The 72,089-nt window shown below is 38.6% G+C and overlaps 1 protein-coding gene across 1 annotated transcript; it reads right to left on the reverse strand.

The window, feature by feature from the left end:
- Positions 1-29,897: 29,897 nt before the first annotated feature.
- MRPL33 (mitochondrial ribosomal protein L33) lies at positions 29,898-52,896 on the reverse strand. Its single transcript, XM_053712655.1, has 4 exons — positions 52,778-52,896; positions 48,891-48,909; positions 33,312-33,418; positions 29,898-30,242 (listed from the first exon to the last, which is right to left on the reverse strand). The coding sequence occupies exons 1-4, from the start codon at positions 52,797-52,799 to the stop codon at positions 30,193-30,195; spliced, it is 198 nt and encodes a 65-aa protein (XP_053568630.1). The 5' UTR covers positions 52,800-52,896; the 3' UTR covers positions 29,898-30,192.
- Between the last annotated feature and the right edge of the window lie 19,193 nt (positions 52,897-72,089).

The following is a 72,089-nucleotide window of genomic DNA, read 5'->3' on the forward strand; positions in this document are numbered from 1 at the left end:
GTCATAAACATAAATCATAGTACAGAAGTAAGACATACTTAGGTGTTCCTTTTCATTTTCCAGAGTATGCAGAGACCAAAGCAACTAACATCTTACTGGAGAAAGGTTTTGTCAGTCAGTTCTCTGAAAGGTCAGATTTCTGCATTATCTTTTTTGCTGCATAAGCGTCTGGCGGACGTCCAGATATGCAATATTTTTGTCAGGCCTTGGTCAATATTAGGCCTGTGTTTAAATCTGTTGCTCCTCCTGGGTGCCTTAACTTTGTTCTTAAAGTTTTGCAGCAAGCTCCGTTTGAGCCATTGCATTTTATAGATATTAAGTTATCTTGGAAGGTTTTGTTTCTTATTGCTATCTCTTCTGCTCGGAGAGTGTCGGAACTCTCAGCTTTGCAGTGTGATTTGCCTTATCTTATCTTTCATGCCGATGAGGCGGTTATTCGTAGTAAGTTAGGTTACTTCCTAAAGTGGTTTCGGACAGAAATTGTTGTCCTTCTCTTTGTCATACTTCTTCTTTTCTGAAGAATGTTTGTTGCACAACTTAGAGGTTGTGCGTGCTTTAAAATTTTATATTCAAGCGACTAAGGATTTTCGCCAGTCTTCTGCCCTGTCTGTTTGTTTCTCTGGGGAAACGTAAAGGTCAGAAAGCTTCTTCTACTTCTTTTTGTCTCTGGTTGAGAAGTATAATTGCTTTTGCTGGGCAGCAGTCTCCTGAGAGAATTACAGCTCATTCCACTAGGGCTGTCTCTTTTTCTTGGGTTTTCAAAAATGAAGCTTCTCTGGAACGGTTTTGCAAGGCTGCAACTTGGTCTTCTCTGCATACCCTGTCAACATTTTTCAAATTTGATACTTTTGCTTCAGGCACCTCTACACCTTGTGTTATTTCCTTTTTCTCCATTTTCCTTCGGTCAAATGACTGGGGATTGTGGGAAGGGAAGTGACATTTAGCAGTTTTGGTGTGGTGCTCTCCTCCTGCTGACCAGGAGTGATATTCCCAACAGTAATTGATGATTCAGTGTACTCACCGTATTCGGAAATAAATGAATTTATCAAGTAAGCATAAATTTTTGTTTTTTTCTGTGTTCTATACTCTGAAACCCCTGTTTGTGGCTATGGAGTCTAATTAGCCCGTCACCTCAGTATCTTACTCAGACTATGTGTTTAACTTGCCCTCCAGCACAGTTATTCAGTGTATATGTTTCACAGCCTTAATGGATTTTTCGACTGAATTTAAACATATTCTGCATTCTACTTTAGTAGTAATGTTGGCGACAATTCCACAAATGCAAATGTCGTAATACTTTTCCACAAGAGGTTACAGTTCCTCAGGTTACTAATCAACATGTAGAAATTCCTGAAATTTTGCAGGAGTCTATGTCTGAGAGTCCTGATAGTTACTCAGAAGGAGAAATATCCTTGGATGATCAGGGTTTCTGTACCTGACTTGTACTCAGATAACTCCTTTATGTTCAAGGTTGAAAATTTACATTTCTTACTGCATGAGGTCCTTAACACCTGCTGATGAGAACCTGTGATTCAAATTAATTTGATTTTTAAGCCCTCTCCAAAGGCTCCGAAAGTTTTTCAGGTTCCTGACTTTGTTCCTTTGCTCTGTCTTCTCGGTTTAAAAAGATGTGTCCCTTACCAGAACAGAATTTGGAAATATTGGAATCTATTCTAATAGTTGACAAAGCAATATCTACACTCGCTAAGTGTACTACTGTCCCTTTGGAGGACAGTACTTTCTTAGGAAGCTTTTCCTCAAATAGGTTATCTTTTCAAACTAGCTGTTGGCATAGCATGTGTATCAGGTGTTACAGTTTTTATGGTGCGATTTCTTATCTAATTTTTTTCTATAGAAGATCTACAAAGTCGTATTGAAGTGCTAACTCATTTATCTGGGTTACATCTTGGTCTGCAGACATGGATTCTAAAAACAGACTATTAAATCTTTCTTTTCAAGGGAAGGTGCTTTTTCGATCTGATTTGGATTCAATCATCTCCACTGCTACTGGAGCTAAAAGGATCTTTTCTCCCTCAAGACAGGAAATCAAAAGGGGAAGAATAGTGCTGTAAATAATTTTAGCTAATTACGCTCCTTTATGGATCAAAAATTCCTCTTCCTAGAAGTCAGACTCTACCAAGTCATCTTAAAAACCAGGTGCCTCCTGGTACAAGCAGAATAAGAAGTCCTCTTCCAACACTAAATCTGCATGAAGATGCGGCCCCTGAACCAGATTCTGTTCTGGTAGGTGGCAGATTGAGTCTTTTTCAGGAGGCCTGGTTTCCTCATTTGAGGATCCCTAGGCATGGAAGATTATATCCCGAGGTTACAGGATAGGTTTTTTTTTGTTTTTTTTTTTAAATAATTTTTTATTGAGACAATAGATAAAAGTAACAGAAAAGGGAGTGTGTCCCAGCACAAGACAAATACAAAGAGAGAAGTAACTGTTACAGATCACATATGAAAGGTACATAAGACAGTGGTGTGCTAATATAGGATTTGTTAAGATATTATCTAGACAATAGAGTTTCAATATTTATATAATAATAGGAGTCAATGATATAGAAGATATCTAGGTAGAGAACAGAGAAATAACATTTGACATAAATTATAGCACCGACTTTATGACCTTAAATACAGAATGCGCATAGTGAGATCAAAACACGTGTGACTGGGGCATATATAAAAGAAGTCTCGGTTTTTTAATACAGGTAACTAGTGATCCCTACTCTCACATAAGAGGTATTCTATACGCTGGAAATAGTGAGAGGAAGGGAGCTGGCATTTATCAGGCCTCCCGTAGGCCTGCGTATATAGGGGGATGAGGGATGCAGCGGGCAAGAGCCGCTCATAATGGGGGGGAGAGGGGGGGGAAGGGGGGGCGGAGCTAGATAATTTGTTTTAAAAATATAAACTACAGGGCGATGTGAAATGGAATGGAGTAGGATCTCATGACTTTTGAGTATACTCCTAGAAAACATCTCTAAAATATGAAAACTAGGGCACGTGGATGTAAGGGAAATAGCCAAAGAGGATACTAACAGGGGGGGCTTTTGCAGTCTCATATAGCATATATAATATAAGCAGCCCCTACCTCACACTGTTAATTGAACCCTAACTACTACATATAATTAAAAATAGAGAAAGTTAGCTGAAGGAAAATTAAGATAACACATGGTATAGCTAATGAGATATCTATATTGTCATAACCTCTGCTGGGGTCTAATCTAACATCATGACTATATGACACTAGCTCTAGATTGACCCGGACATATGTTTCTATACATATCTATGATGCAATTGTATAGTAATTGCAATACTATAGTGTTAGGGCTATTTCAGAGTGTGCAAAGCTAGTTAGGTATTCTCTATACAATTCAATAATCGTGGCATGGAGTGCTGCTTCTGTTAGCATCAGGCAGAAAAGATTGAGAGTTTAGGAGAAGCTTAAAATACTTTAGCAGATTTGTAAGCACATGGGTATTAGGGGTCAGTAAACTAGGTACCCCATAGCGTAACGTCCTCCGTGAAGGCGAAGCTTACCTACATCTCTCCTCTGCATACAGAGAGTTCTGATAGTATGTCTCAGAGAGAAGATTAAAACATATTTAGACATAGTAAAATGACAAGTAATATTTACTTAAAATTAGCATCTAATCTACCTTGTTTGCTAGTGTATATATATTTTCCTATATCTAATCTAATAAATATCCTCAACACTTGTGATTTGGAAAAGATATGTGAATGTCATACCTGCATTTATGCCTGCATGTATAGTCTGTAGGGGGATTACTTAGAGAAGGAGCTACTACAAAATGCTGTGTCTCTCCCTTAACCCATGTCTCACAAAGCCAGTGAACAGCTAGTAACTATCAGTTTTTATACAGTATATACCTAGGGAGGATTCCGCCAATATAATCATGTAAAGATATTCCCTATAGTGAGAGGCTAAATAAAAAAAATAAAAAAACATATCTAAATGAAGCAGAGCCTAAATAATCAATTCGATGGGAGCTACCTATACCATAATATACAGTAGTAATTTTTAAAGAAAGTACAAAATGTTCAGGAAGTTAACCTATTAAAGAAAATGGGAAACATGGGAGTATGTCACAAGACCAGAAATCCAGTGTGAGATTGCACAAGCAGCACTGCGTTTCTACGTCTCCAGCAGGTAGACATAAGGACATAAGTGTATTGTGAAACTAACAAAGCCTAAATGTAAAGTCTTAAACATAAGTAGATTAATAAACATCAGACTAAAAATATAATAAGGAACCTGTGGGAGAAAAACGTAACAGTAAACACATAACGGTACATGTGGAGAATTAGGGACTTCATGATATTGGAAGCTAAAGTCTCTCTTGCATTATGACATGTCCCTTCGTTCAAAATAACATGGAGGTGCCTAAAAAAACAAACAACCTGGGTACTCATCGTTGCAGGACAATAAGCGGTGTATTCTGCAGTATACTACTACTTAACATTTCCAGCAGTTCAAGTTCAGATCTACAGCAGTCCCGGGTATAACTTTGGCCATAAGTTGGAGTCAGCGTGCGCCTTACAGGAATAGCCTGCAGCCAGTGTGGGCACGATCAAGGAATCTGTGGGTTATAGTTGGCACGTTTTAATCTTATTTCCCATAAAGGGATAGTCATTTAACAGTGCAATCAGTTCTCTTGATCCGCCCGGTACTTTCCAAAGAAAAAAGAGGTGCTTATCCAATACCTTCCCTGATATTATTGGGCTTAGTGAGTGGCAGTTGGTCTTGAGTGAGGGAAAAAATTCCCGGATGCCAGCCAAGAGAGAGGGATATAGCTGATGATCTATGCGGTAAACATTTAGACTTGGAGCACCGGAGTATCCCCAGATCATCGGCTCTACAAGAGGTAGATATGAGAGCCTCATCTGTCAAGCGGTGCAGAAACATGGCTTCGTTAAGTTTCTCCCTGACCGGCCACTTCAGAGCAGGAACCGGACAGACAGGAGCAGACACAACTGCGGCGCAGACATATTTCTCTGAGCTAGGGAGGGATACAGACCGCTCACGCGGAATAGGTAGGCCTCTATGGATCTCATCTATCACGGTGTGAAGACGGAGATGCCGTGGGTCTTCCTCCTCCTCCGACACACCAGCTGTGATGAGGGGTAAGTCACTGAGATTCTCCTTTAGGTTAGCGGATAGATCCTCTGAATCTAGCGATAAGAGTTGGTGGAGGCTGTTGAAGTGAGCGTCCATACAGAGTGTAAGTGCTGCTAGTGCGTTCTTGATTGAGGATTCCATGATATCAACTGGTTGGAGGACCCAAGTTGCTTTTAGGTGGTGAGCGGTACTGGAGAATACAGGATCCAGGTTCAGGTAGATCGTAGGCTCTATAATACACTTGATAATACCAGTGGTAGTCCAACTGCAGCTGGGGATTCATCTTCGGCAAGATCGCTTCAGTCGTGGCATCTCTGCATCAATGGCGGCCTTCGCGCCTCTTTGTATGCTGCCCTTAAATGTTGCTGTTCCAGGCGTAGACAAGAGGTGTTTGACCAGTGAAATTATATCAGACTGCTGGCCAGTGTTACTTATGGTAGAGTTTTCATCTAAACTTTATTTTTGGAGCCATTTGGAATGTTTTATTAATAAATTAGAGCAGGAGCTAACAGAACCTGCGTCTGCCCAGCTCCCTAGTTGGCTCCGCCACAGGATAGGTTTTAATCCAGACCTCCTTGAGGACACTTCCTTCTGTCTCACGTACCCACAAATCCGATGAAGGTGACTGCATTTTTAACAGTGTTATGGACCCAGAACTGAGGGGAATTATTCATCTGGTTACGGTTTCAAAACAGGGTCAGAGTTTCTATTAGAACATCTTTGGTGGTGAGCATCCACCTGTACGTGCTGCAGTCATATACTGACCTACCCGGGCTCCTCAACTCAATTTCTAGATCACTTGGCTGCCTGGCTACCTTATTTCCTCTCCTCAGACACCCCTGCCCTCATTCTTGGCGACTTCAACATCCCTCTTGACATTCCCACTGCCTCGTCTGCAAAACAACTTCTGCAACTCACTTCCTCTTTCGGTCTGTCACAATGGACTGATTCTCCCACTCACAAAGACGGTCACCCTCTTGACCTGATCTTTAGCTATCAATGCACTCTCTCAAACTTCACAAACTCCCCCTTTCCTCTTTCTGACCACCATCTCCTTACTTGCAACATATCATCCCTCCCTACAACTCTCCCTCCTTCTACTCCTTACACCAAACAACAGCTTGCTAATTCCCTCAAACCTCTCCTATCATCCTTCTCCTTTTCCTGCCCTGAACAATCTATCTGCCACTTTAATTCCACCCTTACATCCGTCCTTGATAATCTCGCCCCTCTTAATATAGCGCGAAAATCACACACTCATCCTCAGCCCTGGCACACTCCTCTGACACGGAACCTACGCAGATGTTGCCATACAGCTGATTTTCTTCATTACAAATTCATCTTGAACTCCTACTATTCTGCCCTTCATCTCCATAAGCAACACTACTTCTCTACTCTTATCTCTAATCTTTCTTCAAACCCAAAACGTCTGTTCTCCACTTTCAATACTCTCCTCCGCCCTCCCCCACCTCCTAATACAACTTCTCTGTCAGCTCAAGACTTTGCCAGCCACTTCAATAACAAAATCAACTTTATTCCACTCATTCTTTCTCGCCTTGCTTACTGCAACTCTGTCCTCTCTGGTCTCCCCACCTGTCGCCTAGCTCCTTTACAGTCCATAATGAATGCCTCTGCCAGACTCATCTTCCTTACACGTCGCTCTTTTCATCTGCTGCACCTCTCTGCCAATCCCTTCACTGGTTTCCTCTTGCCTCTAGGATCAAACACAAAATTCTCACTCTGACATACAAAGCCCTCAACTGCACTGCTCCCCCTATATCTCAGACCTTGTCTCCAGATAATCTCCCTCCCGTCCCCTTCGCTCTGCTCATGACCTCCTACTCTCTTCCTCTCTGGTTACCTCATTGCACTCCCATTTACAGGACTTCTTCAGACTGTCTCCCATCTTGTGGAACTCTCTGCCTTGCTCCACAAGACTCTCCCCTAGTTTTGAAAGCTTCAAATGTCCCTAAAGACTCTACTGTTCAGGGATTCATACAACATATGCTAACCTTACTTTATACCAGTTCCACTCCTCCATTGCTATCCCCTGAACCCCCTTAGCATGTAAGTCTAAGAGTCCAGCTGTTTGTAGATCACCTTCTTAAGAGCTGACTACAACAGTGCAACTCTTGGCAGGGCCCTCTACCCATTTGATCCCTATAATTGTTTTGTTGTACTCCCCCTTTGTTTATAGCGCTGCAAAATCTGTTGGCGCTCTACAAATAACCGATAATAATAATCCATGATTCATTACTCCTGGGAATTATACACCTGACCACTAGAAGGAGGCAAAGCCCCAAAACTCTGAGCCTTAGAACCCCTCCCACCTTACTGAAAGCTAGGTGAACAATTGAGGTGCTCCAGGTGTTTGTGAGAGGGATTCTCAGACTGATTTGAGGCCCAGTTTCCCCTCAAAGAGCTAATGTCTGGGCAGAGGGAAGATCCCAGGCCTGGAACATTCATCTTAACATACTTAGACTTACTTAAATCAGATAAAGTAGTAGAGGGATTATCAGAAACCACCTTCTTACGCTTGGCAGCCAAAATCTTAGATATAGTAGAGCCTACAAAAACTTCATCCAGTAGCAAATTCTGAAAAGCTCCCCTGTGTAACAAACGGAGGGCAGAAACTCAGAAAGATACCCTCAGACGCAAGAGTAGCATTATACTGATCAGACTGCATTAGATGATCCGTACATGATTTGCAAAGCTGAGCAGGGGGGATTATATCAACCAGCTTATAAAAAATACAGAGAGCTACTTTCTGGACAGAGAGAAGAACCAAGGCCTGCAACATTCAGCTTAACACACTTAGACTAACTTAAATCAGATAAGCTATGGGAGTAAGTTGCAGACCCAGCGTAAGTATATACTCCATATATTTAGATCCTCTGTTATCACATGTACAGCACTGGATTGGCTATTTACTGGAAGCAGTTCTTTCTGCTTATGGTAAGTTCAGTAGTATGGGCACCTTTCAGGTAAGTGTGGGGATTGTTGGGCACCTGTTTAGCCTGTAGGCTATTAGTAGGTACTCTTGTATGGTTATATTATAGCCTGGAGACCTTTATGTCAAGCATTTTAGGCTTAAGTATATAAGTACCTTATTTCACTCTATGTAGGCCTTGAGGTGCATTTAAGAATAATTTTTTTCATGTGTCGGCTTGTTTGCGCATGTCAATTTTTTCACGCTTCATCTTGTTTTTCCACATCGTTTTTTTTTCACACGTTGCTGTGATTGCGTGCATTATTTTTTCGTGTGTCGACATTTACGTGTCAGATTTTTAGCACGCTTCGTTTTATCACACTTTTATCTTTATGCTCGGCCTGTCATCGGGTTTGCATTCATCCAATGCTATATAGATTATTAATGCTCCTGAAGCTTGCTTTAGCCTCTGGTAAGAGGGTACGTTTTTATTACTTTGAAGAGCTGCTTTATTTGGGTGTAAGGAGCCTTTATTGTTATGTTATCAAGTCTGTATCTTGATTTACTGATTAGCTGCCGGTTAATCTCTTTTTCATTATGGAGTATACTGATCCTGTCCTCTCCTGTTATTACTTGTACCGCAGAAGCTAGATCCCCTAAACACTTTCCTACTAATATTAAGTGTATTTCTCCTGTTAAGTGTAGTCAGTCCACGGGTCATCTATTACTTATGGGATTATATCTCCTCCCTAACAGGAAGTGCAAGAGGATCACCCAAGCAGAGCTGCTACATAGCTCCTCCCCTCTACATCATATCCAGTCATTCTCTTGCACCTAACTAAAGATAGGACGTGTGAGAGGACTGTGGTGTGTTAAACTTAGCTTTTATTTCTTCAATCAAAAGTTTGTTATTTTAAACGACACCGGAGTGTGTTGTTTGTTCTCAGGCAGCATTAGAAGAAGAATCTGCCTGAGTTTTTCTATGATCTTAGCGGTCGTAACTAAGATCCACTTGCTGTTCTCGGCCATTCTGAGGAGTGAGGTAACTTCAGAACAGGGGATAGCATGCAGGGCCCACCTGCAAGGAGGTATGTGCAGTAAATTATTTTCTAAGGAATGGAATTGACTGAGAAAATACTGCTAATACCGATGTAATGTAAGTGCAGCCTTAAATGCAGTAGTAGCGACTGGTATCAGGCTGATATGTATGTATGTATACTCTGAGGTATTTCTGGGGAATGAAATTTCACTGATAAAATACTGTCAATATTAAAGTAATATTTGAGCCTGCACTGCAGTGAAAGCGACTAGCAGCAGGCTTATTAATAACACTTCATAATTTTCAATTTTAAAAACGTTTACTGGCATGGTAATCGTTTTTTCTGAGGTACTTGGTGATAAAACTTTATGGGCATGATTTTTACCACATGGCTGTCGTTTTTTTCTGAATAAAAACAGTTTACTGAGCTTCCCCACTGTTGTAATATGAGTGGGAGGGGCCTATTTTAGCGCTTTATTGCGCAGTAAAAATTTAGTCACAGTCTTCCTATTTCTTCCTCCATGATCCAGGACGTCTCTACAGAGCCCAGGGGTCTCCAAAACTAGTTTTGAGGGAGGTAATCAGTCACAGCAGACCTGTGACAGTGTGTTTGACTGTGATAAAAACGTTTATTATTTCAACTGTTATCCGTTTTGGGTATTAAGGGGTTAATCATCCTTTTGCTGGTGGGTGCAATCCTCTGCTAACTTTATACATTTTCTGTTAAAATTTGGTTGTTTTAACATATTTGGTTCATTGTTAATTCAACTGTGTCACATTTTTATGTTTCTTAAAGGCGCAGTAGCGTTTTTTATATAGCTTGTAAATTTATTTAAAAGTTTTTTCCAAGCTTGCTAGTGTTATTGCTAGTCTGTTTAAACATGTCTGACACAAATGAATCTGTTTGTTCACTATGTTTAAAGGCCAATGTGGAGCCCAATAGAAATTTGTGCACTCAATGTATAGATGTTACTTTGAATAAAAGTCAAACTTTATATGTTAAAAAAATATCACCAGACAACGAGGGGGAAGTTATGCCGACTAACTCTCCTCACGTGTCAGTACCTTCGCCTCCCGCTCAGGAGGTGCGTGATATTGTGGTGCCAAGTACATCAGGGCGGCCCATACAAATCACTTTGCAAGACATGGCTAATGTTATGACTGAAGTACTATCTAAATTGCCAGAATTAAGAGGTAAACGCGATCACTCTGGGGTAAGAACAGAGTGCGCTGATAATAATAGAGCCATGTCTGATACTGCGTCACAATTTGCAGAACATGAGGACGGAGAGCTTCATTCTGTGGGTGACGGATCTGATCCAAGTAAACTGGATTCAGACATTTCAAATTTTAAATTTAAGCTTGAGAACCTCTGTGTATTACTAGGGGAGGTATTAGCGGCTCTGAATGATTGTAACACGGTTGCAATTCCAGAGAAAGTATGTAGGCTGGATAAATATTTTGCGGTACCGGCGTGTACTGACGTTTTTCCTATACCTAAAAGGCTTACAGAAATTGTTAACAAGGAGTGGGATAGACCCGGTGTGCCCTTTTCACCCCCTCCTATATTTAGAAAAATGTTTCCAATAGACGCTACCACACGGGACCTATGGCAGACGGTCCCTAAGGTGGAAGGAGCAGTTTCTACTCTGGCTAAGCGCACCACTATCCCGGTGGAGGATAGCTGTGCTTTTTCAGATCCAATGGATAAAAAGTTAGAGGGTTACCTTAAGAAAATGTTTGTTCAGCAAGGTTTTATATTACAACCCCTTGCATGCATCGCGCCTGTCACTGCTGCGGCGGCATTCTGGTTTGAGTCTCTGGAAGAGACCCTTAGCACAGCTCCATTGGATGAGATTATGAACAAGCTTAAAGCCCTTAAGCTAGCTAATTCATTTATTTCTGATGCCGTAGTACACTTAACCAAACTTATGGCTAAGAACTCCGGATTCGCCATTCAAGCGCGTAGAGCGCTGTGGCTTAAATCTTGGTCAGCTGATGTGACTTCTAAATCTAAATTGCTTAATATTCCTTTTAAAGGGCAGACATTATTCGGGCCCGGCTTGAAAGAAATTATCGCTGACATCACTGGAGGTAAGGGCCATGCCCTGCCTCAAGACAGGGCCAAACCAAAGGCTAAACAGTCTAATTTTCGTGCCTTTCGTAACTTCAAGGCAGGAACAGCATCAACTTCCTCCACTCCAAGACAGGAAGGAACTGTTGCTTGCTACAGACAGGGCTGGAAACCTAACCAGGCCTGGAACAAGGGCAAGCAGGCCAGAAAACCTGCTGCTGCCCCTAAGACAGCATGAAGTGAGGGCCCCCGATCCGGAAACGGATCTAGTGGGGGGCAGACTTTCTCTCTTCGCCCAGGCTTGGGCAAGAGATGTCCAGGATCCCTGGGCGTTGGAGATCATATCTCAGGGATATCTTCTGGACTTCAAAGCTTCTCCTCCTCAAGGGAGATTTCATCTTTCAAGGTTATCAGCAAACCAGATAAAGAAAGAGGCGTTTCTATGCTGTGTACAAGACCTCTTACTAATGGGAGTGATCCATCCAGTTCCGCGGTCGGAACACGGGCAAGGATTCTATTCAAATCTGTTTGTGGTTCCCAAAAAAGAGGGAACCTTCAGACCAATCTTGGACTTAAAGATCCTAAACAAATTCCTAAGAGTTCCATCGTTCAAAATGGAAACTATTCGAACCATCTTACCCATGATCCAAGAGGGTCAGTACATGACCACAGTGGATTTAAAGGATGCCTACCTTCACATACCGATTCACAAGGATCATTACCGGTATCTAAGATTTGCCTTCCTAAACAGGCATTACCAGTTTGTAGCTCTTCCCTTCGGGTTAGCTACGGCTCCAAGAATCTTTACAAAGGTTCTGGGCTCTCTTCTGGCGGTACTAAGACCACGAGGCATAGCGGTAGCTCCGTACCTAGACGACATTCTGATACAAGCGTCAAGTTTCCAAACTGCCAAGTCTCATACAGAGTTAGTTCTGGCATTTCTAAGGTCGCATGGGTGGAAGGTGAACGTAGAAAAGAGTTCTCTATTGCCACTCACAAGAGTTCCCTTTCTAGGGACTCTTATAGATTCTGTAGAAATGAAAATTTACCTGACGGAGGACAGGTTATCAAAACTTCTAAATGCTTGCCGTGTCCTTCATTCCATTCAACACCCGTCAGTGGCTCAGTGCATGGAGGTAATCGGCTTAATGGTAGCGGCAATGGACATAGTACCATTTGCGCGCCTGCATCTCAGACCGCTGCAATTGTGCATGCTAAGTCTGTGGAATGGGGATTACTCAGATTTGTCCCCTCTGCTAAATCTGGATCAAGAGACCAGAGATTCTCTTCTATGGTGGCTTTCTCTGCCACATCTGTCCAAGGGGATGCCCTTCCGCAGGCCAGATTGGACGATTGTAACAACAGACGCCAGCATTCTAGGTTGGGGCGCAGTCTGGAATTCCCTGAAGGCTCAGGGATCATGGACTCAGGAGGAGAGACTCCTTCCAATAAACATTCTGGAATTAAGAGCAATTTTCAATGCTCTTCTGGCTTGGCCTCAGTTAGCAACTCTGAGGTTCATCAGGTTTCAGTCGGACAACATCACGACTGTGGCTTACATCAACCATCAAGGAGGAACAAGGAGTTCCCTAGCGATGATGGAAGTCTCAAAGATAATTCGCTGGGCAGAGTCTCACTCTTGCCACCTGTCAGCGATCCACATCCCAGGCGTGGAGAACTGGGAGGCGGATTTTCTAAGTCGCCAGACCTTTCATCCGGGGGAGTGGGAACTTCATCCGGAGGTGTTTGCCCAACTGCTTCATCATTGGGGCAAACCAGATCTGGATCTCATGGCGTCTCGCCAGAACGCCAAGCTTCCTTGTTACGGATCCAGGTCCAGGGACCCGGGAGCGGTACTGATAGATGCTCTGACAGCACCTTGGGTCTTCAACATGGCTTATGTGTTTCCACCTTTCCCGATGCTTCCTCGATTGATTGCCAGGATCAAACAGGAGAGAGCATCGGTGATTCTAATAGGACCTGGTATGCAGATCTAGTGGACATGTCGTCCTGTCCACCATGGTCTCTGCCTCTGAGACAGGACCTTCTGATTCAGGGTCCTTTCAAACATCCAAATCTAATTTCTCTGAGGCTGACTGCTTGGAGATTGAACGCTTGATTCTATCAAAGCGTGGATTCTCGGAGTCAGTGATTGATACCTTAATACAGGCTAGGAAACCTGTTACCAGGAAAATTTACCATAAAATATGGCGTAAATACTTATATTGGTGCGAATCCAAGAGTTACTCATGGAGTAAGGTTAGGATTCCTAGGATATTGTCTTTTCTACAAGAAGGTTTAGAAAAGGGTTTATCTGCTAGGGACAGATTTCAGCTCTGTCTAAAATTTTACACAAACGTCTGGCAGAAGTTCCAGACGTTCAGGTTTTTTGTCAGGCTTTGGCTAGGATTAAGCCTGTGTTTAAGACTGTTGCTCCGCCGCGGAGCTTAAACTTAGTTCTTAACGTTCTGCAGGGTGTTCCGTTTGAACCCCTTCATTCCATTGATATCAAGCTGTTATCTTGGAAAGTTCTGTTTTTAATGGCTATTTCCTCGGCTCGAAGAGTCTCTGAGTTATCGGCCTTACATTGTGATTCTCCTTATCTGATTTTTCATTCAGACAAGGCAGTTCTGCGTACTAAACCTGGGTTCTTACCTAAGGTAGTCACTAACAAGAATATCAATCAAGAGATTGTTGTTCCATCTTTGTGCCCTAACCCTTCTTCAAAGAAGGAAAGACTTTTGCACAATCTGGACGTCGTCCGTGCCCTGAAATTCTATTTGCAGGCAACTAAAGATTTTCGTCAAACATCTTCCCTGTTTGTCGTTTATTCTGGACAGAGGAGAGGTCAAAAAGCTTCGGCTACCTCTCTCTCTTTTTGGCTTCGTAGCATAATACGTTTAGCCTATGAGACTGCTGGACAGCAGCCTCCTGAAAGGATTACAGCTCATTCTACTAGAGCTGTGGCTGCCACTTGGGCCTTTAAGAATGGGGCCTCTGTTGAACAGAGTTGCAAGGCTGCAACTTGGTCTTCACTTCACACTTTTTCAAAATTTTACAAATTTGACACTTTTGCTTCTTCGGAGGCTGTTTTTGGGAGAAAGGTTCTACAGGCAGTGGTTCCTTCCGTGTAAAGATCCTGCCTGTCCCTCCCGTCATCCGTGTACTTTTAGCTTTGGTATTGGTATCCCATAAGTAATGGATGACCCGTGGACTGACTACACTTAACAGGAGAAAATATAATTTATGCTTACCTGATAAATTCATTTCTCCTGTAGTGTAGTCAGTCCACGGCCCGCCCTGTTTTTACGGCAGGTCTAAATTTTAATTAAACTCCAGTCACCACTGCACCCTATAGTTTCTCCTTTCTCGTATGGTTTCGGTCGAATGACTGGATATGACGTAGAGGGGAGGAGCTATGTAGCAGCTCTGCTTGGGTGATCCTCTTGCACTTCCTGTTAGGGAGGAGATATAATCCCATAAGTAATGGATGACCCGTGGACTGACTACACTACAGGAGAAATGAATTTATCAGGTAAGCATAAATTATATTTTTTTACAAGATGGTTGATATAATCCCTCCTGCTTAGCTTTGCAAATCATGTACGGATCATTTTATGCATACTGATCAGTCTAATGCTGCTCTTGCAGCTGAGGGTATCTTTTCACCCTCTGTTTGTTATACAGGGGAGCTCTTCAGATTTTGCTCCAGGATATAAAGTTTTTGTAGGCTCTATGCTATATCTTAGATGTTTTTGGCCATGCCCTCGCTAAGTAAGCGTGAGAGGGTGGTTTCTGATAATCCCTCTACTAGTTTATCTGATTTAAGTAAGTCAAGTATGTTAAGATGAATGTTCTTTCAGGTTCTTCTGTTTTATTCTCTAAGGGTGAAGTGTTTTCAGATGATCAAGAGTCAGTCTTTGATCAGGAAACTGAATATTTTTGCTTAAGCTTGACACCTTTGTGTCATATTTTAGGAGCTCAGGATTCTAAATTCATGAGGATAAATATGTTAAACAGCTGAATTTAATTTATATAATTACTAAAGAATGGTCTAAGCCTGTTTATCCTATTTAATCCTGCTCAAAGATTTTAAAGGATGTTTCCTTTGCCTTCTTCTAATTTAGAGCTTTCGGAAACTATACCTAAAGTGGATGGGGCTATTTCTACTTTGTTAACTGTACTTGAGGATTGTTCCTCTTTTAGAGTCCCTATGAATAGAATGTTGGTCTTTTCATAGAAAGGCTTTTTCAGCATGCAGGTTTTCTTTTTAGCAATTAGTATTGCTTGCGTGTCTGCAGCCTCTATCCTTTGGTTTGAGGGTTTTTTAAGCAGCTCCCTGAAGAGCCTACTGGTGAAGACTGCTAATGCTTTTCTTTGTGATGCTGTTGTTGATCATGTTAAGATCAATGCTAAGAATACAGCACTAGCAGTTTTGTCAAGGAGGGCCTTGTGGTTGAAATCATAATGTGCTGGGGGGCGGAGCCAGCAGCTGAACTGGCAAGACGTGCAGAGACAGTGCTCTGCTCCTAAAAAAGTGTATTTAAGCCTTATCCACCAACTAAGAGCAACGAAACTGCTCACAAACCACCTCAAACAATTTGTGGGGTCATCCGGAGTTGCCCTATACCTTTTTTTTCGGGCATTTTGCAGCGCGAATTTAGCCCGCCTGGGAGTACCGGAACGTTTTACAGGAAAGGCTGCGGCTGCGGCCTACATCGGCACTCGATTCTGAGCCTGCATTTCTGAAAACTCTCCCAACACCAGCAAACCCTCTGACTAACCCTCCGGACCAACATACACTCTAAAGGAGAGGGTAAGATTTGATGGACAATCCTTTTTCTCTTTCCAGAAGTTGGGCAGACATAATATAACCAGCAACATCCCACGTGGCAGTATGTGAGTAGAAAGTTGTTAGCCTCTGATAAGTGTTTTTTCAACCTGTGCTTTTATCAACAATATAGCAAACTGCACTTTTCTGGTACCATAGGCTACTGAAACAAACTCACAAAGACTTTTATATACCAACATATACCACTGCCCCACATGTGTTTTCCCTGCATGGGTGTTTACTTACTAACATACAAGCTGCAGATACTGTCTCATATGCAATAGCTGGATTGGTATTTACCGTGTTTCTCTCTTCATCTATGAACTAGAGACAAAAAAAAAATTGGATTGGTATTTACCGTAAATTGCATACAGCCCTGATTTCTGAGCTGCTTTCCCTTGATAATGGTGCCATATAAATGTATCCTGTGTGAAGATGGTTAATGCCACTTAATTTTCAACAATTGCATACTGAAGGTGTGAACTCTATGCCATAAGTATATAATTCTTCTGGACAGTTTACAAATTCTCTAAGCAGGGCTAAAAGGCCCTTATAGTTGCCACTATGTAAACCTGCAGGCAGTCTGGCGACAGGGGGAAATAGTTAAGGGGGCCTGGTCCCTCTTCCCTTTTACTATGTCTTAAAACTTCTACTCCTGACAACTACTTTTTTTCCTGGGTCTCGGCTCACTTATAATTGTATATACTGTATACAGCCTGAGCGGGAAGAAGCCGCAAGAAATTATTTATCATGCCACTGGGCTCTAGACGAAAGACTGTAAACCAAGCTGAATATAAAAAGTCTATGTCTGATCACTTTAAGCCTAAATCTCAGGTGGATAGACAGCTAAGTTCAGAGTCCTTGAATATTCTTTCAACCACCGAAAGTGAGCTGTTTGATCAGTATTCTCAGACAACAGGAGAACTTCAATCTACTATGGCATCTGAAATTGTCAACACAATCACCCAAAAAATCACTAACCTGCAAGACTCTCTTACTAAGACTTTCAAAAGTTCCATAGCAGATCTGCGAAAAGACATAGGCACAATCAGTGAGAGAGTTGAGGCCTTGGAGCAAAAACAGGAAGATTTGGCGGTAGAACAGGCGCACCTCTCTAACCATTCTCATGTAGTGGTTGATATGCTAGACACAGTGGAAGCAAAGATGGCTGACATTGAGGATCGCTCCCGCCGCAACAACATCAGATTTCTGAGGAAATTCCCGCTGCCGACTTAGAATCTTTCTTAGCTGAATTCTGTGGCCACCTCAAATCACCACAACTGCCTAACGAAAATTTGCTTGACAGAGTTCACAGGCTACCCAGAGGACGAAATATTCCATCCGAAAAGCCCAGAGATGTGATAGCCCGCTTCCATTTTTTCACATATAAAGAGCAGATTGCCAAGGCGATGTTCTCCAATCCTGCTTTACCCGAAAAATTCAGAGACATTCAAGTCTTTCCAGACCTCTCTCAGTTTACTATCCAAAAGAGGGCCACATTTAGAGAGGTTACTAAAATCCTCCGACAGCAAGGAATTAAATACAGATGGGGTTACCCAACAAAGCTCCTAATCCACAAAGATAACCACCTTTTGGCTGCTAATTCCCCGGATAGAGCCCGTCAATATCTCAAAGAATGGGATCTACTCCACACACCGGGACCCAGGGGTCACCCTCCACCTCCGGGGGAGAAGCCTTCTGCAACTCCACTAGCTGCTCCACTAAAGCCCCAGTCTACACTAATCAGACCTGCTTCTGAATGGCAACCTTTGCCACAGAGATCACCTACCCATAAGACACCATCTTTGGCCTTTAGTTTATCTTCAGACCCTACTTCATCTTCTACGGCTGGTCTGCTCCGGCCAGAGTCTCCTGTTCCAGATTCTGAATAACTGATTAAGCCAGGACAATAAGTATCTTAGTTGGTAAAGGGGGGACTGTATCTTCTTTTGTTGTGTTATTGCTTGGATCCATGTTTCTTTTTCCCTGACAGGGTGGCTTGCAACTCCATAGACTGTTTATCTTGGGTTATAGAAAACCCCCTGATATTATACTTTGGGACCTTGTCCAGTTTCTCAACAGTCCACGGACCATAATGACTCCCCGGGACCTGAGGTCCACCAGGTTGTGGGGAGAGGGGTGTGGAGGGAATGTCTGGGGGGAAGAGAAATGTTTTGAGAAATGTAAAAGTTCTTTCTTTTGTGATGTGATGTACTTCATTTTCTGATTTAATTGTTTGAATTTAACTCAAAAAATTTTTTTATTTTTTTTTTCCCTTCCTCTCTCTCCCCTCCCCCCTATTGTTGACGTATAGACCACATCTTTAAGCCTTCTCACAAGATATTCCATATGTAGGATATACCAACACCCCATAGTTGATAAGGTTTGAATATCAAGTACGGCACCCCCGGAGAGTAACCCCTTCCCCTCCCTCCCTCCCTCCCTCTTTTCCCCTCCTTCTCCTTTTATTTAATTTATTTTTTTTTCTTCTATAATGCATTGATGTGTATGTGTTTTTATTCTTATGTAGGTTACACAGTCATATGTTCTCTCTGTTTATATTGTTGTACACCAACTAGTAATTGTTTATTCTAGTTTTATGACTTCTTAGTCCATTCAGACATAGGTCATGACCTACTCATTTCTCCCTAGATTCCTTACCCTTTGAGTTTAACTTCCCTAGTAAACCTCTACACTCACCACGACAAGTCCCGCAGGATGTTTCCCGCCATAAACATGGGTCCAGGCTTATTATTGCATATTGATTGTCGCCCCCCCCCATGCCCCTAATCTAACCAGTTAATTGTTTTTTACTTCTTAGTAAGGTTTTTGTCAGGAAGTTTTAGAATTCATCTAGGTTAAGTACCCCGTAGCTGCTGGCTACCACATTTATCTACTTAAAAACTTAAGTAACCCCATCCAACGGGTTCTCGCCCCCCCCCCCAGAATTGTAGTTTACATTGTAAACACGTGAACACAGATTCTAAATTTCTACCTCATTTCCCTACATTATTAGTTAGTGTCCAGACGGGGTTTCATATTTGGTCAGTACTCCATTGGCTGGCCCCTCACTCCTTGAAGGGGTCTAGCTCTTGGACAGCACATCTTCCCCTATACTCCAGTACTTTGCTTCTCTCCCTGTTTTTCTCTTACCCCTTGCTTACCTCTCTCTCTTCCCACCTTGGGGTCTCCCCCCCCCCCCTTTTTTTTTTTTCTTTTTTTTTTTTCTTTCCTCTCCTCCCTTTCCTGAGCGTTACAAAATAGAAGTAAGCCTACTATGGCGCTAACCTTCCTCACTCTGAATGTGAAGGGTCTGAACTCCCCCAACAAGCGCAGTCTCTTAAGAAACTTTCTTAAATCTCATGATCCTGATGTAGTCTATTTGCAAGAGACTCATTGGTCGACTGCACATATGCCTACACTCAAGTTCACAGATTACTCTGAAATATTCCATTCTACCTACAAAGACAAAACGAGAGGCATTTCCATCCTGATTAATAAAAGGGTTGCATTCCATTTGGTTCATGTGGAACGGGATGAGGAAGGTCGTTTCCTTATTTTGATAGGGAAACTTAATGAACAATTGGTCACTCTAGTTAATATATACAGTCCTAACCAAAGACAGGTTTCCTTCTTGAAAAGGACTCTCCTTTTAGTTGATAGACTGAAACAAGGCACCCTGGTCCTAGGGGGCGATTTCAACCTTGTCTGGGATCCTCTCCTAGACAAAAAAATCCCTTCCAATAAACGGATTGACTCTTATACCATATCGGTGGCCCTGAAGTTTCAACATTTGGTCGCACAGCACTCCCTTTTTGATGTATGGCGGGCACATCATCCTGAAGTGAAAGATTTCACATACTTCTCAGCCTCTCATAGATCCTACTCCAGGCTCGATTATTTTTTTGTTGATTCATGGACGCTGAACTCTATTAATGAGGCGCGTATACACTATTGTACTTGGTCAGATCACGATGCCGTCACATTTCAGATGTATGGCCCGAGGGCATCTATAGATAGGCCTTATTGGAGGTTCCCTCGGTTCTTGTGGAAGGATACTTCCTTCCTACTGGGGCTTGAGGATGAAATCACTAAGTTTCTGCAAGACAATCGAGAGGGGCAAATGTCCCACCAGATTAGATTTGCGGCTTTGAAAGCTTACCTTCAAGGTTTCTGTATTACTAAGGTGGCAGAATTGCGTCGTACAAAGGGGGCTCCCTTGGGTAAGCTCCATTGTGATCTCCGTGTGGCCGAAACACTAAATAGACAAAATCCCACCCAGGCACTCTCTATTAAGGTACAGAGTCTGAGAAGTCAGATCAAGGAGCTGGAATTACAGAGAATCCAAAATGCCCTCTCAGTTTTCAAACAACTTCTATACCATAAAAGTAATAGGGCGGATTCGCTTTTGGCCGGTAAATTGAAAAAGCGAGCAGCTACAGCAAGAATACCTTACATCACACAAGATGGAAAGAGAGTCTATGCCCCAGCTGCCATCGGATCAGCTTTTGCTATGTTCTATGACAAATTATATAACATTTCCAAAAGTGAGCTCCCTCGATCTGCCTCGAATACGGAAATTGGCGATTTCCTTAGGGATCTCGGTCTGCCGACACTGTCAGAAGAGGATGGTGAGTCTCTCCTAGCACCGTTCACAGACAGTGAAATTTCACTACTTCTCAAGAATTTGAAAAACAACAAGGCCCCGGGACCAGATGGTTTCCCTGGTGCATTCTATAAGAGATTCTCGAAATTATTGACTCCGGTGCTAGGACAACTTTTTAACGAAATTAAATCAGATGGCCAAATATTGAGAGAAAATCTTGAGGCGTCAATCGTCGCTATTCCTAAACCAAATAAAGATACGACGCTATGCAGTAGTTATCGCCCGATCTCGTTAATAAACGTTGATACGAAACTCTATTCGAAACTTCTGGCGGACAGGCTAGTTAACCTACTACCTTCCCTAATACAGTCGGAACAGGTTGGCTTTACTAAAGGCCGACAGGGGCCGGACAACACGAGACGCTTAATTACGATTTTCTCAGATGCCCGAAGGAATGGTACCCCACTGGTTGCCCTGTCCTTGGATGCCGAAAAGGCTTTCGACAGGGTACGGTGGGAGTACCTATGGGAAGTCCTTAGAGTGTTCAACTTTCCTCCCCAAATCGTTTTAGCCATTCAAGCCCTCTACACCTCTCCCCACGCTCGCATCAGGGGCCCAGGCTTCTGTTCGCCGGTAATAAACCTCTCCAATGGCACCAGACAGGGGTGTCCCCTCTCCCCTTTAATTTTCTCCCTGGTGATGGAACCCTTAGCTCAAGCAATACGTTTATCAGATGGAATTACTGGTGTTCCATATACGTCACGCGAAGAAAAGATTGCCCTCTTTGCGGACGACGTGACCCTCTTATTGACTAACCCGGAGTCCTCGATCCCGAAGGTCTTTGACCTCATTGATAAATTTGGCTGGTATAGCTACTACAAATCTAATGTAGCTAAGACCGAAGCATACGCTATGAACATTACCGCAGAGCGACTCCGTGCACTGCAGGATAAATTTGAATTCCAGTGGTCCACAGAATGCCTATCTCACTTAGGTGTAATGATCAGCGACAACGTAGACACCATGATCAAACTTAACTTTGATAAGCTGACGGCCGAAATCAAATCCTTGGCGACATCATGGGATCATCGTGAGATTTCTTGGCTAGGCCGAGTCGCTACGCTTAAGATGTCACTCCTCCCGAAGGCCTTATACTTATTCAGTTGCCTCCCCTTTAATGTGCCTCATCGAATTCTTCAGCAGATCCATAGAATCTACCTCCGATATGTGTGGGGACGCGGGATTCCTCGAATAGCATATAAAATCCTCCAGAGACCCTTCTCCAAGGGAGGTGTTGCGTTTCCAAACATATATCTTTATTATGAAGCAACGAGACTCACACATATCATCGCATGGGGAGTAGAGACGGATAGACCAGGCTGGCACCACCTGGAACAACTAGCTCTGCCGGTAGATCTAGACCTCCGAGATGCCATCTGGGTACCCAAACATGCAAATCTCTTAGCTAGGATCAATAATCCCATTGTTAGTCAATCTCTACGTATCTGGTACGAGCTTCGTCACAGACAGGGTGTTTCACCCTACCCTTCTCCTATTCAGAGCTTGAGGGGCCTGCTGTGGAACTCACCGGAGATCCATTTTGATTTTTGGAAAAGCAAAGACATCACGAAGGTTTCAGATTTGTACCACTCGGGTACTCTTACCACGGCTTCACAATTAGCGGAACCCGGGGGGGAAAACCCCCTATGGTTCCGCTTCGAGAGCTTCAGAGTGCTCAGTATTGTCAAGGCAAGGAGATTCCCCACGACTGCCCTCAGAGGGAAAACAGGTTGGGAATCTAGGTGGTGTACGGGAGCACTGAGATCCCGTCCCATTTCGTTTCACTATACCACACTCCTAAATGACTGTACACCGGGTGTGCCATGGCAGATACGTGCCTGGTGTCATGAGCTCAACATCTCCATTTCTGAGGGTGACCTTGCTTATGCAATTACCCTCACTAAAAAGACGCTTCACTGTGTCACAGTCTTTGAGACATATATGAAAGGGGTGCTGAAGTGGTATAGAGTCCCAACCCGATTGGCAGCGATGTTCCCGTCCTCCACCAGAGAGTGCTGGAGACAGTAACGGTGAGGGCTCCGATATCCATGTGTGGTGGAGCTGTCCGAAGGTCACCTCCCTATGGAAAGAGGTTGAATTATTGCTTAGCTCCATGAACCTAGACGTCCACCTGACGCCTGGGATGGCTTTGCTCCATATTCTTCCAAGATCTTTCTCCTTGAACACCAAGAAGCTCTTAATTTACGTTCTGGCAGCGACTAAAATGTGCATAGCTAGGGCTTGGAAACAAACAGAGCCTCCAAATCTCAATGAGATCTGTGATGTGATAAATCACTTCGCCACTATGGAGAGATATGTCGCCGGTGAAAACGGCACCCTGGACTCTTACTGGGAGACGTGGTCTGACTGGATTGAACTCCGATGAGTGAGATCCATCAATAGCGCGATCTACCCCTGAAATGGGAGGAGAGAGTTTATGTAGTCTCCCCCCCGCTCCGCTCCCTCTCCTTTCTCCCTTTTTTTTTTTTTTTTTTTTTCTTCTCTCTCTTGCTCCTCTTTCTTCCTCTTCATTCTTATTTCTTCTCTTTATCTCCTGTACCCCCCATATGGGGGAGATGTGTATAACCCCTATTTATCAAGTTGTCTGGAAAATTTGTATGTGGGCCCTGTTGGCTCATCTTCTATTTACCCTTCTCCTAGGGCCAAATAATGCCCGATACCTGATTTTTCTTTGCTTCCAATATTGGCTACTATGTGAATATACACTGTTTACACACCAATTCTACTATTTCTGATTGTAACAACATGTGAGAGGTATGTCTCTGTTAACCATGCAAAGTGTTATATTTTGTTATAAGATATGCCTTGTTCTATTGCTATTCTAATATTACTGTACGGTGATTTTCTATTCAATAAAGAAAAATATTTATAAAGAAATCATAATGTGCTTACATGGGTTCTAAATCTAGACTTCCCTTCCTTTTAAAGGGAAGGTGTTGTTTGTGTCTGGTCTGAATGACATTATCCCTACAATGACTGGGGTGAATGACCCTTAGAAGTCTAAGGATAATTCATGGACTTCTAACCATTTTCACTCCTTTTGTCAATCTAAGATCCAGAAGTCCTCCTCTTCATCCTTGAAGCCTATCACTTATTAGAACAGGTCTAAAAAGTCCAAGAAGCCTGTTTCCTCTAACAAGCCTGCATAGAGGTGTGATCCCCGATCCAGATCTTCTGGTAGGGGGCAGATTATACCTTTTTTCAGGGGTCTTGGTTTCATTCTGTTCCAGATCCATAGATTCTGAACATTATTTCCCAAGGATACACAATAGGTTTCAGATCAAGGCTTCCCAGGGTAATGTTCCTTCTGTCTCATATTCCAAAGAATCCTGTAAAGGCAGGAGCCTTTTTTTCAGTCAATTTCAGATCTGTATTCTAAGGGGCCGATTTACCAAAGTGTGAGCGGACATGATTTGATGTAGCAGATCATGTCCGCCGCACATTGATAAATGCTGACAGCATACGCTGTCAGCATTTATCTTTGCTCATTGCCGTCCCCTGCAGATTCGCGGCCGCTAGCAGGGGGTGTCAATCAGCCTGATCGTATGCAATCGGGCGAATTGATGTTCGCCACTTCAGAGGAGGCATATGAGTTAAGAATCAGCAGTCTTAAGACCGCTGCTTCTTAACTCTCACCTTGTTCAACGAGGACAGTTCTTGTCCTCTATAGATCTGAAGGATGCTTATCTTTGAATCTCTAATTACAGGGATCATCATTTTCAGTATGGTCTGGCTACTGCACCCAGATTTTTTTAAAGGTTCTCTGGTATTTCTTATCTGTGATAAGAGCTCAGGGTATTTTGTTGTTTTCTTACCTGGATGATATCTTGGTACAAGCTTTATCTTTACATTAAGCAGTATTTCATTCCATCAGACTTTTGTTGTTTCTCCAAGAGTGTGGTTGGAAAGTAAACTTCCCAAGAACTTCTCTTTCCCGTCAGTCTGGGTGTAATAATAGACTCTTTTTTTGACAGAACAGAGAATGAAGTTTCTCTCAACTTGTGTAAATCTTCAGTTAGTTCTTTCTCCTTCTATAGCTCTTTGTATGGGAAATGTAGGTCTCATGATTAACAGCCCCAGATGTGATTCCTTTTGCTCAATTTCAAATGAGGCCTTTTTAGTTTTGTATGCTAAAATAAATCTTTCCCTTTTCTTGGTGGATTCTTCATCGGCCCATTGTTCTGGGAGCATCCTTTGTCAGAATTGGACTGTGATCTCGTCAGAAGCAAGTCTTTCAGGTTGGAGTGCAGTCTGGGGGTCCCAAAGATAACAGAAAGTTTGGGTGGTGAAGTTGTTCATAAATATTCTGGAACTCTTTGCAATTTTTAGGGCCCTTTTGTTCTGGCCTTTTCTGGAAAAAGATTTATCTGCCATTCCTGTCAGTTAATGTCACAGCAGTGGCTTGCATCAATCATCAATGGGGAACTCATAGTTCCCAGGAGATGAGGGAGGCTTCCCGAATTTTGGTGTGGGCAGAGGGAAATCCCTTCATCCAGGGAATGGTCTCTTTATCTGGAAGTCTTCAGTCAGATTGTAGAGCTGTGAGGTCTTTCGTAAGTAAATCTGATGGATTCTCGTTTGAACAACTAGCTCCCCAGATTCATCTCTTCCTTTTGTTGTTTGGGTCTGGACTGAATGTCATTATTTCTGTGGTGACTGGGGGAAAAGGTGCCTTTCTCCCTCAGGATTAGAAGTCTAAGGGTAATTCTAGGGCTTCTAACCGTTCAAATTAGATCTAGAATTTCTCAGCTTGATGGCTTGGAGATTGAATGCTTAATTTTACGAGAGGTTTTTCTGATTGTGTCATTAAAACTTTGGTTCAGACATGCAAACCTGTGGAAGATTTATCACAAGGTGTGGAAAACATATTTTTTTTCCTGGTGTGTGGAACATGGGTTGAGTTTGCACTTTTTTAGAATTCCAAGAATTCTTTTTCTTCAGGATGGTTTGGATAAGGGCTTATCTGCTAGTTCTTTAAAGGGCAAGATTTCTGCTCTCTGTCTTGTTTCATAAGAAGATTGCTAAATTTCTGGATATTCAGAATTTTATCCAGGCCTTAGTCAGGATTAAGCCTGTGATTAAACCAATTTCTCCTCCATGGAATTTTAATTTGTTTTTCAAGGTTTTGGAGTTTCCTCATTTTGAACCTATGAATGTTTTGGATATTTAGCTTTTGTCCTGGAGGGTCTTGTTTCTTTTGGCTATTTCTTCTGCTAGAAGACATTTCTAATTTGTCTGTTTGTGGTTGTAAGCCTCCTTGGCTTGTTTTCTTCAGGATAAGGCAGTTTGAGAACTAAGCGTATTAGAAAGGATAAAGTATGAAGCAATGTTAGCACTTCCCTTCAGGTTCTCGCTGCCAGCTCCCAAACCTTGTATAGAAGCAGAAAGTGTTGAAAGTGGTGGCGTTGTGTCACCTCCCGGGAACCAAGCTGCCCACGTCCTCTGAGTTAACCTTGTTGTTTTCACCTCCAAAATAAGAGCTCACAATACTGTAGCAGATTTCAGACAATGTGGTAGGCACACAAACTGGTTATACTCACGAGATTGCAGTTAAAATAAGCCTTTTATTAAAATCATTACAAAGGTGTCTTCAGGTGCAGCTTCAGGTTTTATTTAAAATACAGCTCAATGTGTTTCGACTAAAAGAAGCCTTTATCAAGAGCATAAAGTTAAAACAATTTCTGGAACAAATAGTTATATATGGATAACCATTTGTTCCAGAAATTGTTTTAACTTTCTAGTTTTGAGAACTAAGTTTAATCTGCATTAAAAAAAAAAAAAAAAAATTGTTTTTTTTCTAGTGGCAATTCTAATATGTGCCTCTTTATTCCCTGCTCCTTTTTGTATTGTCTGGGCCTGTGCATTCTACCGACTCAACAGAAAATAGGGCTGGTCTTCATATTTTTCCAGGGCTGCTTTGTATTCCCAGTCCAGCCCTGGCCATATTCCATAAACCTTTTAAATTAATAATTAAAGGGTCAGTAAATTTAAAATTTCATGATTCAGAAAGAGAATGCAATTTTAAACATCTTTCTAATATCTACCCAGTTCACTTTGTATCCTTTGTTGAAGACTCAATCTGGTAAATTAGCGGTATTGTGTCCCACACACCTGTAATCTGGCCCATAGTGATCAAGACATGTGCACGCTCCTGAGCCTACCACAGTATGCTCTAATGGATGGGATACCACGAGAATGAAGTAAACATGACAACAGATGTAAAAAGAAATTCTATCTAAATCATGAAATTTAAACTTTGACGAATTGACGTCCATGTCCCTTTAAAAAATGCTAGAACAAACATATGGGAAAAGTTTCAACAATGTATTCTTTGTGCCACATCTCCCTGGGATTTGGTTTATTTGTGAACAGATAGCAGTTAAAGGATAAAATACTATTCACACAAATGATTACATTTTCCACTTTGTATAAAAACTGGTTATACTCACGAGATTGCAGTTAAAATAAGCCTTTTATTAAAATCATTACAAAGGTGTCTTCAGGTGCAGCTTCAGGTTTTATTTAAAATACAGCTCAATGCGTTTCGACTAAAAGAAGCCTTTATCAAGAGCATAAAGTTAAAACAATTTCTGGAACAAATAGTTATATATGGATAACCATTTGTTCCAGAAATTGTTTTAACTTTCTAGTTTTGAGAACTAAGTTTAATCTGCATTAAAAAAAAAAAAAAAATTGTTTTTTTTCTAGTGGCAATTCTAATATGTGCCTCTTTATTCCCTGCTCCTTTTTGTATTGTCTTATTTTCTTTTACGTTCTTCTTTTCTGGCTTGGCTATACGTCAGACTAGTTTCCAGTAAGGCAGGAGGGATTTTAAGAGCTCAGGGAGTTTTGGGATCTTTGCTTAGTGGTCAGGAGTATAATTATCAGGAGTAATGGATTGTGGACTTTCACCACCATGAAAGAAATTAATTTATCAGGTAAGCATACATTTTTTTGTATAAAAAAATAAATAAAATATACAGATATACTGTAAATATATATAAAAGTAAAAATAACATGTGAAGAAAATAGAAATTTCAAGTATTTATATTCAAAACACATTAAATGTACACACACACTGGAGCCCTTTCCAGTCATACATCTTGCCATATTCAGGACTGGATTGGCCTACCAGGAGATTTCCCGGTGGGCTGCAAAGCTACAATGTAAAGGGGTGATTAATGGATGCAATTGGGTTTTAGGGTGCATATATAATATCAATCTGGCATTTTTATTTAATGCAAAGTAATATAATTTAATTCTGAAAAAAATATTGGGGAAGGAGTATCCCAGTAATCCCCTTTGAGAGAAAAGGGGCCTGTGCATTCTACCGACTCAACAGAAAATAGGGCTGGTCTTCATATTTTTCCAGGGCTGCTTTGTATTCCCAGTCCAGCCCTGGCCATATTCCATAAACCTTTTAAATTAATAATTAAAGGGTCAGTAAATTTAAAATTTCATGATTCAGAAAGAGAATGCAATTTTAAACATCTTTCTAATATCTACCCAGTTCACTTTGTATCCTTTGTTGAAGACTCAATCTGGTAAATTAGCGGTATTGTGTCCCACACACCTGTAATCTGGCCCATAGTGATCAAGACATGTGCACGCTCCTGAGCCTACCACAGTATGCTCTAATGGATGGGATACCACGAGAATGAAGTAAACATGACAACAGATGTAAAAAGAAATTCTATCTAAATCATGAAATTTAAACTTTGACGAATTGACGTCCATGTCCCTTTAAAAAATGCTAGAACAAACATATGGGAAAAGCTTCAACAATGTATTTTTTGTGCCACATCTCCCTGGGATTTGGTTTATTTGTGAACAGATAGCAGTTAAAGGATAAAATACTATTCACACAAATGATTACATTTTCCACTTTGTATAAATACGGAGATCTGTGGCAACTGAACTAATGTCCCTATTCTTGTTTTGTTGGATTATGTTTTTGTTAAAACCGTGCTTCCTCTGGCTTGTTTATAAGGTTATTAGGATATCCTGCACTCGCACAGGTGGTGCCAGACATCGCCAACTTAGGAGCCTAATGGCTGAAAAGAATTACTAAAAGTTCCATATGCCTTACTTATGATACAGTATATAAAAAAGCAACATTTACTCAAAACACACTAACATTCTTTTAACCTGAAAAAGTGCTAAATAAAACCAGCTCGACTCCCAGCCAATACCCTTAAAAGGACATTGCACACTAGATTTTTTACTTGCAGATGGTCCATTTATATAGCGCATCTGGGAGTTTTTGTAACAATGTATAGTTGTGTTCATTTTTTTATACCATTGTGCCGATTTTCAGACTCCTAACCAAGTCCCAAAGTGTCAGATGTAGACTTAAGTCTACATATTCCTGCTCGTCTAATGCAGGGGTCTTCAAACTTTTGTTCCCAGTGTAATCATACCCACATACCTGTGCAACCCTATTTTTATGCTTAGTCTGAGAATTTCTGAATATACAACAAAATAGATGCAACTTTTTGGAAAAGTGAGTAAAATGTGTGCATACTTTATACCTGATTGTAGTCAAACATGAACATGTAAAAGGTAATAATATACACACAAACAACACACACACTCTTATTAAACATACACTTCACACACATCACAACACAGTAAACATGGTGTTGCGACCCAGTAATGGTCTTTTCATATTTGGGGGAGGTTCTGATTTTCCAGCCCCTTTCACTGGGTTTTATACTGGATTTTTAGATCAGCATCCGTGCATATTCTTCTGTATAGTAGTGTCTAATACATGCAGTTAAATAAAAATTGGTGTACACTGTCCCTTTAATGAGTGGCTTAACCTGCATCGAGATTAAAATAGATTCTCTGACCAGATTTTAGACTTTGATTAGTGCGTGCATGTTGTATATTGATGCTGCTAGTCATACACTAAAGATAAGATTTTCATTGTATTGCAGCTTTTAAATAGGAAATTGCCAGTGAGCCAATCAGAAGCATCATACGTATGTAACCTCTAATCATCAGCTGTGTCCTACAGCTCTGAGCTAGATTTTAGCTATGTGTTTATTCCCACTGTCCCTCTGTTATATATTGAGATAGATTTGAATGTATAATAAGCCATAGCATTAGCTGTTCCTGTGATAATCACCTTATATTAGACTGGTCTCTCATCTTACACAGAACTAGGAGCAAAGAGACCACATTGCAGGATCTTTATGCAAAATAAATAGCTTTATTTGAGAGGCCGCTGTCTTAGAAAACGTAACTGCTCAGTAAACAGCATCTGGTGGATTCATTAGACCGGGCAGTAACACTCTGCAGGACAAATAAAGCTGGCATCATCTGTGTTTTGATTGGTCCATCACATTGTTCCTTTAACAATAGTCAGCATGCTGGCTGCTGCAGTTTGTTTCCTAATCCAAGCTTGTGCCGCAGAGGATCTGAAGCTGCGTATAACCCCCCCTGAGTCCGTTCAGTAGAGAATCTGTTACTCTGACTTCATGACGCTCAAATCGTGCGGATTTTCCTCTTTTCAAAGAAAAGAACATGTTGTTTAACTGGAAGAGACAAGAAGAATGTAACAATCAAAGGGCGAACAAAACAAATTTGATGATAAAAGTACATTTTAAAGTTGTTTAGAATTGCATGCACTATCTGAATCCTGAAAGTTTAATTTTGACTAGACTGTCCCTTTAAATGAAGTCTACTTTAAAATTGTTATTTAAAAAGATAGATAATCCCTTTATTACCCATTCCCCAGTTTTACACAACCAACACTGTTATATGAATATACTTTGTACCTAAGCCTCTGCAGACTGCCCCTTATCTCAGTGCTTTTTACAATCTTGTATTTTAGCCAATCAGTGCTGGCTCTTGCATAACCATTATCATTCTCCACCGAAATAAGCACTATGTTATCTATATGGCACACATGAACTAGCACTCTCTGGCTGTTGTGCAAGATTTAAAAAGCACTGAGATAAGGGGGCAACCTGCTGGGGTTATAAAGTATAATAAAGGGACATGTAACTCAAAAAAATGTATTTCATGATTCAGATAGAGAAAAACATGTACTTCTATTATTTCATTTGCTTCCTTTTCTTGTTTTCCTTTGCTGAAAGATTTATCTAGGCAAGCTTAGTAGTGACAAAGAACCTAGGTTGGTGGCTGCATATAAATACAGATGTGTTCAGTTAGAAACCAGTAGTGCATTGTTGCTCCTGCAACAAATGATAACAAGAGAATGAAACTAATTAGATAATAGAAGCAAATTAGAAAGTTGTTTAAAATTGTATTCTTTATCTGAATCACTAAAGAAAAATTTTGGGTTTCATGTCCCTTTAATATAACAATGTTGGTTATGCAAAGCTGGGGAATGTGTAGTAAATGTGTTATCTATCTTTTTAACCAATAAAAAAATCAAATAGATGGTCCCTTTAAACTCAGAATTGAATCCCTCATAAAATGTAATTTAATTAAAGGTAAAGTCAAAGCTTCAGGATTCAGGTAGAGCATGCTATTTTAACTACTTTACAAAATAATTGCTTTGTTCTCTTGGTAGCCATTGTTGAAAAGCATACTAAGGTCGGCTCAGGAGCAGGTATGCACTAGAAGCTAGCTGCTGACTGGTGGCTGTACATTTATGCCTCTGGTTATTGGCTAAACAAATGTGCTCAGCTAGCTCCCAGTAATGTATTGCTGCTCCTTCGACAAAGGATACCAAGAGAATTAAGCAAATTTGATAATAGAAGTAAACTGGAAAGCTGTTTAAACTGTATGTTCTGTCTGAATTGTGCAATGAAAATACCAGCACTACAATACACATTCTTTATGCCTCTAAAAAATGGATCATTTTCCATGTCCCTAGAGAGGCTGGAGCTCAGATTATAAAGGCATTGCCTTATTACTCAGTGTCAGCTAACCATAATCAGGGAGTTCAAGTGGTTTATTACTGTACTGCTCTGAGACACCAACACACTGCAGTTGCAACTGCTTGTACATCGATCATTTTGTAAGCAGATATTTTACATGCAGGGCTTGATTGCTGATATACAATATGAACACACAGAAAAAAAACTCACAGCTCCAGTTAAAGTCAATCCTAGGGTTTTACAAACGTTAGGATTGACCATTGAAAAAAATAAAGGGGACTTTCATTCATTCATGGGCGCCAAGCCGGATTTACCGCACGGCTATTGGCTAAGAGGTGAAAACGTCATCTCTTAGCCAAAACATTTTTTAGCCGTGAGCTGCTGTAGCAGCTAAAATCGCTGATCGGTTGAAATAAATAAAGGAGCTTCCTACATAAAGTATCTTATACTTATCTTATACTTCATGAATGAAAATGCCCTTTATTTGTTTCAAGAGTCAATCCTAGCGTTTGTACAACGCTAGGATTGACTTTTAGTTTAAGTGCAGGTAATTGAACAAATTGTTAATGAAAAAAACAAAACCATTTAATTAAAGCTTACGAGTTTGTGCGCAAACTGTACCTCTATTCTTTTCATTTTTCAGGTTGTTTTTTACAGATGAGATAAGTAAATTATTATACATTACAGATATGGGTAGAAAACCCTTTAACCAAACTGCTGGGACCGGAATAAAAATGTTTGGCTTTGGGAATAGTTTGGATTTTGGAATATTTGCATCTTTAAAATGGGACAGTTTGGAGAGGGGAAGGGATCTTATGTCATTTACACAATATTTACATAAAATACAGCTTATACATGTAAACAAAATGCAGATTTTATCATTTGTAATACTTTTGTATATAAGCAGAAGGGTAATAGTTGTTTTAAATAAATATAGACCATTATTTGCATTTTAGAGCACAAAAAACAAACCAAAGACATAGCCATAGAAGCTTGTGATGTACAAGCAGGGAAAACTAGTACTTTTTATATTATTTGTTTTTAAATATTAATTAAACCGTTTGGATTTCAGAATAAGTTTGGACTTTGGAACTCCAGATTTGGGGATTTGTATAAGATTAAGACTGCTCAGCAGAGGTGCCCAAGTGCACAATATTAAAGGGATGCCAAAATGTGTCTCACCAATCAGATAGCGCATGCAATTTTAAACAACTTTCTAATTTTCTTCTATTATCAATTTTTCTTTGTTCTCTTTTGTTGAAAAGCAGGGACGTATGCTTAGGAGCGGGCTTATTAATGGAACATTATATGGCAGCAGTTTTGTAGGAATGTTATCCATTTGCATAAGCACAATATGGCAGCACTATTTCCTGCCTACCTAGGTATCTCTTCAACAAATAATATCATGGGAACTAAGGACATTTTTTATCACAGAAGTAATTTGGGAACTTTTTTAAAATGTCCGAGTTACAAAAGAAAATGTTTGGGTTTCATGTCCCTTTAATGCATATTATCATCTGAATTATTTCTCTTGGTATTTATTTTAAATAATCATTTAATAAGTTTCAGATCCAAAGACAGCAGAAAGTGCTTAGGCAAGAAAACTTACAGTCTCACATATGCTATGTGATTGGGTGTCCTGTTGTATATTAATGCTGATATTTATACACCAAGATCAATAATGAACATATTCTCTTCCTATAAAAAAAAAATCAGTGTTTCACAAATGCCTAGAAAAACAGTTAGGAAACTCACCAAAAGGATCATATTTCCTCAGTATAAGCTTATCCTTTAGTTTGTTTCTCCTGGTGTTAAATTTGTATCCAGTTCCGGCTGCACTGACCATCTGCACAAGGAATATCCTGGATAAAAAAACAAATTGGTTGATCATGTCACATTAATCACTCTTTACACAGATGAAGATACTCAGGGGCCGATTTACTAAAGTGCGGACGGACATGATATGATTGAGAAAGAGACAAGAGAAAGACGACGGCACTACTGATGCTGTGTCCCACTAGTTTTCTAATTTCTTCTCAGAGTATGAGAAATACCAATAGTGTTCTGGGGGACTGGGGTGCTGTACATAGGGAGAGACTAACTAAAAAATCTCAATTGCAGGAAGCAATTGAAAGGATGTACTTAGATAGCACTCACCCGCAAGTAATCAATTTAGGTCCAATGCTACCATAGGTAAAGAAGCCCAGAAAGGGGCGGATTTAAAACTTAACTTTTATTAGAATTGTTAAAATCGTTACAACACATTAAAAATCACAAACAGTGTGAGGTGAGGGAATGCTACTCCTAAGGAGGAATTATTAAATTGTATATTGTAGGTATATTCTCAGGAGGATATCCTCACTATTGTGGGGTGCTACATATACCTCGGGTGTCACCCTTTTATATGAGATCCTGAGTCGTATCTCAGGTGTGGCCGACCCACTAATAGTTATGTTAGTCCTCTATGAGAGGGGTGTGAGTGATAATATTCTGATATTAAGGACCCAGGCTGTAAATTTCCGCTTACTATTTGCCACTCTGTTGTTTGAAATAGAATAGAATTACCACCTTGCTGAATGCACTGGGGGAATTATCTACTGCAACATCCTAGGTTAGGTTGTTGTTATTATACTGTGAGGTGGTATTTATAAAACGATATGGCACCCCTTTTAAATATCGTTATACCCACTTATACACGGGGGTTCAGGAGTATTCCCCTACTTATAGGGATAATAAAGTTTGGGGTTTTCCAGTATTAATCTGGTATTGCAAATATTCTGTACTCCTATGTAGATAGCTCTATTTAATTAAAGTTGTTTATGGGTATCAATAATTATATTAATGTGATTCCATTCAGAGAGCTAAACATACACATTAATCCGGTACAATATCAGTTTATTTAATACTGGGTGAGAATACCTGATATAAACAAATACATATTGCAGTGTGCGGTGCTTATACTTGTGTAATGGCGCTTAGCATTTTGGTGAGAACTTTTGGTGATAAATTCGGGCAAAACTCAGCTGTAAAATAATGGCTGCGGTATTAAGAAGGATTTCTTTTAGTTATACTGACCTACTTTGAGTCAGTGCCACTAACTTATACAACTGAGGTGTCAGAATAATGCCCATAATTAATTACGTATACACAGGCTTCCGTAGCGTCAGTGATACTGATATAAGTTCCCTTACATATGCTTGAGGTTAGCAGCGTACAACACCAGTAATCACTGTCAATATTGGCCCCCAACTCAGGTCTGATATATCTCCTAGATAAGTACTATATGCTGGTTAGGAGTATATAGCTTACTCTGCCGATAAATTGTGTGTAGTTACCATTAGCAAAATAGCAAAGCGGGTGTTTTAGACTTGGTAGTAAAAATTATATTACCGTTAAACCTCCCAAGTTTTTTAAGGTAAGTAGGTCACTTAATATTTTAGGTTATGGAAGCATTGAAGCCCCCTTACCATAATGTATCAATTCGCGGTATATCTATTATTTGAGGTAGCGATTCAAAAGGTGCTAAATAATTAGCAACTAGTATACGGCTAGGATATTTCCATTGCACACACTCTCTCACGCATATACCTTTTTAAATTATTTTCTAATTAGACATTCATACACCAAATCACACTGTTGTTGTTAGTTAAAAAGGAGAAATGTTCTGCAGCTGCCCTGACATGTTTCGCCACAAAGGCTTTGTCAAAGGTGGGGCGCCCGCCGAATTTGGGGCTTTTTATTGGCTGACCGGTGGGAGGTTTTCCCCCTTCGGCTATAGTGATTGGTTCCCTGCTTCTCCTATTGTATTAGTAGGAGAAGGGGGTGTGTAACGGGTTCGCCATTTCTATCAGGTCTTATTGTATGCCTGTCTTTAATTCTGAATAGAAATGGGTTAGAAACCAAAGCGCCAGAAAGAGGCTGGGTCTGAACTATTATACTAAACTAGTTGACTTGAGGTACAGAATAAAATTATACTTTATTTTCTTACATACATGGATCCATGTTACAAACAAACAGTTAAAATGCACATAAAAACAATATAAAATCCACAATCGCAATCCTCTTGCAGGTGACTATTTGGACTAATATGTACTGGTGTCCCAGTCGCCCTATATAAGAGTGTGAATGACCTCTCTTGAATTGAAAAATAATTGCTAGTGTAGTGTTATCTTGCGTGCTGATAGTCCAAATAAAAATAATGTGGATGGTGTAAATTCCTATGTGAAATTGGAATACAATTAAAATTAAAATAAAAACAAAAATGAATTAGGTGCTACACTCCAATGTTGATAATGTAAAATAAATACTAAATTCAAATACAAACAATAATTCCAGTACAAAAAAAAAAAAAATTTCTAAATGGTGTTGCCTTAAGCCAAAACAAATATAAATAACATCAAAATACTCTAACTGAGTGAACAAATTTTGTGTGAACAAATGTGAAAAAATTGTGTGAAGAAATGTGATTGACACTGCATCCAATGTCTTCCAAAAGTGTGATTGATAAAATTATAATTGTCAATAGTTCCAAAGTCTTCCAATGGACAATGTTATTATCCAAATTGTGTTATTAAATCCAAACACTCCAAAAAATAAATGTGTATTGTGCACAAAAAGTCAATCAAAAAGTCAATCGAAAAAATCAGTGGCCACTGTTAAAAACAAAAATAAAACAGAACATGCAAATAGTACTCTTGTTAAAAGAAATAATCTTGAAAGAAAAAAGAAAAAGAATGCCTGCTGCCTTAGCAGGACCAAGGAATAGTGGGGGTGTATCCGGGTTTCCTCAGATGCCAAACTGTCCCCAATGATACCTGAAAATGAAAAAAATAAACACACAATAGTGCAGAGCGTAATACTCAGGTGTACTATATGAAAATGGACTCACCAGTCGACGCGTTTCGGTCTATACTAGACCTTTTTCAAGACTGGATTAATACATTTACAGGTGATCTTTTATACCTGTTTGGTAAATGTAAACCGGAAGTTATTGCATAATACTTCCGGTTTCGTAAAACTGAATGAACTCTTTATTTCTAAATATCTTTGAAATATAACTAGGTAATATCAACTTGTCATGTCCTTATAACCTTCATTGCATTTAATTTCATTTATTTTATGCCTTATTTCAGGCAAACTTGAACCGGCTTGTGAATCGTTATTTCCTAAATTCTTCCGGTTTCTTTAATGCATTACTTCCGGTTTACATTATGACCCATTTGACAAGTCATTACACAAAACGTATGTGATTTCAGATTTAACTTAATAAATATAATAAATATAAACATTCACAATATGTACAGACCATATGTTCAGACCTGTCTCTTCTTGTTGCTATTTGTTAGATCGTAAGGGGACATAGCTTCATCTATGAAAGGAAGTGTATGATCCTTAATCGTAACGGAGTGTCAAGTTATCTAATAGAGAAGTCTAATAAGTGTTTCTCTACTATGGTCATGACTCATTTATATTCGATCAGATTTATTTTTAAATACCATAATAAGCCCTCTCTATCAACGTATTTGAAGGGGTGTCTAAAAAAAGGGTGTGAGCAGGGACAGTGTTCTTATTGGTTAAAGACGATTTACATTCCTCCAATGATGTAGCAATAATAGCTGTCCGCCTATTCCAAGACGATGTGAACTCGGTGTTAGTAAAATTTGGTGTTAATAAAATTTGACTTACTTAATCAGTGCTTTTATATCCCTGATGTTAACTCAGGGGATTCGTTTTTGGTATATAACTCAACTTTTCTATCCATTTCGAAATAGGGGGGGAGGGTTTATTTGTCAGTTTATCGAAGGGGCTGTATAAATCCTATTCTTTATATTTACCTTCATCTTACTACACATATTTGTGTGCACTCGCCGTTCTCAATAAGGCTATCTTCTTCATTTAACAATGAAAAGTATATAAACAGAACAATTATCTTATTGTGTGATTTTAATTTTCTATTGTACTTAAATAAATCGATATTCTTTCAATAAATGTGTGATAATGCTACAGTTCAATGTATAGCTCAATTTTTATCCATTTTAAAGTAAAGCCACCAGGGCCAGTATGTATGTCAGTTGTTCGAAGGAGCTGTATAAATCCTATTATTTATGCTCACCTTCGTCTATCTATAAGGATTTTTATAGGTGATCTCTGTGCTCTAATATCTACTGTCTTCTTTATTTATTTAATAATGGAAGATATATGAACGGACCAGTTACCATATTAAATGAATTTAGTTTACTTTCAACTTATAATCTATCATACTTAAATGAATCGATATTCTTTCAATAAGTCTGTGACATGAAATTACATAGAATGTAGCTGCAGTTCAATACTATGTAAGCTCATAATGCCGTTTTTCTTTTTAAAGAATCTACATTAGTTTATCTGCTAATTTTATCGGAACCGGACTGTTTAAAATAGGGAGAGTCTAAATATCGATCGTTATCAGAGGCCATGTCTTAGTGCCATATATAACCTAATATCACTTCTCCTATTTACTAAAAGGACTATTACATTAGATTGTCAGGAAACACGGCTATTCTTTAATGAAAGACATGAAATTCTTCATATATAATAAGTTTCTCGTAGTTAAGGAATTGTCATATGATTTTTTATAAGGGAGGTTCTTGGCTATCAAGTGTGTTAGTGTCTAAAAGTTATATAAGGGTTATCTGTGTATTTCAATTGGCTAATATATTTTCAATTGATCCCATTATATTGTGACAGAACTTAAAAATAGTAGTACCAGTTGTGGACGCTACCCATTCTCATTATCTCGAAGATTATTGGTCCAATTAGTTAGTTAGAAACCTAAAACCCGGTATTGCTTTAACCAACTAGTTGCTAACAGAAGCAATTTCTGGTGAAAGGGGTCAATTTCCACAAATTGTCTTCATAATTTCTGGTATTTATGGAATTTTATAGGCACTTTATTATCATGTAAATGCGCTAAAGTTCAGATGTTTATAAACATAAACTAGGTACAATATATGTTAATAGTGTTCTTAGCTAACTTTAAGTTATCTTAACAGATACTTTCTCACTTAAGACCCTTTAAGTTATCTTAACAGATACTTTCTCACTTAGGACCCAAAGAGGAAAAAAAGGGGGGGAGGGGGGGGATATATAGCTGGCATGCTATAGATTCCTTGAACATATCTCTCTTAGATCAATATATATAAAAATATTTATCATCAGGAAATAGAGAGGTGTGACATATTTGGCATTTTGATGTTTTCTTTTCGAGAACCCACATCAAATTGGATGTTCTCAATATTCTTGACTCACTTTGAATTTGTTTTTACAGATTCTTTCTCACTTGAGACTCAGGGAGCAAACGGGACCTCTTGTATATTTGGCTTACTTTAGATTACTTAGATAAATCTCTCATTGGAGACCAGGGCAGTGGAGACCCAATATAGATCATGTTTTTTATATATACAACCAGGAGATGGAAAGAAGTGACTGCGACCGTTTTTCTCATTTATAGAATCTAGATTTATCATCTTTCCAGGAACCCACATCAAGTTGGATGTTTCTTTCCAAATGCCCCAATCCTTATGGCGGTCAGTTCTTCTCATTTATAGAGTCTAGATGTTTCTTTACAGGAAACCACACCAAGTTGGGTGTTTCTTTCCAAATGCCCCAATCCTTATGGCGGTCTATATGCTTTTACATTATGGATTTAGTAAATGGGAGAGGTCTTCTTTATTATTAAGACCCTTTGGATATAAACAATCAATCAGAAATATCCATCTGGATTCATTACTTAGTAGTAGTTTTTCAAAGTTGCCACCTCTCCAATTTTTGGCAACTTTTTGGATTCCTATATATCTCAATGCATTAATATTTCCATGATGCTTAGTCGCAAAATGTTGATATAATGGTGTGTCCATATTCATTTTTTCAATCATCAGTAGATGTTCCCGGATTGTCTCTGAGGATCCTCGACGTCTGTCCTACATATTGTAGCCCACATGGACATTGCAATAGGTAGACTACTCCCTTGTCTTGACAGCGTATCAGATCTTGTATTTTGAATTCCTCTTTGGTGTTGTTGGAATTAAATTTTGTTGTTTTAGTCCCACACTTACATGCTTTGCACGTATGGCAGGGAAAGAATCCTTTAACCTTTTTTCCAAACACGTCCCGTACTCCTCCAGTCATTTTCTTTTTAAGGCTCGGTGCCAATCTGGTCTTAAGATTTTTTGTTTTTCTGTATATGAACCTTGGAGTTTCTGGCAGTTTTTCCCCCAGGACATCATCGTCCTTTAACAGCGCCCAGTGTTTCCGAAAAATATTCTCCACAATGTGTTTGTTCTCACTGTATTCTGTTATCATTGCTATGTTGAGACTGCCTTCAGTGTAATTGTTCTTCACCTTTTCTTTATATTTGGTAAGGTCTTTCCTTTCTGTTTTTCTTACTTCATCCAGTTTTTCATCCAGCATTTTCTCGTCATAGCCTCACTCTATAAATTTCTCTTTGATTATTGAAGCTTGTTCTTCCCATTTGGAGGGATTGGAACAGTTCTTCCTCATCCGTAACAGCTGTCCTTTTGGGATGTTGTTCTTCCATCTACTGAGGTGGCAGCTTTCTTTGTGGACATAATTATTACTATCCACTTCCTTAAAATGTGTGGATGTTTCCAATCTCCCTCCTCTCACCTCTATTCTTAAATCCAAGAACGTCAGGGCTGTCAGGCTCCATTCGTATGTGAACTTCAAATTTACATGGTTCTTATTCATAATTTCAATGGTATACATCAGGTCTTCCAGGGTACCTTTCCAGATTATGATGATGTCATCTATATATCGCCGATAGAGGACCAGGTCCGCGCCTGCTGGACAGGAGTCCCAGAAAATTTGCTCCCATTTTCCCATATAGAGATTCGCATAGCTTGGCGCGAACCTGGTCCCCATAGCTGTTCCACATGTTTGGCGATAGAACTTGCCCTCATTGCTAAAGAAATTATGTGTGAGAATGTACCGAATACTGTCCAATATAAACTCATTTTGCTTAGATGGTATATCGGGTTCCTTATCCAGAAAAAACTTTACTGCATCGATACCCTCCTCATGCGGAATACTCGTGTACAGTGACGTCACGTCACATGATGCCAGTATATAGCCATCCTTCCAGGGTAGCTCTTCCATAAGGTTTAAAACCTGTGTCGAATCCCTTAAGTAAGAAGGTAATTTCTTGACCAATTTCTGTAAATGTTGGTCTATATATTCCGACAAGTTGCTACTCAGAGATCCTATTCCGGAAATTATTGGCCTTCCGGGAGGTTTAGTTAGTGATTTGTGGATCTTGGGTAAATGATATAGAATTGGTATGACTGGATATTTTACATTTAGATAGTTGAACTCCTTGTCGTTTAATATCCCCTCCTCATTGGCCTCTTTTAACAAATCTGTAAGTTCTTTCTTATACAGATTTGTAGGATTTCCTTTCAGTTCTACATATGTGTTAATATCACTTAGGATCCGTCTGTTTTCAGCCTCATAGTCCTTCTTATCCATCACGACAATCCCCCCGCCTTTATCCGCAGATTTAATTGTCAGATTCTGGTTATGTTCCAGCTTCGTGATAGTCTCCCTTTGTTTTCTTGACAGGTTCTGCCTCTTGTATCTCAATTTTCTCGATCGTATCTCCCTTATCTCTTTGCAGACTACTGTCTCAAAGGCTTCTATTGCCGTTCCCTTACTGCTTACAGGATAAAAAGTTGACCTTGGTTTTAATTCAGTATGTATATATTTGTCTCTCGTTCCCGAATCTTCATTCCTCACCAGATTTGCCCCGGTCTTCTCTAATTCAGCTTTAAGAAAGAATCTTTTCAAAGTGAGTTTTCTAATTAATTCTTTCGTATTCACGAAAGTGCAAAATTTATCTAAACCTCTCGAGGGAGCAAATGAAAGTCCAAAGTTTAAGACTGCTTTCTCATCGTCATTTAGTGCATAAGAGCTTAGATTGAAGATTCCTTTTTTTCCCCCATTATTATTTTTCTGTTTAGCCTTCTTGATCCTTATACATCCCCTACTTCCTCTGTGTGTCTTGCCTTTGTTTTTGTTGTCTGCTGTTTTTCTTTTCCTTTTTGATGGGGATGTCCCAACTCTAAAAAAGGTTCAGACAAAGCGCCAGAGGTGCCTGGTTGTAATGTGGTCGCTCTAGCCGGTGTTTTCCCTTTTGAGTCCATATTTTTTCCTTTTTTCTGTTCCTTCCATTCCTCCATTCTGTTAGCTCCTTTCTCTCTTCCTTCTTCCATTTCGTTTTGTTGTTTAAAATTCCTCCGATATCCCCTTGGAGTTCCATATAAATTATCATCTCCTAAACTGTTTTCATAGTCTCTATGATGATTCCTTGGTGGTTCCTGAGGGTTTTTTCTGTTCTGACGCTGATCGAATTGATATCTATTCTCTCTCTGGTCATATCCTCTTTCTGTCCCATATTGGTGACCTCCATATTCAAAATCATCGGGCCTTCTTCTTGTGTCATATTCTGGCCCATAGTGATCGAATCTCCTTCTGGAATTGTCATATCTCCTCTCTCTATTCCAATGATTGAAATGGTCCCTTCTATTCCTGTTCTCCCGATTCCAATAACTGGGATAGTTATCTCATATGACAATTCCTTAACTACGAGAAACTTATTATATATGAAGAATTTCATGTCTTTCATTAAAGAATAGCCGTGTTTCCTGACAATCTAATGTAATAGTCCTTTTAGTGAATAGGAGAAGTGATATTAGGTTATATATGGCACTAAGACATGGCCTCTGATAACGATCGATATTTAGACTCTCCCTATTTTAAACAGTCCGGTTCCGATAAAATTAGCAGATAAACTAATGTAGATTCTTTAAAAAGAAAAACGGCATTATGAGCTTACATAGTATTGAACTGCAGCTACATTCTATGTAATTTCATGTCACAGACTTATTGAAAGAATATCGATTCATTTAAGTATGATAGATTATAAGTTGAAAGTAAACTAAATTCATTTAATATGGTAACTGGTCCGTTCATATATCTTCCATTATTAAATAAATAAAGAAGACAGTAGATATTAGAGCACAGAGATCACCTATAAAAATCCTTATAGATAGACGAAGGTGAGCATAAATAATAGGATTTATACAGCTCCTTCGAACAACTGACATACATACTGGCCCTGGTGGCTTTACTTTAAAATGGATAAAAATTGAGCTATACATTGAACTGTAGCATTATCACACATTTATTGAAAGAATATCGATTTATTTAAGTACAATAGAAAATTAAAATCACACAATAAGATAATTGTTCTGTTTATATACTCTTCATTGTTAAATGAAGAAGATAGCCTTATTGAGAACGGCGAGTGCACACAAATATGTGTAGTAAGATGAAGGTAAATATAAAGAATAGGATTTATACAGCCCCTTCGATAAACTGACAAATAAACCCCCCCCCCCCTATTTCGAAATGGATAGAAAAGTTGAGTTATATACCAAAAACGAATCCCCTGAGTTAACATCAGGGATATAAAAGCACTGATTAAGTAAGTCAAATTTTATTAACACCAAATTTTACTAACACCGAGTTCACATCGTCTTGGAATAGGCGGACAGCTATTATTGCTACATCATTGGAGGAATGTAAATCGTCTTTAACCAATAAGAACACTGTCCCTGCTCACACCCTTTTTTTAGACACCCCTTCAAATACGTTGATAGAGAGGGCTTATTATGGTATTTAAAAATAAATCTGATCGAATATAAATGAGTCATGACCATAGTAGAGAAACACTTATTAGACTTCTCTATTAGATAACTTGACACTCCGTTACGATTAAGGATCATACACTTCCTTTCATAGATGAAGCTATGTCCCCTTACGATCTAACAAATAGCAACAAGAAGAGACAGGTCTGAACATATGGTCTGTACATATTGTGAATGTTTATATTTATTATATTTATTAAGTTAAATCTGAAATCACATACGTTTTGTGTAATGACTTGTCAAATGGGTCATAATGTAAACCGGAAGTAATGCATTAAAGAAACCGGAAGAATTTAGGAAATAACGATTCACAAGCCGGTTCAAGTTTGCCTGAAATAAGGCATAAAATAAATGAAATTAAATGCAATGAAGGTTATAAGGACATGACAAGTTGATATTACCTAGTTATATTTCAAAGATATTTAGAAATAAAGAGTTCATTCAGTTTTACGAAACCGGAAGTATTATGCAATAACTTCCGGTTTACATTTACCAAACAGGTATAAAAGATCACCTGTAAATGTATTAATCCAGTCTTGAAAAAGGTCTAGTATAGACCGAAACGCGTCGACTGGTGAGTCCATTTTCATATAGTACACCTGAGTATTACGCTCTGCACTATTGTGTGTTTATTTTTTTCATTTTCAGGTATCATTGGGGACAGTTTGGCATCTGAGGAAACCCGGATACACCCCCACTATTCCTTGGTCCTGCTAAGGCAGCAGGCATTCTTTTTCTTTTTTCTTTCAAGATTATTTCTTTTAACAAGAGTACTATTTGCATGTTCTGTTTTATTTTTGTTTTTAACAGTGGCCACTGATTTTTTCGATTGACTTTTTGATTGACTTTTTGTGCACAATACACATTTATTTTTTGGAGTGTTTGGATTTAATAACACAATTTGGATAATAACATTGTCCATTGGAAGACTTTGGAACTATTGACAATTATAATTTTATCAATCACACTTTTGGAAGACATTGGATGCAGTGTCAATCACATTTCTTCACACAATTTTTTCACATTTGTTCACACAAAATTTGTTCACTCAGTTAGAGTATTTTGATGTTATTTATATTTGTTTTGGCTTAAGGCAACACCATTTAGAAATTTTTTTTTTTTTTGTACTGGAATTATTGTTTGTATTTGAATTTAGTATTTATTTTACATTATCAACATTGGAGTGTAGCACCTAATTCATTTTTGTTTTTATTTTTATTTTAATTGTATTCCAATTTCACATAGGAATTTACACCATCCACATTATTTTTATTTGGACTATCAGCACGCAAGATAACACTACACTAGCAATTATTTTTCAATTCAAGAGAGGTCATTCACACTCTTATATAGGGCGACTGGGACACCAGTACATATTAGTCCAAATAGTCACCTGCAAGAGGATTGCGATTGTGGATTTTATATTGTTTTTATATTGTTTTTATGTGCATTTTAACTGTTTGTTTGTAACATGGATCCATGTATGTAAGAAAATAAAGTATAATTTTATTCTGTACCTCAAGTCAACTAGTTTAGTATAATAGTTCAGACCCAGCCTCTTTCTGGCGCTTTGGTTTCTAACCCATTTCTATTCAGAATTAAAGACAGGCATACAATAAGACCTGATAGAAATGGTGAACCCGTTACACACCCCCTTCTCCTACTAATACAATAGGAGAAGCAGGGAACCAATCACTATAGCCGAAGGGGGAAAACCTCCCACCGGTCAGCCAATAAAAAGCCCCAAATTCGGCGGGCGCCCCACCTTTGACAAAGCCTTTGTGGCGAAACATGTCAGGGCAGCTGCAGAACATTTCTCCTTTTTAACTAACAACAACAGTGTGATTTGGTGTATGAATGTCTAATTAGAAAATAATTTAAAAAGGTATATGCGTGAGAGAGTGTGTGCAATGGAAATATCCTAGCCGTATACTAGTTGCTAATTATTTAGCACCTTTTGAATCGCTACCTCAAATAATAGATATACCGCGAATTGATACATTATGGTAAGGGGGCTTCAATGCTTCCATAACCTAAAATATTAAGTGACCTACTTACCTTAAAAAACTTGGGAGGTTTAACGGTAATATAATTTTTACTACCAAGTCTAAAACACCCGCTTTGCTATTTTGCTAATGGTAACTACACACAATTTATCGGCAGAGTAAGCTATATACTCCTAACCAGCATATAATACTTATCTAGGAGATATATCAGACCTGAGTTGGGGGCCAATATTGACAGTGATTACTGGTGTTGTACGCTGCTAACCTCAAGCATATGTAAGGGAACTTATATCAGTATCACTGACGCTACGGAAGCCTGTGTATACGTAATTAATTAGGGGCATTATTCTGACACCTCAGTTGTATAAGTTAGTGGCACTGACACAAAGTAGGTCAGTATAACTAAAAGAAATCCTTCTTAATACCGCAGCCGTTATTTTACAGCTGAGTTTTGCCCGAATTTATCACCAAAAGTTCTCACCAAAATGCTAAGCGCCATTACACAAGTATAAGCACCGCACACTGCAATATGTATTTGTTTATATCAGGTATTCTCACCCAGTATTAAATAAACTGATATTGTACCGGATTAATGTGTATGTTTAGCTCTCTGAATGGAATCGCATTAATATAATTATTGATACCCATAAACAACTTTAATTAAATAGAGCTATCTACATAGGAGTACAGAATATTTGCAATACCAGATTAATACTGGAAAACCCCAAACTTTATTATCCCTATAAGTAGGGGAATACTCCTGAACCCCCGTGTATAAGTGGGTATAACGATATTTAAAAGGGGTGCCATATCGTTTTATAAATACCACCTCACAGTATAATAACAACAACCTAACCTAGGATGTTGCAGTAGATAATTCCCCCAGTGCATTCAGCAAGGTGGTAATTCTATTCTATTTCAAACAACAGAGTGGCAAATAGTAAGCGGAAATTTACAGCCTGGGTCCTTAATATCAGAATATTATCACTCACACCCCTCTCATAGAGGACTAACGTAACTATTAGTGGGTCGGCCACACCTGAGATACGACTCAGGATCTCATATAAAAGGGTGACACCCGAGGTATATGTAGCACCCCACAATAGTGAGGATATCCTCCTGAGAATATACCTACAATATACAATTTAATAATTCCTCCTTAGGAGTAGCATTCCCTCACCTCACACTGTTTGTGATTTTTAATGTGTTGTAACGATTTTAACAATTCTAATAAAAGTTAAGTTTTAAATCCGCCCCTTTCTGGGATTCTTTACCTATGGTAGCATTGGACCTAAATTGATTACTTGCTGGTGAGTGCTATCTAAGTACATCCTTTCAATTGCTTCCTGCAATTGAGATTTTTTAGGACATGATATGATGTAGCGTATCATGTCCGCAGCACATCGATAAATGCCGACAGCATATACTATCGTATAGGATCGGGCGGATTAAAGACCGTAGCCTCAGAGGCAGCAGACCAGTTATGGAGCAGCAGTCTTTAGACCGCTGCTTAATAACTACTGTTTCCGGCGAGCCTAAAGGCTCGTGCGGAAACCGGGGCATCAAGCTCCATTCGGAGCTTGATAATTCGGCCCCTCAGGGTCAGCTAAGTTAGAACATACTAATTAGACATGTAGATTTGTTTTTGGATGAATGCTAAAATTAATACATTTTCACTACTTTTTGCATCCATTAGACATAGGATCACCAAACAGTCCCATTAAGTGGTCAATGAAAGAATGCATGAAATATATATAGATTTGTTCATTCAATCATAAGGTTAAACCCATTGGTCTTCATTTACAATATTCATAAATTCTACAGCAATATCCTTGTCAGTTGATTGATTCATGTGTCAGCCATAGAGTACGTAAGATTCACTTTTGTTCTTGGCAATCTGGACCCAATGAAGAAAAAATAATATACCTATTGTCTATACATATAATACACACACATAATACACAGTCTTTCGGTACTGCTTGCTGTACTTTAAAAGGACATAAAACCCAATATTTTTCTTTCAGGATTCAGATAGATAAAACAATTTCAAGCAACTTTCCAATGTATTTCTATTATCTAATGTGCTTAATTTTCTTGGTATCCTTTATTGAAGAAACAGCATAGCACATGAGTGAGCCAATAACAGGAGGCATATATGTGCAGCCACCAATCAGCATCTACTGAGTCTACCTAGGTATTCTTTTCAACAAAGGATACCAAAAAGAACAAAACAAATTAGATAATAGAAGTAAATTGGAAAGTTGTTTAAAATTGAAAGCTCTATCTGAATTATGAAAGAAAAATGTGGGTTTCATGTCCCTTTAAGCTGTGTTCCAGCTCCTCCTTTACTGCCCTCAGGACATTCACCTAAAGAAATAGGTAGTGAATGGCTTTTCACCATAAATTACTTCCGAACAACTCCTAAGGTGAATATCAGGCAAAAAAAAAATGTTTTTTTTAATTTTATTTGTGAGCAACTATTTTCCAAAAAGAATATTTTGTGGGTGCAGACGTCTAATACTCAAGGTACTTTTTATGACAACGCGCATTTAAAAGTGCATTAAAGACAACTTCTCTTGTCCCACATTCCCTGCATACCGTATGTACAGTATGTATAGCTGGTTTAGGCAACTGGCAGCATTTTCAATGACTAGGTTACAAATGTATCGTTTTGGCTTCTTTAGAGAGCATAGGACAAAGCACATTTTTTTACACAAAACAAAGAGGTGTTAAATGTCCCTTTTAAGCTAAAGGGACAATGACTGTCTTAAAGGGACAATACACTCTTGCAGCTAGCTAATAAGAATGGATTTCAAAGCTGCTGCAGGTACACAATTTTAAATGGACTAGGCTCTCTTTCTCCCACCCACACTAGAAGTTTGATTTCTGTTGCTGTCTGTTTGCAAAGCTTTTCTATAATAAATACTGTAGTATGTAGTTAGATGGTGGTTTGACGGGCAAAAGCAGCTATTTTATGACAAAATAAAGGCTCTATTTGTAAACAATGTAATTCTCCAGCAAGTAAAATGAATAACTGGGAACACACATTAAAGGGGACAACAATACAATGTCACTTAAAATAAGGATTTCATGTGGTAGTAGAGGAAGACACACAGCAGTTATTAAATTACTCAAGTTACCTTAAAGGAAGCTGAACCCAAAATGTTTCTTTCGTGATTCAGATAGAGCATGCAATTTTAAGCAACTTTCTAATTTACTCCTATTATCAAATTTTCTTCATTCTATTGGTATCTTTATTTGAAAAGCAAGAATATAAGTTTAGATGCCGGCCCATTTTTGGTGAACAACGTGGGTTGTCCTTGCGGATTGGACAACACCAATAAACAAGTGCTGTCCATGGGTCTGAACCAAAAATGTGCTGGCTCCTTAGCTTAGATGCCTTCTTTTTCAAATAAAGATAGCAAGAGAACAAAGAAAAATTGATAATAGGAGTAAATTAGAAAGTTGCTTAAAATTGCATGCTCTATCTGAACCGTGAAAGAAAAAATGTGGGTTCAGTGTCCCTTTAAATAAAGAAAATGAAAAGTGATTAAATATTAACTTACTTTGATTTGCTCTTCGCAACTTAATGTAGAGATCATAAAAGGAAGGAAAACAAAGAAACGTTAAAATGTTTAAAAGTGATAAATTGCCCTAATTTTCCCACAAATCCCTCATATAGTTGTTCTTGAATATACACTGGTACAGCACACACTTTTTCACAAAATAATGCTACCAAATCCGCACCTCCCTCCATACTGCTCAAAAGGTAAATCTATCTCTCAAGTGCACCGTGACATAAATATGCATCATAGCAGATATATGTTACATGGCCAAAAGTATGTGGACACCAGACAATCACACCTATATCGGCTTGTTGGTCATTCCATTCTAAAACCATGGACATTAATATGGATTTGCCTCCCCCCTCCAAATGGCTAAAACGGCTCCAACTCTTCTAGGAAGGCTTTCCACAAGCTTTTGAAATGTGTCTGTGTGAATCTGTAGCCATTCAGCCAAAAGAGCATTTGGGAGGTCAGGTACTGATGTTGAAGGAGAAGGTCTGGCTTGCAATCGGTGCTCCAATTCATCACAAAGATGTTTATTGGGGTTGATGTCAGGGCTCCGTGCAGGCCACTCAAGTTCCTCCACACCAAACTCGTCAAACTATGTATTCATGGAACTTGCTTTTGCGTACAGTCATACTGGAGACAACAAAGGGCCATATCCAATTTGCTGCCACAAAATTTGAAGCAATTATTTAAAATATCTTGTATCCTGTAGCATTAAGATTACCTTTCACTGTAACTAAGGGGCCTAGTTCAAACCCTGAAAAACAGCCCCAAACTATTATCCCTCCCCCACCAAACTTAATTGTAGCCACTAAGCATTACAATAGTCGCGTTCTCCTGGCATCTACCATACCCAGATTCTTCCATCTCTCTGCCAGATAGTGAAGCCTGATTCATCACTCCAGAGAACACGTTTCCACTGTTCTAGAGTCCAGCGGCGGCATGCTTTACATCACTCCAGCCGAAGCTTGGCATTGCGCATGTTGATTTGGAGCTTATGTAAGCTGCTCGTCATGGTAATTATTTTCAAGAAGCTTCCGACGCACAGTTTTTGTGCTGATGTTGCTTTCAGAGGCAGTTTGGAAGTCTCCTTAAGGGTGATGTGCGAAACCAGACGTGGACCCGTTGCTCAGTGTGCCTAGAGCACTGTTTTGTTTTAACCTGTCCTCAGGCCTCCCCAATAGTCCAGTTTTGCTGGATTACCTTGAATGAGAGCAGGTAAAATAACCATGTTAACTAATCAGCCGATTGTTTCACATGTGCTCTAGTTAAAACATCCTCAAAATGTGGCCTAAGGACAGGTTTAAAAACCAGTGGCCTACAGGGATATGGCTGCACCTCACTGATAAGGCCCATACTAGGCCGAAACGTACATCTGGGGTTTTGACGTTTCTCTCGTTCAGAGAGGAATTGCTTGGTATTTTGGGACTGGACTACATTGTTTAGTCAGGATCAGACTGATATGCTACAGGAAAGTTATTCTCTGTAAAAGGCACATCTTGAGCAAAAAGAGGCTGCCCCTAGGGTGGTAATTAGTCATAGAACAAGCTATTATTCGTTCCCAGGTTAAGCGCTTCTCTTTTTGTATATGCAAATTATGACCCTGAAGGAAGTCTCCCTAAAGGTGATGCAGAAAACCAGACATGGACCCATAATTCAGTGTGACTAGAGGGATATGGCTGCACCTCACAGACGAAGCCCACACTGGGCCGAAACGTACGTCTAGGGTTTTGCTGTTTCTCTTGTTCAGAGAGGGATTGCCTGGTATATCTGGATTGTTTAGTCAATACAAGACCGATATACTACAGGAACGTTGTCTGTGAAAGGCACATGTTGAGCAAAAAGAGGCTGCTACTAGGGTGGTAATTAGCCATAGAACAAGCTATTATACTATTGTTCCTTCCCAGGTTGAGCGCTTCTCTCTTTTTGTATATGCAGTTTGGAAGTCTGTAGTGAGTGATGCAACAGATGATATGTGATTTTTACGCCATACACTCAGAGTAAATGTGGTCTACCACTTTGTGGCTGAATGTTGTTGTTCCTAGATGCTTCTGCTTCACAATAATAGCACTTACAGTTGACCTGAGAAGATCTAGTAGGGCAGAAATCTCACTAACTGACTTACGTCAAAGGTGGCATCCTAAGAGAATGCAACATTTAAAGTCAGTGAGATCTTCAGTATGACCAATGTTTATATATGGTGATTTCATGGCTATGGAGTTTATGCATATATTAGTAATGGGTGTGGCTAGCATTTGAACTCAATAATTAGTACGAGTGTCCACAAACTTTTGGCCATATTGTGTACATGTATAGGTAAATGCAGAATAATGCAAAAGGTTGGGAGTAGAGGTTTATTGGCTACAAGGGTCTGTCAAGCCTTACATTCAGCAATCTACACATGGCTCTCTTCCCAGCCATCCATACACATTTCTCCATATTATAAAAAAAAATTATGTTTCTGCTATCTGCTGAGTGCTTCATTCACACTTGGTTCTTCACTCACTGCTGACCATTATATGCATCACTTATCACAAATGCTCCCAACCACTGACACACATTTTCCATATTCTACCAACTTCTAATGTGTTCCTTGATGGCATACACCCAGACATCCACGGGAATAGGGTCCTTAATTCCTCCTGTATGTGTTTGTAAAATTTTGTCTTGTCTCTTACAAGTTTTATAACATTGTTTTATCTAAATGAATTGTACCCATGGACAGCGCTGCGGAATATGTTGGCGCTTTATAAATAAAGTATAATAATACACCTACCCCCCCCCCCCCAAGCTCTTAGCCACATAGAGCACTTAAGGTTCTCTCAGTCAAATAACATGCCTCCAACACTTTGTGTTTTTTTTTTACATTCGCCTCTACACACATCTTTCATTCTGACACATCTATTTACTAAAGACTTATATAGCAACTTGTATGCATATTCTACTGACAACCCACACCTATTCTTTCTAATTCCACTGTACATATATTAGCTCAACTGTACACCAGGCTAACTAAAAGCATTTTCATTGTTTGTTGAAAAGGATACCTAGGTAGGCTCAGGAGCTGCCCATTGGTTTCTGCACATATATGCTTCATGTTATTGGTTATGCAGTGCATTAACTAGCTCTCAGTAGTGAATTGTTTCTTCAACAAAGGATACTATGATAATGAAGCAAATTAGATAATATAAGTAAATTGTAAAGTGGTTTAAAATTGTATTCTCTACCTGAATAAATAAATAAGTAGGCTGACCATATTGCCGCTTTAAAAAGGGACACGTGAAAAATACATATGTCAGGGTTCTTATACAAAACATTTCTTTAAATAGTCCTGACATATGTATTTTTCATATGTGTCCCTTCTTAAAGCAGCAATATGGTCACCATATAAATAAGGTTTCATGTCCGTTTAACACAGTGACTCAACCTGGCTGGGTGCACAAATCTTGTGTTTTTTTTTAGTAAGGACCTACATGTCTTCTATACTCTGGCATTACTATGTATTACTCCTGAGTCCCCACTCAGCAAAAAGCACCTAGTCTCCTTTCTTGGTCGCTACACTTTCTCACTCATTCACCAGCTTGTATCTCACGTGACCTGACAACCACAAACAGGTACTTTATATACAGCCCCTCTTTGCTTTCCGCACATTTTACACATTCTATTCCAGACTCTGATGTGTTTATATTATTGCACTGACAGCAATGTAACCTCCGCTCTGAAGTATGATATTGCTGTTGAGTAAAGGGCTCATAAACCTGCATTTTTTCCTCACAGACATAAATCTCTGGCCTGATCTCTTTGTTACCGGAATAACTACCGTTATCTATCGCCTCTCCGGTTTATAACTATATATATATATATCCACCTCCCACACTCACAGGACACGCAGCTCAGGAACATACTGCCGTCTCCCGGTAATCAACTTATTCCCAAGGACGTAAAACGGGGATGGCCGAGTACTTCCGGATACAGATGTCAGAAACTACTACTACTTCCGGGGCATGCGGCTCTGGCGCGTAGCGATGAGGTTTTTATTTGCCAGTAGTAGGTTATTTGCGTCGCCTTTGTGACGTGTTCCCTTAGTTTCTAGTTTGCTCTGTTTGTTATTTTAGCGTATTTCTTTAGGTGCTGTCTGTCTAGTTTAGTTTTTATTCTCAGTGATGCCGCTGTTAACACATTTCTACAATGTTGCGAGCATGTGGTTAACCCCCTCTTGCCTTCACTTTGTTTTCTTGAACAACTACTATTGAGCTCTGTGAGGTTACCTACCCCTTTAATGCCTTCAGTTCTTTTTTTACACTATTACTGTTTAGGGGCTGTTACATGCGGTGGGGGGGTCAACTAGTGGCTGCTGTACTGTGTGAGTTAAGGACACAGGAAAATGATTCTTTATTTGCTTTCTAGAAAGGGCTTATGTAGGGGAATGTAGTTCTAGTGAGGAATACGGGGAGGAAAGGGTGTTCATCTAGTTCCTGCAGGGTGACTGATATAGGTATTGCATGGGTTAAAAGACTACACAGGATAAATATGAGATGTCATTTCCTGGAAGGAAAAGGTTAATGCAGCGAAGTACTTCTAGTGATGTGTAATAGGGAATGAGAAGTTAATTAGTTGCAGGGAGACTGTTGGCATTGGAGGAGTTAATAGGACAAGAGGATCACAGCTCATCACTATTGGCATCCTAGGGGTTCACAGCAAAAGGAAGTCAATAAGCGGCCTAACGGCGGTTCAGTTTCATTTCTACATGTTGTCTGTGCAGTCTCTTCAAGTTAAGACATTATATAGAAACTATTGACAGTTGCTGGCAATTTAAAACGCTCGATTCTGCCATAGGGTATAAAATACGCTAAAATAAGAAATTATATTAATTTATATATGAATATTGCATTTATATAATAAATACTCTGTAATACATATTATACAAATAGTAGTTTCAGTCACTAACTGGGATACGTATACAATGAAATGCAAATAATAACCCAAAGCTATTGCTCCCTCTTTGTATCCAGGGTCAGAAATGCTGCAATATGTTCATGATCACGCATAGCAATTTGAGAGAAGATAATTCACAACCGTAAATTTTATACACACATCTCTCTTTGTCAATCTCTTGTTGTAGTCCAGGGACGTGCACTCATAGGAGGCAGGGGAGGCAGTGCCTACCCTGTCATATGTGGCCAAAGCTTAATTAAATTTTAATTAAAAAAAAAGTCCCCAAAAAATATTTTCCCCCCATGTAATGCTATGGCAGGTACAGGAACGCTTCTCTCCATTGCAGTACATGGGTCAAAGGAAAAGCTGTGCTGCAGCGCCACCTGTGTTCTGTCAATATATTAGCAGCAGAAATTGGTACCAATAGGAGGCACCCCTCTTGATGCCTCCTAGCAAGTGAAGGATATACAGTATAGATTAATCAGAAGGAGGATGCAGTGAGCAGGGTCATGTGACACAACTGGAAGCTGAGGTAACCTAAGAACAGATGACACCAAGCAGAAGAGTAAAGTAGTAGTCAACATCTCTTGTGATTCACACATTGTGTTCAGATACAGCTCATTAACAGGGGGGCAATAAGTGAGCATAACCCAATACTGACAGGAAGTCAAAGAGTCAATTCAAATTTAAATCCATAATTTAAAACCCAGAGTCTGAAGTTAAGTGTGCAGTGTCCACATTATTTAAATTAAAGTTTTTGACATTGAATATTGCTAAGCCTCCCTTTTTCATGGTTATTTGATTTAATTAGGTACAAACTCCATATATGTTATGTCTGTTCAGTCAGAGGATGCAGTATCTATTTTTATTTTTCTCTATGTCTCCATTTGTTTAAAGACTGCTGTTAACTTGTTATTCACAAATCAATTGAAAGCTGTTGCATTGTGTTTTTAATATGAGCTGCTTTTATACAAGTTTATATTAATACAAAGGAGAAAATGAGTCATTTAAAAAATATATGTAATTATTGCAGTTGCTAAATGTGTTTAGAAATAATGCCACTGTAAAGTAACTGACACATAGTCAAAGGGAGACATTTAAAATTAAACTTTCATGATTTAGGTAGACCATGTTATTTTAATAGACTTTTCTAGTTATTTATATTTTGAGAATTAGCATCAACTGTTACTGGCCCCATGTCAGCAAATCAAATTAGTTTTTGAAAGGAACATGAAAGTCATAATTAAATTTCCATCATTCAGAAATTGCATAAAAAAAACAAAAAACTTTCTATTTTACTTTTATTATTATGTACTTCATTCTTTTGGTATCCTTTGGTGTCCTTTGTTGAAGAGCATACCTAAGTGGGATTTGCACGTGCGTTTCTTGAACACCATATTGCAGCAGCTGTGTTGGCAGTATTGATAACTTCTCCTTTGTTTAAAATTTGTATGGTCAATTATTTCTATTTTTACAATACAGTAGTGAGTAGAGAAGAGATCGTGTATCATTCTAATTGCTTAGTAACTGGCACTGTGCCACAGAATTGTGTGAGTGGGTATGTGAGTAGAGTGTGTGTGGGTGTCAGTGAGCAGAGTATGTGTGCTTTATTCTCCAGGTAATCAAATGATGCTTTAGTGCAGTGTTTCTCAACAATGGTCCTCAAGTACCCCCAACAGGCCAGGTTTTCATTATAGCTGAATCAGTGCACAGGTGAAGTAATCAGCTGATCAGTAACTCGGTGGTAACTAACTTGCTCTCACCCATCACATGATTATGTCACCTGTGTACTGGTTCAGCTATCATTTAAACCTGCCGTGTTGGGGGTACTTGCGGCCCTCTGTACATGTGTTTCTCCGGCGTATCATATCTAGTGCCTCACCAGCCTCTGACCTCACTGCACGTCACTGTTGTAGTCACCTGAAAACAATAAACAACCTGTCCCTTTAACCGCTTAACACCTTTAGTACGTTCCATGCCGTCCTTACAGCACTGGGTTTTTAACGCCGTTATGATGTCATATTTTTCGGGGTCCTGCAGTCTCCTCCTTTAATAAAAAGTATAATCGGGCTGGGGGGGTGTGTGCTTAGAATAGTAGGTGGTCCCTTAGGATCCAATCCCAGTGTTGAAATTACATGAGCGTGTGTACGATCACATGATTTCCTGATTCTTGCAGAGGTTTGCATTGGAACTTTGTTTAAATCGTGAACATTTGTCCCTGACATAAAGGGGTTAACACAAAGCAAACACATGCATTCTGTGGCTGTATGTTAGGGACCCAGGGAGATAGGGTGACCACATATCCAAACTGCCATTCAGGGATGCCCCCCCCCCTCTGGGCCGCCTCCCCCCCCCCCCAAAAAAAATAGTGATTTTGATACCTTTTTATTTAATTTAATTATCTTAAATGATATACTTGTTTATCTTCATTTGCTATTTATGTAATAATTTATTTTAAAGGGGGGCAAAAAAACATTTAAGTACATTTAAATGAATATGAATATATATATATATATATATATATATAGTATAGACATTATGTAACATTTAGATTGAGATGCCTAATACAAATCGTTACCAGAGTTTAGGTTAATTAGGGCTTTCAGTGTGTATGTAACTATGTTTATGTTGTGTGTATATTATACACACAACATAAACATAGTTACATACACACTGAAAACCCTGAATGGGGATAGATGTCTCAGATAATTACCCGTACAAAATGTACATACAAAGTCATACTGATACATAGACAAAAAAACAAACAGGTAACATATTTTCTGTCTGTAATCCAAGACCCAGCAGAATTTTTTTTTCTATCATACGTTTGCTAACTTTGCTTCCCATTGAGTAGTCTGGCAATTTTCCATTCAATTATCTCCCCTTATACGTTTTTTAATGTGCTGTTTTTTTAGCCTATGTTGACATGTCTACTGCAGATCTTGTAAACATTTATCCAGTTTCACTGTTGCCACCACAAACAACATTTGCTATTGTATCAATCTTAAAAAAAATAATTGATTTCTAATTAACTTCTTGAAGAAGTTAATTAGGCATCAATTATTTTTTTTAAGATTGATACAATAGCAAATGTTTGTAACCGCATAGCCTCTCCTCTGGTGTAGAATACTATTCATCTGCAGACTAGCTACATAAGGCAATTCATGTTATACAGAACAAATAAAAAATGCATAAGGACCTGCACGCTCTCCTGTCCTGACTCCTGCCTGCTCCTCGTCGGCTTGGCTCCAGTCCAACTGTCAGGCACAGCAAATCACAGCAAGCAACAGCACTCTCCACCGGTCTCGACTCCATTTACTAACGTCCACGCCAGCCAGCCAAGGTCCAGTCCACGCAGCCAGCGACAATGAGACATTCATAGCATTATATAGTAGAGGCTAGAGCTAGACTAGACTGCAACCAGAGGCGGGTGGCCAGGGGGCGGGGGGATGCATATTTACAAATAAATTTCAGAACAGGATTCCGGAAGCGGCTCCCTCAATTTACTAGCCAGTTGGTCACTGGCGGCGCCTCTGGTCTGGAGTCTGGCCCCCTGGGATGATGTTGTCTCTACAGTCTAGGAGGAGTCTCACACTCTCACTACCTGCGCTGCTGGCAGCCGGCAACAAGCCGCCCTAGAGTCTTAGTGACTAGTCAGTCAGTGAGAGTGAGTCAATCCGCGTGCCTGTCAGTGCTGTCAATGTGCTGTCAGTTTCATTCAGTCAGTCCGGGACAATGAATGGAGGGACCCGGGACAGACCTTTAAAATGCGGGACTGTCCCGGGCAATACGGGACACGTGGTCACCTTACAGGGAGAATGAGACCTTGACGTGGTCCTAATCTATCATCATTTGGCCAAATGCTTTAATACCGGCCACTTTATTAGGTACACTTTGCTAGTACCGGGTTGGACCCCTTTTGCCTTCAGAACTGCTTTAATTCTTTGTGGCATAGATTCAACAAGGTGTTGGAAACATTCCTCAGATATTTTGGACCATATTGACATCAATTGGTACTTAGGGGGACCAAAGTATGCAAGAAAATATCCCCCACACCAGCCTGAACCATTGATACAAGGCAGGATAAATCCATGCTTTCATGTTGAAAAAGACAAAACAGAAAAGTGCGCCCAAATGGTGTGGTATCTTCAACAAAGAATATATTAACAACAAGGCTGAAAACGTACTCACATATTTTCAAGCACTTCAACAGTGCTAGGGGAGCAGGCTGGACAGTTGGAAGTCGGCCAGCAGAAATATGACTCTCAGGCAATTCTTGCAAATTCTTCAGCGATGGTACAGATAGTGTAGAGGTTCAATGAGGTTATGGTAGCCCAAATCAAACAATACACTTCCAATTTAGGATTCCAATCCCCAACGATAGAGATGCTCTGAATGACAAGTGTATAAAAATATAACACAAAAGTAGCAGCCGCACCACAATATCCTTTATCAAAGTATCTTTATTTCCACATTATGGGAGCCAGGAAAACAGAACAATGTTTCGGGCTATCCACCCTTAATCATGTTCATAACATATTCATCTCACTTAATCACCTTAAATACCTACAGACAGGTAAAACCACACCTTTTTTACTTCACCATTTATAAGACAAAAACTCACAGCATAGTGACCTCTTTAAGAGATAAAACAATAATAATTTTGTGAGAAGTTTTTATTTTTCATTGTCTTTTGAATTCTGTAAATAATATCTTTGCAACTACATCTGTTTAGGTTTTTTAACTTTGAAAATATAACAAAAAAGTTTTTTTTTTTTTTTTTAATTGTTTTGTATAGGTGGAAACCACTAGAGGTCACTATGCTGTGAGTTTTTGTCTTATAAATGGTGAAGTAAAAAAGGTTTGGTTTTACCTGTCTGTAGATATTTAAGGAGATGAATATGTTATGAACATGATTAAGGGTGGATAGCCTGAAACGTTGTTCTGTTTTCCTGGCTCCCATAATGTGGAAATAAAGATACTTTGATAAAGGATATTGTGGTGCGGCTGCTACTTTTGCGTTATATTACCTGGAGGATCTTTGCAGTGATCCTATTGCAGTATGCACACAGCTGAGGGTTAAAGTGCTGGATATTGAACTGTTTTTCTCCAAGTGTATAAAAATAGAAATGCTCTAATATAAAATCAATAAAAACAATTCAATGATATGTCTCACAACGCATTTCTCGGATTTACTGTTTCATCAGGTGATATACTAACTGTGTCCCTAGCTGAGACTTAAATACCCCTCTATCAACGCTCTTGTCTCTCCAAAGCGCATGCCCAGGATGGGGCCAATCAAATTTGGCCTCCAAAGTATTGGCAGATCATAAATCTGAACTAATCTAAAAAATGTTCCAAGATGCGCTTTTTAGTGCAAGAAACATGCCTGTCAACTTAAATGCAAATAAAGATGACATCACTCGAAAGACTTACAAGTTATCAACATACAAATAGACTGGCGAACCAGTCTTGAAAGCGAGGTGTCTGTATGAATTTAGCAAAATAAATGTATTGCTAAAGGTACTAACGTAGCTGGAATAGTTAATAACTCACAAGAGTTCATAGAAGCCATAATGCAGGGGTCCGCTCTGCGTATTTATACCCGTAGCCGGCAATCTGTGAGTCTGAATATAAAGTCAAAACCAGCAATACCAATGCGCTTAAAAAAGGTCTTAGCTTTTAGAAACTAGCGGTATGTTCACTCACCCACCAAAGATGAAAACGTGAAGAATCTGCAATCAATTTCGAGCTGTAGTTGAAATAAGCCGGTATCCTAAGGTAGCATACTTGCACAGACCGCGAAAGCCTTTCTTCCTGTGCTAGCTCCGTGTGGCGTACCATGTGCTCAGGACCTGGCCAATCCACTTGCTCTTGGTGACGTCACCGTCAGCTGGGGACTTGGTAGCCAATCAGATGGTACAGTCCTTCTCTTGACGATTCTCCGTGTCGAGCAACTTGTATTCAATTCACAAGGTGATATCCTCGATGACGTCACCGTCAGCTGGGGGACTCCGTGACCAATCAGATGGTGCAGTCCCGTTGTTGAAAACTTCTTCCTTTTAAAAGTTCCGTATCCGAATCTTGAAGACACTCTTTGTATAATGGGGGTTAGTGATACAATACCGCTGTTCACAGCTAGATAATAATTTAAGCGCAAGTCCTGGAGGAGGTTATTACTTGGTATCCCATAGACTTGAAAAGTTCTTGTTCTAGGCAAGAGAAGTGGACTCCCCACAATCCACAAAAATATGAAAAAAGAAGTATATCCAGAACAAGAGTTTGAAAATCAGTTGTAGCTTTATTCCTTAAAATTGTATGATGACTACATACAACAACACAGGGTTAGTGAAGACAAAAAAACTTCTGACCGGTTTCGGTCGTATTGACCGTAATCATAGAATGACACCTGTTGGGGGGTGCGCCCTTTTAAGTCTAACACTATATGTTGATTGGTTAAAAACAACAAGACTTCAAAATGTAACCCTATACATACCATAATAACATTCTGTGTAGATAGTTAACACTTGGTGAATAAACAGATATATGAAGATGAATAATACAAATAATAATTAAAATTAAAACTTAGATCTCAAATATTATAAACATATATACACACTATATATTTTTGGGATGCCAATGACTTTAGAAATTAAACAAAGCAAAAAACACATTATAAAAGACTGGACACGTTATATGGAATGACTACATCTTAAGTGTATATATATATGCATGCATACATGCATACGTACACATGTACCTATACATACATACATACAAACATACACACTTACACATACATACACATATACATACACCTGTATATGCATGCGTACAGTGTTACTATCTATCCTACACATAAGATCCATACTATATGCCTCATTAAATATTCAACCCAATTTAAATTGGGGTCATAGGGCATATATTATCCACAAACAGATCACTATCAATTAATAAATAAAAAAAAAGGGATCTGTCAGTCATAAATAACTGAACAAATTTGTGGATAAAAGATGTGTATTATCCTATGCAAAAGAGCGATAGTTGTATGAATATCAGAACCATTGGGGAAAATAAAAATGAGTATATGTAGTTTAATTTAGGTGTCCTATAACTCGCCATTTTCTAGTATCCTTTACTACAATTAGTAGAACAACTTAATTACAGTGGGGTAGAAATAATGGACGATATCCAATTATAATGGTTTATTTTTGCCAGTAGTTGATAACATCATACTCTGAGTTATAACCATTAGGCAAAAGACACTTTGTTTTAAAAATCCAATAGATTTCTTGTTTACTTAGGATGGACAACTTATCTCCACCCCTTGGTGGTGTGCCAATTTGTTCAATGGCCTGCCATTTAAAAGTTGTGACATCCTGATTATGAAACTCAATAAAATGAGTGGAAAGAGCCGAACATGTTTTTTTACTAGAGATATAAGACAGGTGTTCTTTTACACGCTTGCCTACCTCCCTAGTAGTCCTACCTGTGTATTGTCTCCTACATTGGGTGCATTCTATGATGTAAATGACAAATTTGCTCCTACAATTTATGCATCCCCTAGTTTGGAACTCCTCACCTGTTACATGGGACCTAAATGTGGGAGAAATATTGATGTGATCACAAGAGGTACATACTTTTCTTCCACATTTAAAGGTGCCATTATGTTTTAACCAAGATGAGCCAGAGGTACCTGCTGTCTGTAACATACTGGGAGCCAAAATATTCCCTATTGTCACATTTCGTTTTGGTACAAACATGCACCCTTGTTTTATTTCATCTTTCAATTGTTTGTCTCCCATAAGAATGGGTAAGTTGTTTTTGATAATACGACATACTTCATCATATTGATTGGAATATGACGTAATGAATCTCAATTGTTTTTTTGTATCACTCTGGTGTTGTTTTTGTTTTTGTTTTTGTGACTCATGTGTTTCTATTCCATCTTTAATTTCAAAGAAGGCCTTATCAATTACTTTACTAGGATAACCCCTCTTGAGCATTCTTGATTTCAGATCTCTGCTCTCTCTCTGGAAAGTATCTTCTTTCATACAATTCCTTTTTGCCCGCAGGAACTGACTTTTAGCAATTCCTTTAAAAACGTGCCGTGGATGGCAACTGTGGGCATGAAGGAGATTGTTGCCTGAGATAGGTTTCCGATAGAGGGCTGAATTGACCCTGCCTTCCTGGGTATCTCCTATAAGGGTAACATCCAGGAAATTACCAGTTTCTTTCTGCCACTCACATGTGAACTGTATTCCCACCTCATTGATGTTTAGTAGCTCAACTAATTCTTTTGCTGATTGTTGGTCCGAAGACCAGACAATAAGCAAATCATCAATGAAGCGGACGTACAAAACAATGTGATTAAATCCAGAGGTACTACCTCCATAGACATGGCACCGCTCCCACCAACCCATAAAAAGGTTGGCATATGAGGGGGCAAACTTTGCCCCCATAGCGGTGCCACGTCTCTGGAGGTAGTAGCGTCCTTGGAACATAAAAAAATTGTACGAAAGAAGATACTTTCCAGAGAGAGAGCAGAGATCTGAAATCAAGAATGCTCAAGAGGGGTTATCCTAGTAAAGTAATTGATAAGGCCTTCTTTGAAATTAAAGATGGAATAGAAACACATGAGTCACAAAAACAAAAACAAAAACAACACCAGAGTGATACAAAAAAACAATTGAGATTCATTACGTCATATTCCAATCAATATGATGAAGTATGTTGTATTATCAAAAACAACTTACCCATTCTTATGGGAGACAAACAATTGAAAGATGAAATAAAACAAGGGTGCATGTTTGTACCAAAACGAAATGTGACAATAGGGAATATTTTGGCTCCCAGTATGTTACAGACAGCAGGTACCTCTGGCTCATCTTGGTTAAAACATAATGGCACCTTTAAATGTGGAAGAAAAGTATGTACCTCTTGTGATCACATCAATATTTCTCCCACATTTAGGTCCCATGTAACAGGTGAGGAGTTCCAAACTAGGGGATGCATAAATTGTAGGAGCAAATTTGTCATTTACATCATAGAATGCACCCAATGTAGGAGACAATACACAGGTAGGACTACTAGGGAGGTAGGCAAGCGTGTAAAAGAACACCTGTCTTATATCTCTAGTAAAAAAACATGTTCGGCTCTTTCCACTCATTTTATTGAGTTTCATAATCAGGATGTCACAACTTTTAAATGGCAGGCCATTGAACAAATTGGCACACCACCAAGGGGTGGAGATAAGTTGTCCATCCTAAGTAAACAAGAAATCTATTGGATTTTTAAAACAAAGTGTCTTTTGCCTAATGGTTATAACTCAGAGTATGATGTTATCAACTACTGGCAAAAATAAACCATTATAATTGGATATCGTCCATTATTTCTACCCCACTGTAATTAAGTTGTTCTACTAATTGTAGTAAAGGATACTAGAAAATGGCGAGTTATAGGACACCTAAATTAAACTACATATACTCATTTTTATTTTCCCCAATGGTTCTGATATTCATACAACTATCGCTCTTTTGCATAGGATAATACACATCTTTTATCCACAAATTTGTTCAGTTATTTATGACTGACAGATCCCTTTTTTTTTATTTATTAATTGATAGTGATCTGTTTGTGGATAATATATGCCCTATGACCCCAATTTAAATTGGGTTGAATATTTAATGAGGCATATAGTATGGATCTTATGTGTAGGATAGATAGTAACACTGTACGCATGCATATACAGGTGTATGTATATGTGTATGTATGTGTAAGTGTGTATGTTTGTATGTATGTATGTATAGGTACATGTGTACGTATGCATGTATGCATGCATATATATACACTTAAGATGTAGTCATTCCATATAACGTGTCCAGTCTTTTATAATGTGTTTTTTGCTTTGTTTAATTTCTAAAGTCATTGGCATCCCAAAAATATATAGTGTGTATATATGTTTATAATATTTGAGATCTAAGTTTTAATTTTAATTATTATTTGTATTATTCATCTTCATATATCTGTTTATTCACCAAGTGTTAACTATCTACACAGAATGTTATTATGGTATGTATAGGGTTACATTTTGAAGTCTTGTTGTTTTTAACCAATCAACATATAGTGTTAGACTTAAAAGGGCGCACCCCCCAACAGGTGTCATTCTATGATTACGGTCAATACGACCGAAACCGGTCAGAAGTTTTTTTGTCTTCACTAACCCTGTGTTGTTGTATGTAGTCATCATACAATTTTAAGGAATAAAGCTACAACTGATTTTCAAACTCTTGTTCTGGATATACTTCTTTTTTCATATTTTTGTGGATTGTGGGGAGTCCACTTCTCTTGCCTAGAACAAGAACTTTTCAAGTCTATGGGATACCAAGTAATAACCTCCTCCAGGACTCGCGCTTAAATTATTATCTAGCTGTGAACAGCGGTATTGTATCACTAACCCCCATTATACAAAGAGTGTCTTCAAGATTCGGATACAGAACTTTTAAAAGGAAGAAGTTTTCAACAACGGGACTGCACCATCTGATTGGTCACGGAGTCCCCCAGCTGACGGTGACGTCATCGAGGATATCACCTTGTGAATTGAATACAAGTTGCTCGACACGGAGAATCGTCAAGAGAAGGACTGTACCATCTGATTGGCTACCAAGTCCCCAGCTGACGGTGACATCACCAAGAGCAAGTGGATTGGCCAGGTCCTGAGCACGTGGTACGCCACACGGAGCTAGCACAGGAAGAAAGGCTTTCGCGGTCTGTGCAAGTATGCTACCTTAGGATACCGGCTTATTTCAACTACAGCTCGAAATTGATTGCAGATTCTTCACGTTTTCATCTTTGGTGGGTGAGTGAACATACCGCTAGTTTCTAAAAGCTAAGACCTTTTTTAAGCGCATTGGTATTGCTGGTTTTGACTTTATATTCAGACTCACAGATTGCCGGCTACGGGTATAAATACGCAGAGCGGACCCCTGCATTATGGCTTCTATGAACTCTTGTGAGTTATGAACTATTCCAGCTACGTTAGTACCTTTAGCAATACATTTATTTTGCTAAATTCATACAGACATCTTGCTTTCAAGACTGGTTCGCCAGTCTATTTGTTTATTGATTTCCCCTCATTGGTGTCTTTTTATGAATAACAACTGGATAAAGGAGAAGATTTGTTAAAAGGACATTTCATTTTGGTATATTTCTCCCATGGACTGTAATTGTATTTGTTAGCACTTGCACTTACACAGAATAAGCTCTCATTATAGCTATAGAGTGTGCATGAAGTCCCTTTAATTGTGTTTGACTAATACACCATGGAAAATACATATTCATTTAAGGACATAGATGAAGATAATCTGGACTGTCTAAACCTGGAAGATGTCTTTAACTGTGATTATCCCAATGTAAAATTGGGGGATTTATTTCAGGACTATGAGTACCTAAAATTAAAAGAACAAAAATTAAAGTGGGATAAGTGGATCTTATCAAAGTATTTGGCATTAAAGATGATACCTAGAGGCCTTAGGCTAAATAAATTTCCCACATATGATGTTAAGGATGAATTGTTTATAGCTAGATGGAACCAAGCCCTCTCTGATTGTTCTCTTACACTGATATCTTTATTAATTGAATACAAGGATACATTGTTGTGTGATGTTAAAAGTAAGATTACCAATATTGAGAATGAAATGTCAAGATTTTCTAATTGTGATATTTATACCAAATTTGAACAGATTTTCAAAAACACCATAGAAGAGTCTAAAAAATTGGTTATACAGACAAAGCACACAAAATTTATTAGGGATCAAAAAGATTACTCCCTGGGTACTGTATATGTTTGGAGACGTAAACAGAGAAGTAAATCTTGGTTTAACCAAGAAGAGGGTGATAATCTAACACCTAAAAATAAGAGTAATAAAAATAGAAACAAGAGAAGGCGTTATAATAGACGCAATAATCAATCAGGAAAAGAGGGAAACTCGAATCCTACAGAAAGTGGCAAAAAGGTCACTTTTTCGGACTCTGAGAATGAATGTAGTGATGAGGATAGATTTGCATCAAGTTTTGAATATGTCTCAGGAGATGATGCGAATTCTAGTAACGAAAGAGATGAGGTCCCAGACATGCCAGCAGCAATATGTGCACCAACTACCACACAAAAAGGTATTCTTAAGGGACACTCAGATCAAGGGACTAGACCCAAAACTAATGGCACCATATGTAATCAAATCCAAACACACAAATCCACCCCTCAGGTTTTTCGCGAGGACCCCAAACAATTTCAGGGAGGGGGAAACAGGGAAGTTATAGACACAATAAAGACAAAGAAAGGACAGACAGAACAGAACAGATACACTTTGAGAGGGAAAATGCCAAAGTGAAGAAATACCAATAAATATGGTTATCAATATTTCCAACTACACATTATCCGACTTAGAAATTAGAGTACTTAATCTAGGCCTTGGTTTTGTTCCATCAAGAAAATTCAATCTTTTTCAAACCATACTTGATCTCAATAAATTAATAAGGGAATTAACATTAATTAAGTTCTTTAAGACTAACAATGAGTCCAATGTTGATAATTTGGTTCTTCCTCAGGAACAAATTGCATTAAACCCACAACTCTCTTTTGCTGATACTTGCACTCTTATTGATCTAGAAGATCTAAGTAGCATTAATCAAAGGGATGAGGCCTTACAAGTTAGCAAGGTTAGATCTAAAATGAAGAACAAATCAACTTTCTACCCAACTAAAACTAGAGGTAAAATACTAGAAGTTTTCCATGAAAGAGTGGTGGATTACTTAACAGATTTATCTAACTCTGTAGATAAGAATGCTTCCAACCTGACCATAAAAGAGAGAGAAGCATTGTTAAAACTACAAAATAACAAAGATATTGTGATCAGGCAGTCAGATAAAGGCGGGAGTGTGGTTGTAATGAATCAATCACACTATGTGGCAGAGGCCATAAGGCAGCTTAATGATAGTGACACTTACATGGTCTTGTCTAATAATCCTACCAAACAGTACACCAGAGAATTGTCTCTTCTTTTGGACGAGGTGGTGGAGGAGGGTCTCATGGATCAGGACACAGCCAACTTTTGTCTGGTTACTGATCCTGTGACACCCATCTTCCACCACCTCCCAAAGGTACATAAGAGTCTTACTAATATCAAGGGGAGACCCATAGTGGCAGGCATTGGCTCTCTTTTAGAGCCATTATCCAAATGGGTTGATGACTTATTGCAACCCATGGTGACCCTATTACCTAGTTACATTAGAGATACATCACATGCCTTACAGAGGTTGGAGCCAGTGGTTTGGAGGGAGGAGTACAGTTGGTTGACAATTGATGTCGTATCACTGTACTCCTCGATTCCCTATACACAAGGTCTCCAAGCTATTGAATTTTTTTTGAATCTTTTCTCTGATTTATCATTTGAATCCAAAGGTTTGGTTGTCAGGATTGTGAAATTTTTATTGGAACACAATTTTTTTATGTTCCAAGGACGCTACTACCTCCAGAGACGTGGCACCGCTATGGGGGCAAAGTTTGCCCCCTCATATGCCAACCTTTTTATGGGTTGGTGGGAGCGGTGCCATGTCTATGGAGGTAGTACCTCTGGATTTAATCACATTGTTTTGTACGTCCGCTTCATTGATGATTTGCTTATTGTCTGGTCTTCGGACCAACAATCAGCAAAAGAATTTGTTGAGCTACTAAACATCAATGAGGTGGGAATACAGTTCACATGTGAGTGGCAGAAAGAAACTGTTAATTTCCTGGATGTTACCCTTATAGGAGATACCCAGGAAGGCAGGGTCAATTCAGCCCTCTATCGGAAACCTATCTCAGGCAACAATCTCCTTCATGCCCGCAGTTGCCATCCACGGCACGTTTTTAAAGGAATTGCTAAAAGTCAGTTCCTGCGGGCAAAAAGGAATTGTACGAAAGAAGATACTTTCCAGAGAGAGAGCAGAGATCTGAAATCAAGAATGCTCAAGAGGGGTTATCCTAGTAAAGTAATTGATAAGGCCTTCTTTGAAATTAAAGATGGAATAGAAACACATGAGTCACAAAAACAAAAACAAAAACAACACCAGAGTGATACAAAAAAACAATTGAGATTCATTACGTCATATTCCAATCAATATGATGAAGTATGTCGTATTATCAAAAACAACTTACCCATTCTTATGGGAGACAAACAATTGAAAGATGAAATAAAACAAGGGTGCATGTTTGTACCAAAACGAAATGTGACAATAGGGAATATTTTGGCTCCCAGTATGTTACAGACAGCAGGTACCTCTGGCTCATCTTGGTTAAAACATAATGGCACCTTTAAATGTGGAAGAAAAGTATGTACCTCTTGTGATCACATCAATATTTCTCCCACATTTAGGTCCCATGTAACAGGTGAGGAGTTCCAAACTAGGGGATGCATAAATTGTAGGAGCAAATTTGTCATTTACATCATAGAATGCACCCAATGTAGGAGACAATACACAGGTAGGACTACTAGGGAGGTAGGCAAGCGTGTAAAAGAACACCTGTCTTATATCTCTAGTAAAAAAACATGTTCGGCTCTTTCCACTCATTTTATTGAGTTTCATAATCAGGATGTCACAACTTTTAAATGGCAGGCCATTGAACAAATTGGCACACCACCAAGGGGTGGAGATAAGTTGTCCATCCTAAGTAAACAAGAAATCTATTGGATTTTTAAAACAAAGTGTCTTTTGCCTAATGGTTATAACTCAGAGTATGATGTTATCAACTACTGGCAAAAATAAACCATTATAATTGGATATCGTCCATTATTTCTACCCCACTGTAATTAAGTTGTTCTACTAATTGTAGTAAAGGATACTAGAAAATGGCGAGTTATAGGACACCTAAATTAAACTACATATACTCATTTTTATTTTCCCCAATGGTTCTGATATTCATACAACTATCGCTCTTTTGCATAGGATAATACACATCTTTTATCCACAAATTTGTTCAGTTATTTATGACTGACAGATCCCTTTTTTTTTATTTATTAATTGATAGTGATCTGTTTGTGGATAATATATGCCCTATGACCCCAATTTAAATTGGGTTGAATATTTAATGAGGCATATAGTATGGATCTTATGTGTAGGATAGATAGTAACACTGTACGCATGCATATACAGGTGTATGTATATGTGTATGTATGTGTAAGTGTGTATGTTTGTATGTATGTATGTATAGGTACATGTGTACGTATGCATGTATGCATGCATATATATATACACTTAAGATGTAGTCATTCCATATAACGTGTCCAGTCTTTTATAATGTGTTTTTTGCTTTGTTTAATTTCTAAAGTCATTGGCATCCCAAAAATATATAGTGTGTATATATGTTTATAATATTTGAGATCTAAGTTTTAATTTTAATTATTATTTGTATTATTCATCTTCATATATCTGTTTATTCACCAAGTGTTAACTATCTACACAGAATGTTATTATGGTATGTATAGGGTTAAATTTTGAAGTCTTGTTGTTTTTAACCAATCAACATATAGTGTTAGACTTAAAAGGGCGCACCCCCCAACAGGTGTCATTCTATGATTACGGTCAATACGACCGAAACCGGTCAGAAGTTTTTTTGTCTTCACTAACCCTGTGTTGTTGTATGTAGTCATCATACAATTTTAAGGAATAAAGCTACAACTGATTTTCAAACTCTTGTTCTGGATATACTTCTTTTTTCAAGTTATCAACATAACAACATGAAATAGTACAAATGTATATATAATATCTGGAAACTCCAACACTATTGATGGCGAACAATGCTTCCGTATCATGTCACATGGATGCTACCTGTGGTGAGGGGGACGCTGAGGCTGTAAGCAGCAGTGGAAAGATGTTCAAAATCCCAGGGAAAAGGTAATTAGCACAGGCCTGTTAATTGCCCCTAAACCTCAGATACACGTCTGTATTGCTAGCTAAACAGAAAATATATGTTATATTATAACTTTGAAATTCATTGAAAATACAACTTGTTTAATATTAAATATGAACACATACATTTGGGAGATTGTCTAATTGTCTAATATTAGATGGGTATTTGCTAAACTTGATAGGTGGCTATTTTAGTCGGTCTAGAATGTTTAACTGTGTCAGAATAATAACCTCTGTCTCTCTCTTTATTTTTCAGACATATAATAACAAGATATCCTATGAATATGGGTCATAAACAAAATTCATGCATTCAAAATTTATTAGAAATATGAAATATGCTGTGGTTTTATATGAATAAAAGGAAATAACTAAATGCTATTTTTAAATGGATTTTAAGATAATAGCAGTATAAATTGCTTATTCATATGATTATTAAAAATATGCTTATGTCTGGTATTGAAATGGTCAGAGAAAATAGCACTATATGGTCCTATGAATATTAAACACATAGTTTATTAATATCAAATTATAGTGTACATATTAAAAATATACAAGGATTGGATGATTTAACTGTAGCAGTATTGAATATGAAACTGTTTGTTTTTGTCATGTTGCCCACGGTGTTGTGATGCGAGAATTAAAGCCAAAAGATTTGACTGTTAACAAAGATGCGTTTCCCTAGTAACCATGCATTCCCAGTGAACCAATGGAGGGAAAAGCTTTCGTTAAGGGCCTAACCAATTCACCAATGATGGGACAGAATTAAAAGGGGTGGGGTTATTTCACATGAATTTAACCCCAAGCATGGAGATAGTCTTTGCTGCTAACTTGTGATTGATAATTGCTGCCTGGAATACGGTTACTATCAATGAAATTGGGCTACCCTTTCCTATCCACATTCCAAAATACTTCTTTTGTTCTTCTGAGGGGAATTGCACTTGTTGATAATTCTGGAAGCTGAAATATTAATTGGTTATCTTGTAAAGTATAAGAGGTTGCTAAATATAGGTAATATTTAAAACAAATATATTCATAGTTGCTGCAGTAAAGAGGTTTAAAAGAGCATTTTGTATTTTTAGTTTGTATTCATAGTCCTGTATAGTGTTAAACTAATCATTAGTGCTAAGGAATTTATTTTTGCAAATATATATATGTATATTAGAATTTACTTTATTGCTACTAAATAATTTATTTTGTCTCAGATAACTTAGCATAGTATCTGACTGTTTACATTAAGAATATATATACTTCTGGTGTTCTAATTAGAATAGTATTAGAATCATTTGTGGGTTCAATAACTTAATTGTACCAGTCTGAATGTTAGTGGCTCAGATCTTGGTATTTCATTGTGATATTTTATTGAAATTAAATTGTGGATAAGGTTAATAAATAAGGTAATTTTTATGATCTTTGCATAGCATATTATAACAGTTTAAACGTGTATAGTTTTATTCATCTCTGGTTTTCTATAAATATAATTCAATGTGTCTATAAATTTTAACTAATACAAAGAACTTAGGAATTTATATTAATTTTATTTTAAAGGATTATTATTAAATATATTGTATTATAACCCGGCCATATACTGATATATTAATGATGATTGTAGTGTCCCAAAACTCCTCTCCTACTATATACTTTTCTAATTGTTAAAGGCAGCCATATCAACATTTTCATTAAGACCAAAAGGAGTTAATGTTCATAACTTCCTGTCAGTATATGACCGGGTTATATAAAAATTTATAGACACATTGAAATATATTTGTATAAAACCAGATATGAATCAAAACTATACACGTTTAAACTGTTATAATATGCTGTGCAACGATCCTAAAAGTTACCTTATTTATTAACCTTATTCGCAATTGAATTTCATTTAAATACCAGAATTAGATACCAAGATGTGAGCCACTAACATTCAGACTAATCCAACTAAGCTATTTAACCCACAAATGGTTTTTATACAACTCTAATTAAAATACCAGAAGTTATATATATTCTAAATGTAAACAGCCAGTTTATATGCTAATTTCTCTAAGATGAAATGAACTCTTTAGCATCAATGAGGCAAATTCAAAAATGTATGTGTATATATATATATATATATATATATATATATATGGCAAATAACTTAATATACACCAGAGAGATTTACTTACAATAATAGGCCTGGCTAAGAAATATATAGCACAAAGGATATTTATCTAACAAATAAATAAATTACTTAGTATACAAGAGTGACTAATTAAGACTACACAGGACTGTGAATATGAGTCTAAAATACAAATACAGGTGGCCCTCGTTTTACAA

The sequence above is a fragment of the Bombina bombina genome, chromosome 4 (assembly GCF_027579735.1).
Source record: "Bombina bombina isolate aBomBom1 chromosome 4, aBomBom1.pri, whole genome shotgun sequence".
NCBI lineage: Eukaryota > Metazoa > Chordata > Amphibia > Anura > Bombinatoridae > Bombina > Bombina bombina.

Bases quoted from the DNA above. Each gene is read 5' to 3' on its own strand.
- MRPL33 (XM_053712655.1), bottom strand. From the start codon at position 52,799: ATGTTCCTGAGCTGCGTGTCCT. The intron at 30,243-33,311 runs GTGAGTTTCCTA...TGTCTCTTCCAG, and splicing joins GAGGAAATATGATCCTTTTG to TTAAACAACATGTTCTTTTC.